Here is a 72,089-nt window from a genome sequence, read left to right as displayed (position 1 = left end):
CACTCTATTCTGCTGTGGTGTATTTTTGACAGTGAAGTGTCTAATAATACATTCATTTTCACATACTTTTAAAAAAAATCATTTTTAAATTCTCCACCATTGTCTGTAAGGAGAAGTTTGACTTTTCTGCCAATTTGAGTCTCCACCATTTTTTCCATTTAAGGAAAGTTCCCAAAACCTCATCCTTAGTCTTCATAGTATACACCCAAATTCTTCGGGAAAAATCATCAACAAAGGTAACATAATAGTATTTTCCTCCCAAAGCAGTTGTCTTGGAAGGTTTCCATACATCTGAATGAACATAATCCAAAATACACTCAGTATTATGGATTCCTAAACCAAATTTTACCTTTGTTTTCTTCCCTCAGATGCATTGCTCACAAAAATCCAATTTGCAAGCATGTGCTCCTTTCAATAATCCTTGATCTATCGACAATTTCAAGGATTTTTCTCCAATATGCCCCAAGCGCATATGCTATAACTTGGTTGCTACTGACTCTTGTTCATCAGTAGAAGCTATTACTACTGCTATCCCAACAATCGTACTACCCAAAAAATAATACACATTATTTCTGTTCTGGATTCCCTTCATTATCACAAGTGCACCAGATATGATCCTCATTATCCCATCTTTTGCCCTCACTTCGAAACCTTTTGACTCTAAGGTTCGTACAAAGATGAGATTTCTCATCAAATCTGGCAAGTAATGAACACCTGTTAAGGTTTTGACTGATCCATCCTAGTTCCTCAGGGAAATTGAACCAATCTCATATGTATTAAGAGGGAACTTATTTGTTGTGTAGACAACTCCACCTTCTAGTTCTTTAAAATTAGAAAACCATTCTTGATTGGAGGACATATGGTGACTACAAGCCGAATCTAGCAACCATGAGCTAGAATTACCGGTTAATGGTGTAGCAGCAATTGAAAGGTTTGAATTTGCATCATCACACTAAATTACATTTGACTCTACGACACCCTTTCTCTTTATAGGGTTGCTTTTATTTTTAAATTTAGGATAATCTTTCTTCTAGTGCCCTTTTTCTCGACAATAGGCACATTCATCTTTACTTAATCTAGACTTTAGCTTATATCTCCCTCTCTCCATCCTTTCTTTTGGCTCTGCGAACGACCTCTAACAGCAAGAGCTTCTGCTTCTACACTTATGTTTCCTTGCTTTTCTTTCTTTCTCAATTCATAACTATATAAGGCATCAGTTGCCTTACTAAGAGACACATCAACCTTCCCTTTAAGTAGAGTAGTTTCAAGATACTCAAACTCATCAGCAAGGAAGTGATGCCATCAACATTAGAGCTCACATCCATATTCATCAAATTACTTACCAGCTGATTAAAACTAGTAATGTGATCATTCATAGTGGCACTTGAAACATAGTTAAAGCTGAACAATCTCTTCTTCATGTAGAGTTTGTGCTAACTGCTTTCTTCAAGAAATTTTCCTCCAATGTCGTCAATAATCTATTTGTAGAAGTTTCTTTAGAAAATGCATACTTTTGCTCTCTAGAAAGACATGATTGAATAGTACCACATGTCATTCTATTGATGTCACGCCCCAGGTAGTCCCTACTAGAAGAAATTTCAACAGCATCTCCCTTGTATACGGGTGATAATATGAAACTTCCTACAACCATCCAGATACTTCGGCCAACACGGCCGGAACAATAACAATAAAAATAAGCAAACACCCGCGCAGTTTAATAGTAAAACTAAACTATTGCAACGATAAGGAAACTCATCTCAAAAATCCTACTCAACTATACCCATAAAGCTCAAAACTTATATCCTACTCAACTACACCCATAAAACACAAATCACAATGGTAATTAGGGATCATACAAGATCCAAGTGCCAAAAATCCAGAATAAGTCTAAAACACAGTTTAGATAGTATAATAAGAAAAACCAAAAGACCAAATAAATATCCTCGTGATCTACAGGGGACTAACGATTGGAACTCTCCGGACAGCCTCAACCTGAAAATAATAATAACAATGGGGTGAGCCAACTCCTCAGCGGGTAACTGCTGACATGCATAGTAAGAAAATAACCATTAGCAATAATTATTCGTACAGTTTCCTGATATAGGAATGATAAATGTAAACTGAAATATATAGGAGAAAAACTGTACTAACCAGGACTTGGTGTATGGATAATAGACCGAGAGATATAGAAATCTTGTATGCATGTCAAACATATGCATCCACCAAATATGCAGCATATAAGTGCAGCAAACACAAGTAATAAATGCGTCAATGCGTATGATGCCAATGACATATCTTGGTCACCCCTACTGCCAGTTAGTCATCTCACACACGATGGTGAGACTGAGTGGGTAGGGTTGTGACAATTGTGCACTCTGCCATCACTGCTCCTGATGAGTGACCGAGCGGACGGGATGCTGTCGGAGTACATCTATCCTCCTTACCCCAAATCATAAGTGGGGGAGCTCAATGCTCTCATCTCCCTGAGCCAGTCCATAGGAGGGATCCCTGTCCTGCTACAATGCTGCATCACACTACCCATGAGTGGACCAACGGAGCCCTTGACAGATCAACCTGCTGCAACACACCCTTCCTGATAGAAACCACTAACCCATGAGTGGTTGTGTGTGCAGATCCATGTAACTCGCGATGTGCTCAACAATAATGGAGTCAACAATCGCACAGCATGCAATCATGCGAGATGATGCATGACACTAAGTATGGAAATATCCTGATCCTATCCATCTCTGCATAATGTGTACCATAGGATAAATGAATCAAATCAATGGTCTACATACACAGGTCAGATAAGGTATAAAAAAAAACTAGGTCCTGAACATAATAAGGCATGGTTATGTCACTACCTCTATAAGCATATAAAATCAGGTGGGTACTAACATGGAATGCATAACAAGTAAGCAAAAATAAGCATGTAACAGGTATTCGGTAGTGACAAGCTGATGCAGATAAGAAACATAATTATTACTACTTGTTAAAAATTACTATGCATATCAAATGACATATCTAAAAAGATAAGTCAAAGTACTCACCTCCAATAAGAGGATCATATTCGAAATAGATCCCTCGTCGAGACACCGTCTCGAATCAATGTCCTGTAATATCAAATATATAATTTTAGCTAATTACATATAGCTAAATAAAATCTCCAAACCTATTTAATAATCTTATCCTTCCTTAGCTTCAAATCTGTATACACTATAACAATTCTTCTTCTTCTTACCTCAACACTAAGCCTCTTCTGTTGGTCCAAAGCTAGGGATCACAGCTGTTGGAAATCCTCGGCAAAACACCACTGCTCTTGTTGGAAACCTCCAGCTACCAATGATGTGTTGGCTGAAAACCAGCAGATCCTGGAACCAGAAATCCAGAATCAAACCACCTAATGTTCAGATATCCAAAGTAGAGGTTAGGGTTGAATACCTACTTCAAAGACCACTGCTAAGGCACAGAGGAAAGGCTTGGATGTGGCTGCCGTGGCCCTGTGCCGACGATGAAGAGCCTCGGCACTGGCATGATCGAGGTCGAGAGGAGGCGATGGGTCGAGACGCCGAGAACAGAGGGAAGAAGCAAGGTCGTGCTCGGCAATGGCATGTAGAGGAAGAACTAGGGCTCCTCTCTCTGCCCTAGGTCGAAAAGGGTCCCGTGCAAAGGTGCGTCGGCGAGTGATCTGGTGATTGTGAACTCAATATAGGGCACAGGATTCGGCCAGATCGAGCGATGGCACTGGCCAGTGGCGATGTCCAGCGATCGGCGGTGGCAAAAAAATCTAGGGTGCAATGGCACGATGGGTCGGATCTGGTGGCCGGTAAGTGGATTTGTGTCGGCGAGGAGAAGTCCTTGCGTCGGTGCTCGACGAGGCAGTGGAGCAGATGGTGATGCGGGAAGAGGAGAAAAACTCGGCACAGGGGAGGCGGCCGGCTGGTCCAGATCTCAGCGGCGGAGACAAGGAAGAAGAAGGAAGGGGGAAAGAAGAAGAAGGAGATGAGAAATGAGGGGCCACGACTTAAATCACAAGGAGGCAGGAACCGTCGCGTGCGGTGCCGGTTAGGAAAGGGAGGAGACAGTGTCGCGAGGCTAGGGCACGGGCACGTGAAGGAAATGAAGGAAAAGAATAAAAGAAAAATAAAAGAAAAAGGGAAAAATCCAACTTTTCCTCGTTAAAACGAGGTAGCCTAAACAGGCTTTCCCGGGGCCCAAAATTTATTCCCGTAACCTACACTATACGGTCTCCGAAAAATTCCCAAAAAATTTCTAAAAATTTCAGAAAATTCCTTTATGATTATTCGTCCTTTTTTAGTATTTTACATTCTCCCCCACTAATAAAAATTTGGTCCCCAAATTTTGTTAACTACCATCAGCAAGTACTAACAACAGATAGATAGTATAAATGCTGAACGGAAAATAACCCATATACCTCAAGTACAAAGGTGGGGGTATCGAGCTTGAATCGTATCCTCGAGCTCCCAGGTAACCTCCTCATATGAATGATGTTGTCATCCGACTTTAACTAGTCGGATAGTCTTGTTCTGCAGTCGACGCTCTTTCTGGTCCAGGATCCGTACCGGAACCTCCTCGTAGGTAGCGTCAGGCTGAAGGGGAACTGGTATATCAGATAGCACATGTGATGGGTCGGCTATGTATCTCCTCAGCATAGACACATGGAATACGTCGTGAACGGCTGCCAAGGACGGTGGTAGTGCCAGACGATAAGCTACCGATCCAATCCTCTCTAAGATATGGAAAGGTCCAATGTAACGCGGAGCTAGCTTATCTCTGAGGCCAAATCTCTTCACCCCTTTCGTGGGTGAGACTCGCATAAATACATGGTCACCAGTAGAGAACTCTAGGGGTCTCTGTCTCCGATCAACATAACTCTTCTGGCGGTCCTACGCCTCTGACATCCTCCATTTGATAGTACGGACCAACTCTGCCTCATGTTGAGCTCTATGAGGCCCTAGTAACTGAACCTCCCCAACCTCATCCCAGAGGGTGGGTGTCCGACAAAGCCTACCATACAACACTTCAAACGGTGCCATCTGGATAGCCGAATGAAAGCTGTTGTTGTAGGTGAACTCTACCAATGGCAAATGGTCCTCCTAACTGCCTCTGAAATCCAATACACAAGACCTCAGTAAGTCCTTTAGAGTCTGAATGGTCCTCTCTGACTACCCATCTATCTGCGGATGGAAAGTTGTACTGAAACGGAGCTGAGTGCCCAAAGCCTGCTGCAGACTCTGCCAGAATCGAGACGTGAATCGAGGGTCTCTATCCGAAATAATACTCAAAGGAACTCCATGTAATCTGATGATCTCTCGACAATACAGATATGCTAATCGATCCAGGGAATCAGTCTTTCAGATCGCTAAGAAGTGCGCCGATTTGGTTAATCGATCAATGATTACCCAAATCGCGTCATGGCCTCGACGTGTCCTAGGCAAACCCACCACAAAATCCATGGTAATGTCTTCCCATTTCCACTCAGGAATAGGAATCCGCTGAAGTAATCTGACAAGTCTTTGGTGCTCTGCCTTCACCTGCTAACAGACAAGACATCTAGCTACAAATTCTGCAATGTCTTTCTTCATGTCGTTCCACCAGTAGGAACGCCTCAAATCTCGATATATACGGGTCCCACCAGGATGGATCACAAATCGAGAGCGATGAGCCTCCTGAAATAGCTCCTGTAAGACCGGGTGAGACTGAGGTAAACATAATCTACCTCGGAAATATATAATACGCTCCTCATCTCGGGTGAACTCGGTCTGCTTCCCGGAAGCTATCTGGCTGCCAATGAACTGAAAATGCTGATCACCGGCCTAGGCCTCTCGGATCCTAGTCTTGATCGATGACTGAGCAACCATGGTAACAAGAATACCCTGCTCTATCTGTCCCTACTCCTCAAGGCCTAACTCAGAGAAACCCTGGATCAAGTCTGTGACTGAAGCTCGGTGGCAAGCCAAAGTCCCTCTGGACTTCCTGCTGAGTGCATCGACAACCACATTAGCTTTCCCCGGATGGTAGCTAATAGTACAGTCCTAATCCTTCAAGAACTCCATCCATCTTCTCTGTCAGAGATTAAGTTCCTTCTGGGTAAAAATATATTTGAGACTCTTATGATCCGTAAGAATCTCAAAGGTAATGTCGTGCAGATGATGTTGCCAAATCTTCAAAGCAAAGATGATGGTTGTTAGCTCCAAATCATGTACTGGGTAGTTCTTCTCATGCTCCTTCAACTGACGAGAAGCATAGGAGACTACCCTGCTGTGCTGCATCAGAACAGCGCCCAAACCCTGAAGAGATGTGTCAGTGTAGAGCACGAATCCGTCCTCTTCAGCGGGCAAAACCAAAACTGGAGCTGACACTAATCTCCGCTCCAGCTCTTGGAAGCTGGTCCCGCAAGCCTCGGACCACGTAAACTTCACGCCTTTCCTGGTCATGCATGTTAGTGGCATAGCAATCCAGGAGAAACTCTCTACGAACCGTATGTAATATCCAGCTAGTCCTAGAAAACTGCGGATCTCCTGTACTGATTTCGATTGCTCTCAACTGGTAACAGCATCGATCTTCTGAGGGTCTACTGAAATACCTCGGCTAGAAACCACGTGACCTAGAAAATCGACTGAAGATAGCCAGAAGGCACACTTGCTGAACTTCGCATATAGCTGATGTCGTCGAAGAGTCTCCAAGACTGTGTGAAGATGTTGTGCATGTTCCTCCTCGAAACGCGAGTAGACCAATATGTCATCGATGAAAATGATAACAAACTGATCAAGATACCCCAAGAAGACGCGGTTCATCAAATCCATAAATACCGCTGGAGCATTGGTAAGCCCAAATGGCATTACCAAAAACTCGTAATGGCTATATCTGTTATGGAATGCTGTCTTCTGAATATCAGATTCTTTGACTCTCAGCTGATGATATCCGGACCGCGGATCAATCTTAGAATACACTGAGGTACCTCTGAGCTGATCAAACAAATCCTTGATCTATGGTAAGGGGTACTTATTTCTAACGGTCACTGCATTCAGCTGTCTATAATCTATGCACAACCTCAGAGTACCATCCTTTTTCTTGACAAATAATACTGGAGAACCCCATGGAGAAGCACTATGGCGTCTAAATCCCCTGTTTAAAAGCTCCTGGAGTTGAACCTTCAGTTCGTTCAACTCTTTTGGTGTCATACGATAAGGAGCTTTCGATGTTGGCATGGTTCCCGGAATCAACTCAATAGCAAACTCCACCTGCCTTCTGGGAGGCAAACCTGGTAGCTCCTCTGGAAATACATCTGGATACTCTCGGACTACTGGAACGTCGGAGAGTTGAGAACTACTGCCGTCTTCAGTATGAATCAAAGATAACAGAAAATCTGACAACCATGTGATAGCAGCTTCTGAGCCTGAATCGCCGAAATAATCGATATGCCATCGTCCCTGATGCCAGTGAAATCTCACGAGGGTTGGTTCGGAGGTCGGAATGTGACCACCCTCATCTGGCAATCAACGGTGGCATAATATGCTGACAAACAATCCATGCCAAGAATAATATCAAGGTCGACCATTTCCAGTACTAAAAGATGTACCGTAAGTATCATGTTGCCAAAGTCTAACGGGCAACCTCTGACCTCTTGGGTGACATCCAAAGCATCACCGGATGGTAGAGAGACGGTCAGTCGCTGCGGTCTAATAGTGGATAATCTACCAATCTCCCTCATAAAAGTACAGGATATAAAAGAATGTGAGCTACCAGTATCTATCAGCATATCAGCAGATAAGGTATAAATGGAAATCGTATTGCGAAAAATGGATCTATCGGCCCGCTGCGCATCCTCTCTGGTAATCGCGTGTATCCGTCCAGTCTTTGGCGGAGGTGGAGGTGGTAGCGCTGCCAGCGGCGGTTGCATCTGAGCAGGAGCTGCCCATTGAGGTGGTGCTGGATACGGGGTCAGAGGTGGAAGAGAGGGCTGCGACTGATATTACACTGGTAGCTGGGACTGTGTCTGGTACTGAACCAGTGGCTGGGGCTGTAGATACTGGACTAGGGGCTAAGGCTGCAACTGATATGGAGATCCCACGATAGAACTCTGTGGTACCATGAGGGCACTGGGGTGCTCTTGTCCATACATGTCATAAGCAGCAGCTGCAGGGGGAGCTGTCCTCTGCTGACGATGTGAAGATTGGCCTCTGTGCCCTCCTCGCTAAGTCCTTGTCTGACTAAGCTGAACACCATGACCAGAAACTCCGGAAGCAATATGCTGAGCCTTCAGCAAAAAATCTCGGCTCATGTGCCCAGGAAGTTTGCAATAATAACAAGCTGACTGCCCCAGGGTGTAGGCTGATGTAGTGTGCTCTCTGGATCCACGCCGAGCGCAGTGGATGTCACTAGCGGTTTGTTTCCGGGTCTACTGAGGAGGCCGGAAACGTCCTGATGAAGACCACCTCGACTTCTGAGGCTGACCAGAAGCCCAGAAGTACCTTGACCTGGCCGACTGCAACCACTCTGCTGCTGTCCAGTCGCCTGTGCCTGCTGGATTTGCCCTGATGCCTGACCCGTCTGTTTTCTTTTCTTGTCCGGATACACTCTTTGGTGAGCTTACTCTATCATCAGGGCTCTGTCTAGTGTCTCTATGTAAGATGAGTTCCCAAAACCGGCAAGCTTTACTTGTAGATGTCCATCCAGTCCCTGAATAAACTGATACATACGGGAACTATCCTCAGCAACTAGTTCTGGACAAAATTTGGCCAACCGATTAAACTCGGCATTGTACTCTGTTACAGAGCGGTTGTTCTGCCGCAAACTCAGAAAATCTTGCCGGTGAGTCATCTGATAATGCTCGTGGGAAGTAGCGGCTCTCAAAAGCTTCTCTGAATCTGACTCAGGTGATGTTTTGCTCGCCTATGATGGAATGATGTGAAACCCACCAGGTGTCAGCCTCATCCTGTAAATGGAAAGCAACCAACTCTACATTCTCCCACTCGAAGCAAGCCATGTAGAAGAAGGTCCGGTCCATGGTCTCTATCCAGGACTGGGCCACACTCAGATCAGTCTCTCCTTGGAATAGTGTGAATCGACTCTACATCAACTCTATCAATGCTAGAATCCGGGCTCGTGTCGCGACAATATTAGTGAGGTGGGTAGGGATCGTCGCGGGAACTGACGGAATCCCCAGAGCTGGTGGTACAGGTAGTACCGCTGGATAGACCGAGGGAGGCACTCTTGGTGCTGCTGCATAAGCTGGAGCATGTGCCACTGGTGGTACTGCAGGGTCGATATAAGTGACCGCGGCTGGAGGTACGGTAGGTGGTGGTACCGGAAATGAAGCAACCGGTACCACTGGTGCTGGGTACATTGTAGGCACTGGGTGCAGGTGTCGTTGGTGCCGGGTACACGGTATGTCCAGGAGGCGGTGGTGTCAGGTACGCCGCAGCCTCTGCCGGAGCAAGTGTCGGGTATACCGGTGGTACCCGTGGTGGTACCGTAAATACGGTAGGGGTGGGAACAACGGGTGCAGCCGAGGTATGTACCTCTAAAGGAGTCATCGGGGTCTGAGAGCCTGACGCGCCCACAGTATCCTGAGTCCGTCCCTGACCGACAGATTCAACCCCAGTAGACATCTCTGGCAAGTCCAGAGATTCCAAAGTCCTCTTACGTGACCATCCAGCACCACATCTCGGCACAGGAGCACGTGCACCTCGCCTCATATCTGTTAAATTATGATGTGGATATTACTTCCAGTATCACACTATAAAATTAAACATCATACCTATATGACGTCTGAAGATGTTTCGTCGGTGTCCACCCCCTTTATGACCTCAGAATCCCGTACGAGAAAATTGATGGAAATCCATACAAAACCAAAACGGAATTCCGAAACATGAAAATAACGGAAATCCGTACAAATCCGAAAGTACCCAGTTTAACTCGCAAACTTGGCTTTGATACCAAAAATATTAGTATCAGATTAACACACAAAACCAAAATACGAAAATCAAGTATCTGAAACTTGGCTTTGATACCAAATAAATATTGTCATGCCCCAAGTAGTCCTTGCCAGAAGAAATTTCGATAGCATCTCCCCTGTACGGGTGACAATCTGAAACTTCCTACAACCATCCAGATACCTCGGCCAACACGATCGGGACAATAACAATAAAAATAAGCAAACACCCACGCAGTTTAATAGTAAAACTAAACTAATGCAACGATAAGGAAAATCATCTCAAAAATCCTACTCAACTACACCCATAAAACACAAATCACAATGGTAATTAGGGACCATAGAAGATCCAAGTGCCAAAAATCTAGAACAAGTCTAAAACACAGTTTAGATAGTGTAATAAGAAAAACCAAAAGACCAAATAAATATCGTCGCGATCTGCAGGGGACTAGCGATTGGAACTCTCCGGACAGCCTTAACCTGAAAATAGCAATAACAATTGGGTGAGTCAACTCCTCAGCGGGTAACTGCTGACATGCATAGTAAGAAAATAACCAATAGCAATAATTATGCGTACAGTCTCCTGATATAGGAATGATAAATGTAAACTGAAATATATAGGAGAAAAACTGTACTAACTAGGACTTGGTGTATGGATAATAGACCAAGAGATATAGAAATCATGTATGCATGTCAAACATATGCATCCACCAAATATGCAGCATATAAGTGCTGCAAACACAAGCAATAAATGCATCAATGCGTATAATGTCAATGGCATATCCTGGTCACCCCTACTGCCAGTCAGCCGTCTCACACACGATGGTGAGACCGAGTGGATAGGGTTGTGACAACCGTGCACTCTGCCATCACTGCTCTTGATGAGTGACCAAGTGGACGGGATGCTGTCGGAGTACACCTATCCTCCTTACCCTAAATCATAAGTGGGGGAGCTCAATGCTCTTATCTCCCTGAGCCAGTCTAGAGAAAGGATCCCTGTCCTACTACAACGCTGCGTCACACTACCCATGAGTGAACCAACGGTGCCCTTGACAGAGCAACCTGCTGCAACACACCCTGCCCGATAGAAACCACTAACCCATAAGTGGTTGTGTGTGCAGATCCATGTAACTGGCGATGTGCTCAACAATAATGGAGTCAACAATCGCACAGCATGCAATCATGCGAGATGATGCATGGCACTAAGCATGGAAATATCCTGATCCTATCCATCTCTACATAATGTGTACCATAGGATAAATGAATCAAATCAATGGTCTAGGTACACAGGTCAGATAAGGTACAAAAAAAACCTAGGTCCTGAACATAATAAAGCATAGTTATATCACTACCTCTATAAGCATATAAAATCAGGTGGGTACTAAATGGAATGCATAACAAGCAAAAACAAGCATATAACAGGCATTCGGTAGTGACAAACCGATGCAGATAAGAAACATAATTATTACTATTTGTTAAAAACTACTATGCATATCAAATGACATATCTAAAAAGATAAGTCAAAGTACCCGCCTCCAATAAGAGGATCGAGACCGAAATAGATCCCTCGTCGAGACACTGTCTTGAATCAATGTCCTGTAATATCAAACATATAATTTTAGTTCATTACATATAGCTAAATAAAATCTCTAAACCTATTTAATAATCTTATCCTTCCTTAGCTTCAAATCTGTGTACGCTATAACAATTCTTCTTCTTCTTACCTCAACACTAAGCCTCTTCTGTTGGTCCACATCTAGGGATCGCAACTATTGGAAATCCTCGGCAAAACACCACTACTCCTGTTGGAAACCTCCAGCTATCAGTGATGTGTTGGCTGAAAACCAGCAAATCCTGGAACCAGAAATCCAGAATCAAACCACCTAAAGTTCAGATATCCAAAGTAGAGGTTAGGGTCGAATACCTACTTTAAAGACCACTGCTAAGGCATAGAGGAAAGGCTCGGATGTGGCTGCGGTGACCCTGCGCCAGCGATGAAGAGCCTCGACACTGGCGTGATCGAGGCCGAGAGGAGGAGATGGGTCGAGACGCCGAGAACAGAGGGAAGAAGCAAGGTCACGCTCGGCAGTGGCACGCAGAGGAAGAACTAGGGCTCCCCTCTCAGCCCTAGGTCGAAAAGGGTCCCGTGCAGAGGTGCGTCGGTGAGCGATCGGGTGACTATGAACCTAATCTAGGGCACGGGATTCGGCCGGATCGGGCGATGGCAGTGGGCAGTGGCGATGTCCAGCGATCGGCGGTGGCAAAAAATCTAGGGTGCAATGGCACGTTGGGTCGGATCTGGTGGCCGGTCAGTGGATTTGTGTCGGCGAGGAGAAGTCCTTGCGTCGGTGCTCGACGAGGCAGCGGAGCAGATGGCGACACAGGAAGAGGAGAAAAACTCGGCACAGGGGAGGTGGTCGGCTAGTCCTGATCTCAGCGGCGGGGACAGGGAAGAAGAAGGAAGGGGGAAAGAAGAAGGAGATGAGAAATGAGGGGCCACGGCTTAAATCGCAAGGAGGCAGGAACCGTCGCGTGCAGTGACGGTTAGGAAAGGGAGGAGACGACGTCGCGAGGCTAGGGCACGGGCGCGCGAAGGAAACAGAGGAAAAGAATAAAAGAAAAAGAAAAGAAAAAAGGAAAATCTAACTTTTCACTAATTTAGGAAATATTACAAAATGTGAGAGAAAGAGTTAATTGCCTAAATAGAGGAGACAATTACAGATTCCAGATTCTAATATCATAAAAAAAAGGATAGGAGTTATCTTATGACTCCTTATTTTCTCAATTCCCAATGTGAGATTATTTAATTTTACTAAACAAATAAAAAACAACAATTAAGACCTGAAATTGAGTTACCCAAGTCCTAAGGAGCTAGAAATCGATGAACGATAGAAAAAACACAAGCAAGGGCTGACAGGTTTAAATAGGATGAAAGAAAACCTTGCAAAATGAGTAGTATTAGATAGATCTTGTGAAGAGGTTCCAAATCTACTCTCGGATCTAAATTTTAAGTACCGACTGACAGGTTTGAATAGGATGAAAGAAAACCTTGCCAAATGAGTAGTATTAGATCTTGTGAAGAGGTTCCAAATCTACTCTCAGATCTAAATTTTAAGTACCGACGATGAAGTTATCGATGGGCAAAGATGACGATCAATGGTGGCGTGATGTGGATATAGGTTAAGGGTAGAGAAGAAATTTGAGGAGGAGAGGAGGGCATTTTGGTCAATGGCTAATTAGGGCTTTAAGGGGGGACACTATAGCATGCAAGGGGGGAGGCGTCAATTTGGTTTCTTCCTTCTTCTACGTGCGTTGGGCCCAGCCGCCGGGGGATGCCTTCTTCTTCCCTCGCAAACTTCTCACCGGCGTCAACACTGGTCGCTTCCAGATTTTCTCCTCCCTCTCCCCCGTCGCCACCATCTCCTCCTCCTCTCCTCCTCACGACGCAGCCATTGGACGGTTCGCCGCCAGCTTCTCTTCTCCTCCTCACGATGTCACCACTGCCGGACCGGTTACTTCTCCTCTCCCCTTCCTCACACTCCGCTCTTCGCCGGCGCTTGCCACGGCCTCTTCACTTCCTCCTACTACTATCGCCGGAGGCAGCCAAGGAGGCACCAACTCCCCTTACATGGACAGTCGGAATCCCCACCCTCGCTACCGGCTTCGTTGGAACCTCCTCTCCTGTCGAGGTTCCCAAGCATAGGTTCGGCCACCATGGACGTAGGCCCTATGGTGATTGATCTGGTGGTGTTCCCTTTTCGTTGTGCCCTGGCCTTCATGCCAATTTATGTGTGTTATGTCTTGACCTTTGCACTGATTTGATTTGGAGGTCGTATCCCGACTTGTACGTCGATAGTGTGTTATTTCGGCCTGCGTGCCAGTGTCGTCTCTCGGCTTGCGTGCCAATGTTTTATCTCAGCTTACGTTCCATTGTTATATCCCGGCCTACGTACCGTTGTCTTCACCTGGTCTGCGTGCCGCTAGTATTTCCCGACCTGCAGCTCGTCTCCCGGCTTCGTGCCGCATTCGGCTCCATGTCGTCAAATCCATCCCTCTATCCTGATCGGACGTCGTCTACTCTTCCAAGTCGCGACAACTCGAGCAGCGCCCCATCCGAGGGCGCCCCCTGGGCCAGGGTACGTTTTCTGTACTCGTCCTTCATTTATTTCATTATTTTATTATTAGCCTGTTATTTATATATTCGTTGGATCCGCCTCGAGTCTCGGGGTACCAGGGACCAGGGGGACCCGGTCGCTGGCTGCAGGTAGCGTTGAACAAAGGACTTTTGAAGACTTGGTCAACATAGAAGCCATCTCAACACACCCCCCTCCAGGACATCGCGATTCGGTCAACATTCCATCCAACTCACCCGATGATCCGTCTGACTCAGCTTCCGCACGGGATCAAATTTGGTGCTGTCTGTGGGAACACATCCACCTGTTCTGGGACATGAAGATGGATAGCGTCGGGAGGTTCTCTGTAATTATCACAGTTCTGGAGGATCCCGACGAACATATTACCTTATACCCTCACTCCACCGGTATTCGGGAGTCTAGGGATCAAGAGGAGCTTTAGTTGGTCGACAGGTTAGTTTTTCCATTATGTTTTTTTCCCTCACTCCACGGGTATTCAGGAGTCAAGGGACCGAGACAAACGCTTAGCCGGTTGGCACGGCTCCCCGATCAAGTATGTTACCATCTTTGCTCCCTTTTTACGGTTATAGGAGCTGCTATAGCTCCCTGATAAGAGAGTAAGATCCTAGTACTTGATCAAAGACTAGGGCCTTCGATTTTTGATCGGACACTAGGGACCCAGCTCCCCACTCATACACTAGGGACACAGCTCCCCGCTCTTACACTAGGGACACAGCTCCCGAATCATTGACTCGCAGTACGACTTTCCGATCAGGATCTAGGGGCCTCACTCTTTGATTACACGCTAGGGGCCTTACTCTCCAATCAGGGACCAAGGGCCCAACTCCTCGATCAGGTATACTACAGGATCTGCACCCTTCATCATGAGGGTCTGCATCCTCTTACTGTTACAGGCTCTGCACCCTTCACCATGAGGGTCTGTATCCTCTTACTGCTACAGGCTCTGCACCCTTCACCATGGGGTTCTGCATTCTTTTACTGCTATAGACACTTCACTCTATTATTACTATATGCTCTGTATTCTCCACTTGTTTTGCGTGCTTTTTACGTCTACAGGATCTGGTCCCTTCACCCGCGGTGCTCTGCTTCTATTGCTACGGACTCTGCTCCCTTATATGGCTATGGGCTTTACTCCCTTTGACGGTCGGGGCTCAGATTATTCTTCTCTCTGACTCCGCGGACATTTGGGAGTCAAGGTATCGACACTATTTCTCTTACTAGCTGTACGGGCATTTGGGATTCGAGCCAGTCGATTGACATCACTTCTCCATCAGGTATGATACTGTCCTCTCATTGCTATAGGCTCCTCTTCTATGGATTTCAAGGCTTATCCTCCCCCGGTCGGGGTTGAGTTATCGCCACTGGTCTCGGACCAGAGTATCACCACTGGTCTCGGATCGGAGTATCGCTAACGATCTCTCGGTCGAGCTTCCAGACCAACTCTCGGTCGAGCTTCCGGACTAATTCCTGGTCAGGTCTCCAAATCAAGTCTTGGTCAGACCTCCTGTAATGACCACCCTTCTCCCTACTATACTACTCTCTAAGGATGACCGTGTTGGTTGCTACTCGGAAAACCTATAGGTTCCACTGTACAAAATTTTTGTACAAAGGTCTGAACCTTTTCCTAGCTACCATGTGTTCTTTTAAATTAAATTTTGGGTCGCCTGCGGAACTTAACACGTTTGATCCAAAACTTAATCTATTTGTTCTTTTAGGTTTTGACTTGGATCTCCTGCGGAACTTTACACGTTCGACCCAAGTCTCCTTAAATTATTAATTCCATTAAATATTAATTTTCATAATTGGTTCCCAGTACTGACGTGGCGAGGCACATGGCCTTCTTGGATATGGGAGCAACCACCACCGACTAGACAAAACCTTTTATAAAAAGCTAATATTTAATTTCCTAAAATAACTTTAGGTTAACCAAAGAGAACAATCAAATCACAAGGAAAAGAAAAACCAAAAGAACACAGCATCGAAAAAAATATATTCGAAATTCTAGAACGTAAGCCTCTTGTATTTGGTATTATTTCCATAAATAACTAGCATGATGCGGAAATAAAAATTACTAGTTATACCTTGTAGAAAACCCTCTTGATCTTCTACCGTATTCCTCTTCTAACCTCGGACGTTGTGTGGGCAACGATCTACCGAGATGAGAAACCACCAACCACCTTCTTCTCCTCCAAGCAAGGTTCGGCCACAAAGGAAAAACTTCACCAAGGAGAAAAACCAAAATACTAACCAAGCTCCAAGAGATGCTAGCTTTCTCTCCTTCTTCTTCTTCTCCAAGTAGTATCCGGCCACCACAAGAGCTCCAAGGAAGGGAGAGAGGTTCGGCCACCACAAGAGGAAGAGAGGGAGAGGATGGCCGGCCACACCAAGGAACAAAAGAGGGAGAGAAATAATAGATGTTGTATCTCATGAAGGCACCCTCACCCCTTCTTTTATATTCCTTGGCCTAGGCAAATTAGGAAATTTAATTACAATAAAATTTCCTCAATTTCCTTGACATGATTTAATTGAGAAAAATAAAATAAAATTTCCCAATTAAATCTACATTGGCCGGCCACATCATTGGAGAACAAATTGGACAAGTTTCAATCAACAATTAAAACTTCCTAATTTGTTTCCGGAAATTTTAAAATTAAAATTTCTCTTTAAAAATCTCTACATGGTTAATAAAAGAAATTTCTATAATTTTAATTTTATCAATATGTGAATAATTTTTAAAGAGAAAATAAAATATCTCACCAATCTACAAATAAGGAAAGAGATCTAATCTCTTTCTTTAATCTTTTGTAAATTTTACAAGAGAGATAATTTAATTTAAATTCTCTTTAATAAATTATTTCTTCCACATAATAAAAATTAAAATTAAAATTCTTTTTAATTTATTTTGGCCGGCCCTACTAGCTTGAGTTCAAGCTAGGGCCAACCACCCAATCTTATACCTAGGCCGACCCTAGCTTGTTCCCAACCTAGCTTGGCCGGCCCCTATTGGGTGGGTATAGAAGGTGGGTATAGGTGGGTATAGAACTCTATAAATAAGAGGCTACGATAGGGACCGAGAGGAGGAATTGGTTTTGGTCTCCCGATAAAATTAAGCATCCCGTGTTCGCCCCGAACACACAACTTAATTTTATCAATAATAATTCATTCCACTAGAGAACTATTATTGAACTACCGCACCAATCCCAAATTACATTTTTGGGCTCCTTCTTATTATGAGTGTGTTAGTCTCCCTGTGTTTAAGATATCGAATGTCCACTAATTAAGTGAGTTACTGACAACTCATTTAATTAATATCTAAGTCCAAGAGTAGTACCACTCAACCTTATCGTCATGTCGGACTAAGTCCACCTGCAGGGTTTAACATGACAATCCTTATGAGCTCCTCTTGGGGACATTATCAACCTAGTATCTCTAGGATACAGTTTCCTTCTATAATCAACAACACACACTATAAGTGATATCATTTCCCAACTTATCAGGCTTATTGATTCATCGAACTAAATCTCACCCTTTGATAAATTAAAGAAATAAATATCAAATATATATGCTTGTTATTATATTAGGATTAAGAGCACACACTTCCATAATAACTGAGGTCTTTGTTCCTTTATAAAGTCAGTATAAAAGAAACGACCTCAAATGGTCCTACTCAATACACTCTAAGTGTACTAGTGTAATTATACAGTCAAGATAAACTGATACCTAATTACACTACGACCTTCTAATGATTTGTTCCTTTCCATTTTGGTCGTGAGCTACTGTTTATAATTTATAAGGTACTGATAACATTATCTTCTGCATGTGACACCACATGTTATGTTATCTTCAATATAAATTAATTGAACAACTACAAACAAATGTAGATAATTTGACCAAATGTGATTCTTTATTCATAATGAATGTTTACAAAGCTTAGGCTTTCAGTATACACTCCAACAGACCGTTACTTAGCTACTAACTCTACTTAACCGGTATGATCGAAACCACGAGGAGTCTCTATCGAAAAATTTTGGCAGCATCTCCCCTGTACCGATGACCATAAACTGAGATACATACATAGTATATGTCAGCCACAGGTGGCTGGAACATATATCAAACAACCACACAGTTAAATAAATGTCAAACTCATCTCAGCATACAATCTAAAACAAAATAATCTCCAATGACAAGAAATGTAAGATACAATCTCAAATATTTATTAATCACTAAAATGCGGAAACTTAAAAATGCCCAAGCATCTCCCATAGTCCTGGCATCACACACCATCCGTACCTCCTTGTCGCCTTCCTTTATCTGCAGTAAGAGGAAATGCAATCTATAAGCAAAATGCTTACTAAGCGCTATCTAACTCACAAAAATCTCGATATGCATGTACATATATCTATAACATGAACTAACTGAATGCTTACTGAAGACTACTTATGTTCATCCAATAGTAAAGGAATCAAACAGACTGAAATGCTAAACATGTAAAGCTACTCATGCTCTTCTAATAGCAAAGAACAGTAAGCTAATCTAAATAACATGCTAGCATAAAAGAAAACTAAACTTGTTGATTTAAAACAAAATGAAACTTATTTCATTTATTCTAAACTTATTCTTTTATTCCACTTGTTTAAAACTTATACTTGAATACTTTTATACTTATGTGAAACTTATTTTACTTGTTTAAAAGCTTATACTTATAATACTTCAAAATAATAATCAACTTTCTTCTTGGGCCCAGGCATAGTACCATCTTATGCGCGTTCCCTAATAGGTTGGGGTAGCGAGCCACCAATTCTAAAAGAGCAGACCTTGGTCTACCAGGGCCAAGACCTTGGAATTGGACACCTGGATTTGTTTAACGACAACCTTGGAAGTCGGGTACTAGCCTCTTCAAAGTAAAATATCTTATTATCTTAATCATTTCTTCTTTAAATGCCTTGGCATTTTAATAAGCACCTTGTGTGCCAAAATCCCTAAAGTCTTGACTTTGGGATCTACTTAAGGCCTTGGCCTTTTTCTTTCTTATACTTTATCTTTCTTATACTTGTTAATACCTCTATTAAAAGGATGTCTCATACAAAACTGCACTAAAATGTTTATTAACATTGCACTGAAATGCTTAACAGAATTGCATGAAAATACTTAATAAAACTGTACTGAAATGCTCAATAAAACTGTATACTATGCTAATCAAAATTCTGCATATTTAGCTAACAGAAATCTGCATACTGTGCTAACAAAACTGCACTATAAGCTTAACGAACTACACTTGAATGTTAACTAAAATCTGCACTTGAAATGCTTAATAAAATATGCTCTACTTAATAAAAATCTGCACTGCTCTTCTTAATAAAAATCTGCACTACTCTTATTAATAAAAATCTAGATGCTACATTCAAGCTAAACAACTTTCGACCGAATTCTCCTAAGACTAAACTGTTCATGTCCGGTTAATTGCAAAATAAACCAAAATCTGCAAGTCTAAATAAACTGCTGGAAGATCTAACTAAATACAAACTAAGGCTGTCCATAACTGTAAATTTAACCATATCACACATCTCATCTAAACTGTCAATTTATCATAAGTAAGCAATGTATCCTTTTTAGAACTTCAACTATACATCAACATTGAAATTATCCTAAGGAAACAATGGACCACAACTACTCATCACATGCATTCCTCCATTTTCTTCAGTTTTGTCCAAAGGAACCTGTAAAACTCCATATGAACTGATCATGCCCATTAAGATCCCAAACAAGAAGATCTACTTCAAAAATATTCCGAATTTCTACTACAAAGCCTGAAGAAATCCAAACCATATGCCTAACTAAACAATTCATCTCTTTCTTAATTGTCGTTTATTCCTCATAATCAACAACTTGCAACACAATACGGCATGTCACAATATGCAGGTGAGTAGCGTTATCTTAAACTCAAAGACAACAGATATCATCTAATAGTGCTTAAAGAAAATATTACAATTAACAAACTTCGGATCAATTGTTAATACAAGTAATCTGAAATGGCAATTATAGTTTCATCGACTTCGAAAGTTCAGATTTGCTACTGTCCAAATCTTAATCTAAATCTAAAGCATCTCAGTTTGGGTTGCTGGAGAATATGTCATAATCGCTACAAACCTTAGTCTGTGACAATTTTAGTGCTTAAAAGAAACAACCCGAAACCAAAATCTTTCCCCCTGTTCTGTTCCACGGCAAGGAAACAATAAGGAACAAAAGGGCACTAGTAAGGATAATTACTACTAAGGATCCAACATGAAACTCCCCTAACTAAATCTGTTCATTGTTGTTTACTCCCCTAACTAAATACCAAACGACCTCCAAATATTACATAAAAATACTCTAAAAATTTATAAAAATCTCTAGAATATTTCTATAGCATTTTCAAATATTTTTAACCACTATTAGAACTCATAATGAGGAAATTTTGGGTCGTTACACCTCCAGATCAAGTCTGGGTCAGACCTCCAAATCAATTCTTGGTCAGACCTCCAGATCAATTCCTGATTAGGCCTCCAGAATGCTTCTTGGTCAGACATTCAGATTATTTCCTGGTCAAGCCTCTAGATTGCTTCTTGGTCAGACCTCCAGATCAATTCCTGATTAGGCCTTCAGAATGCTTCTTGGTCAGGCCTTTGGATTGTTCCCTGGTCAGGTCTCCAGATCAAGTCCTACTCAGACTTTCAGACTCTCGCCCCAGTGCGAGTTATAAGTGAGCATGCTTTCACGCCTCCAGACTCTCGCCCCAGTGCGAGTTATAAGTGAGCATGCTTTCACGCCTCCAGACTCTCGCCCCAGTGCGAGTTATAAGTGAGCATGTTCTCATGCCCAACAACCTTCCAGGTCGAGTCCCAAACTCTCGCCCCAGTGCGAGTTATAAGTGAGCATGCTCTCACGTCCAACGACCTTCCAGGTCGGTGTCTCAGACTCTCTCCCCAATGCGAGTTATAAGTGAGCATGCTCTCACACCTAACGTCCTCCTGGTCGGTGTCCCAGACTCTCACCCCAGTGTGAGTTATAAGTGAGCATGCTCTCATGCCTCCAGACTCTCGCCCCAGTGCGAGTTATAAGTGAGCATGCTCTCACGCTCAACAACCTTCTAGGTCGGGTCCCAAACTCTCGCCCTAGTGCGAGTTATAAGTGAGCATGCTCTCACGCCCAACGACCTTCCAGGTCGGGTTCTAGACTCTCGCCCCAGTACGAGTTATAAGTGAGCATGCTCTCACGCCCAACGACCTTCCAGGTCGGTGCTCATTGCTCACCCACAGCTTTACTTGGCACTCATCTCACTCACTTCACTCGTCGCTCTGCTCGGCACTCATCACACTTGCTTCACTTACTGCTCTGCCCGGCACTCTCATCATGCACGTTTCGCTCACCGTTGTTGCTCTGTCGGCACTCACCGCTCACTTGCCGCTCTGCTTGGCACTCATCACACTTGCTTCACTTGTCGCTCTGCCCGGCACTCTCAGTTCGTGTTTTCGCTCACCGTTGTTGCTCGGTCGGCACTCACTCCTCACTCGCCGCTCTGCCCGGCACTCATCACACTTGCTTCACTTATCGCTCTGCACGGCACTCTCATCATGCACGTTTCGCTCATCGCTGTTGCTCGATCGGCACTCACCGCTCACTTGCCGCTTTGCTCGGCACTCATCACACTTACTTCACTTGTCGGTCTGCCCGACACTCTCAGTTCATGTTTTTGCTCACCGCTATTGCTCGGTCGGCACTCATCTCACTCGCTACATTGCTGGAGCTTCGAGTCTCACTCGCTGCTTGATTCACGAGCTCTGCGCCTGCTCAGCTCAAGGGCTTTCTTCCCGTTTGCCTTTGATCTCATTGGCTCCATGCTTGCGTCGTTCACGAGACCCGCTTTCGCTCTACTCATGAGTTTTGTGACCATTCGTCATCGATCTCTTGGTTCAGCTGGACGATTGTCTCTTTACCCGGTCGACATTTTTTCGGTCGCTCGGTCGTGATTTATTGTCGCTCGATCACGTGCTCAACCCTGCTCGCTTATCGTCTTTCAACCCTCTCGGCATTTTTTGATTGCCCGGTCGGTATTCGATTGCCCGACCACGATCTATTATCACTCAGTCGTTATTTTTCTCGGTCGCGCTCACGGCTATGCTCGTCCATCATTCTTTCTATTGCCCGATCACAATTTACTGTCACTCGGACAATATTTTTTCGGTCGCGCGCTTGACACCGCTCGTTCATTATCTTTCAACCCGCTCGGCATTCTCACTATTTCCTGGTCGGTAATTCTCGATTGCCCGGTCGTGAATTGTTATCACTCGGTAGACGCTTTTTCTCGGACGCACTCACGGCTCTGCTTGTCCATCATTCTCTTTATTGCTCGGTCACGATTTACGGTCGCTCGGTCGGTATTTTTTCGATCACGCTCAAGGCTCTACTCGCCTATCATTCTCTCTATTGATCGGTTGTGATTTATTGTCGCTCGATCGCACGCTCGACACCACTTGCTCGACATTCTCGATCACTCGGTCGACATTTTTCGATCGCCCGATATTGATTGTCGCTCGATCGTTTTACTCAGCATCTCTCGACTGTTTGCTCGATATCATTCGACATCTGCTAGATCGCTTTTTCGACACTCGCTCAGTATTGCTTTTGACGCTTGGGCGACACTTCTTTTCGTTGCTCTATCAGGCACTCGCTGTTTGCAGTTACTCATTCGGCGTGATAAGACGGGCCTAACGAGCTGATTCCGCATTTGGTAGTGATTCTATTTTGGGCTTGGTCTAGTCAGTCGGACTTGCGCCTCCTTCGACTAGACTTGTAGGGGAGGCTTGTGATGTGAATATAGGTTAAGGGCAGAGAAGAAATTTGAGGAGGAGGGGAGGGCATTTTGGTCAATTGCTAATTAGGGCTTTAAGGGGGAACACTGTAGCATGCAAGGGGGGAGGCGGCGATTTGGTTTCTTCCTTCTTCTTCGTGCATTGGGCCTAGTCGTCGGGGGGATGCCTTCTTCTTCCCTCGCACACTCCTCACCGACGCTGACGTCGGTCGCTTCCAGATCTTCTCCTCCCTCTCCCTCGTCGCCACCATCTCCTCCCCCTCTCCTCCTCACGACGCGGCCATTGGACGGTTCGCCGCTAGCTTCTCTTCTCCTCCTCGCGATGTCACCACTGTCGGACTGGTTACTTCTCCTCTCCCCTTCCTCACACTCCGCTCTTCGCCGGCGCTTGCCACAACCTCTTCTCTTCCTCCTACTACTATCGTCGGAGGTAGCCAAGGAGGCACCAACTCCCCTTACATGGACAGCCGGAATCCCCACCCTCGCTACCGGCTTCGTCGGAACCTCCTCTCCTATCGAGGTTCCCAAGCACAGGTTCGGCCACCATGGACGTAGGCCCTATGGTGACTGATCTGGTGGTGTCCCCTTTTCGTTGTGCCCTGGCCTTCGCGCCAATTTATGTGTGTTATATCTTGACCTTTGCACTGATAGGATTTGGGGGTCGTATCCCGGCTTGTACGTCGATAGTGTATTATTTCGGCCTGCGTGTCAGTGCCCTCTCCCGGCCTACGTGCCAGTGCCCTCTCCCGGCCAGCGTGCCAATGTTTTTCTCGGCTTGCGTGCCATTGTTATATCCCGGCCTGTGTGCCGCTGTCTTCACCTGGTTTGCGTGCCGCTAGTATTTCCCGACCTGCAACTCGTCTCCAGGCTTCGTGCCGCATTCGACTCCACGTCGTTAGATCCAACCCTCTATCCTGATCGGGCATCGTCTACTCTTCCAGGTCGCGACAACTCGAGCAGCGCCCCATCCGAGGGCGCCCCCCTGGGCCAGGGTACGTTTTCTGTACTCGTCCCTTATTTATTTCATTATTGTATTATTAGCCTGTTATTTATATATTCGTTGGATCCGCCTCGAGCCTCGGGGTACCAGGGACCAGGGGGACTCGGTCGCTGGCTACAAGTAGCGTTGGCCAGAGGACTTTTGAAGACTGGGTCAACATAGAAGTCATCTCAGCACACCCCCCCTCTGGGACGTCACGATTCGATCAACATTCCATTCACCTCACCCGACGGTCCGTCTGACTCGGCTTTCGGACAGGATCAGTGGCGTGAAAGAGAGAATGAAAGCAAAAAATGCAAAGAATTTGGAAAGAATGTTTCATGAGAAATTTATTAAAGTATTGGTGAGATTTCGAGGAGATTATTTGTAATCTTGTATATAACATTATTTGTACATTAAGCATTATTCTTATTAAATAAAGGACCAAGATAAGTATAAAATTATCATCCTTGAACTTCTATAACAAACATAATTACTCAAAGACAAAGAAATTTTAATTATGAGACACTCAAAATTACTTCTCTGGACTACATCTTATTGCATGAACTTAAAAGATCTTGATAGATGTTATTTATCCTTTTGCTTTGAATGTTCTTTACTCATTGGTTTTAACCATCTTCTCGCTTATATCCCAAAGCTTTCTTGCTAGTTCTTCGTCCTTGGCGTGATTACTCGTATCCTCCTCATTGCAATCATCGAAATACTTCCCAGTCATACCCCTGAGGTTCGGATGCAGTGCCACATAGCATGTAGTTGCTGCTCCCTGCAATTATTCATACAAATATATTATCATCTCATTTCTTGACTCGTTCAAAAAATTTATTAAGATTTTATATGGAATTTCTTGAATAAAACTAGGGTTGAACTAAGGTGCGAGTTAGTTCAACTATATTGCTATATTAAAGACGGTGATCAGCAAATCTGACAAACCTGAGGTACATTCTTCCACAACATGTAAGTGAAAAATCTAAACACTCCTGCAAACACAAACACATCCAAAATATTAATGAGAGACCGGTTTTGACAGCAACCATTTCCATCTCCTTTCCCCTTTTAGGCTCAAATTAACACTACTCATTTTAAGGTTTAAGAAACATACTCATTAAAAGAAGGGAGTGTCTCATCAAGTTTGTCGTAATCAGACCAGGATGAAGAGAATTGACTGTAATGTTTGCGTCCTCTGCCTGTTAACCATAAAAGTGGACGAATCTATGAGTAACTAGCAAAAGCATGTCACTTCAGTTGCCATGCAATCAAATTAGGAACAAGAAACAAAATGCAGTTTATAGTCAACTTCAATGAAAGTCTTGTGCAAACTAAAGTTTGGTTTAATTTTTCTACCACCATTTTTGCAGGATCCCTTGCAGAGTTCATACACACAAGCAATTCATATTCAGTCTGTGCATGAAAATGGAGTACCTGTAAGCGCCTAGCGAGCTCATTGGCATGCAGTACGTTGGCCAATTTGGATTGTCCATATGCCAATTTATCGTTGTATCTATAAAGCAAGATGGAAACTTTAAGTTCATTCAACTAAATGCAGAAAGCATTGCCTTGTTTTAATGCAGGAGAAACTTACGTGTCCTTATCGTTAATTTTGTCGAACCGTATTCCTTCTGGATACGTATTCACATGAGCTAGCGATGAGACATTCACAATACGCCCTTCAATTCCTGTACTCTTCGCGGTGCTTTTCATCTTTTCAAGTAGAAGATCGGTCAACAAAAAGTGACCTGCAATAAAACAATTCCGCATGAAAAACATGTCAAACTCATAGTATTGGTGTAAAGTGTGTCCGCTAAAATTCTAGTTTAGAGTTAGCGAAGTGGATTTGAGCAGGCAAAGATACCCAGATGGTTTGTAGCAAACTGCATCTCGATTCCATCCTCCGTAAGCGTGTAAGGACAGAACATGATGCCAGCGTTGTTTCTGGAACAAAAGAGTTGAAGATGAAAAAATGACCCAAGAAATAGCTGGGCACACAAAAGGTAGATACTTACATCAGTAGGTTGAGGGGCAGATTCATGGAAAGGAATTTCTCCGCACAAGCTCGCACAGACTTGAGAGAACCGAGTTCGAGCTGTATGATGTCGATTTTGGCAGATGGAATTTCATCTACGATGCGCTGCTTCACCTCATTGGCAGCTTGCATATTCCTCGCAGCGATGATGACATGGGCTCCTCGGAGGGCCAAAACCCTAGCCGTCTCGGCTCCAATCCCACTACTTCCCCCTGGATTGAAAAACCGAAACCCTCGCTCATAAATACATCTAATTTTTGACGAAATCGGGAAAGGAAGAAACGGAAACTGGGCTGAAATTAGGGGAGTGGACAAACCGGTGACGAGAGCAGTGAGACGGGAGGCGTCGACGCCTTCGGTAACCTGCTCGGAGGTGGATCCGGATCCGAATCCGCTGGGGCCGCGGATTCCGGTGGCGAGTCTGAGTAAACCCATGGCGTGCGCGAGCTGGTTCCGACGAAGAAGGGGTGAAGCGGAAGAGCTGCAGAGAAGAGGAAGGTGAGATTCGAACAGAGCAAGAAGAGCAGAGTTGCCGGAACGCCATTTATAACGGCTTCGGCCGTCGGGAGTGGACCGGTAATTTGTCTCGTAGCCTACCTCGCTTTCCAAGTAATTACCACAATTAATAGACAATAAATATTTTGAGAACTTTTATTTCACTTCTTAAAGTTTAACATATTATTAAAACAACTATAAAGTTTATGATAACCAAAATATTTTGAAAACTCTTGTTAGTTAAATTATTAGAGAAGAGTTTCAAATCTTAACTTTTAGTCCTTAGTTTACTTCTACAATTTAAAAATTCACCTCACCTTCCTCTCTATCTATGTTTCACTATTTTTATGCAGATGAATGATAATTTCGAAACTATGAGAGGTAAAGTAAAATTTTGAGGAAGGTTAAAATGAATTATTTTACTAATTAAATAAAACACTTGTAAGGCCGTGGGGAGTTAATTGCATAATGCAAAGTCAATAATGGAGTCCCTCGACAGCAGTTGAGCGTACCCGGCATTTGCAAGTTGGAAAACGACATGGTCAACTCCCTAACAGTCACGACGTATAAACGGTCAAGTCTAACGTTGACCTTGGGGCAAATTAGATTTTGAGTAAAACGAGTGGGCAAATAATGGTCAGAATTACTTGTTTTAAAAAAAAATATTTTAGCCAATTTCAGAACTCGTTAATTGTCCATTCAACTACCGTTGAATTTTGTGAACTTTTACCCTTATTATTATTTTCTTTTACATTGTTCCTGTTCCTGACTTCCAGCAAAGAGCATAGATGAATGGAGGCACGACTCCCAAGTATAAGGGAGACGATCAAGAACAGGACCTGAAGAATTCGATAAGAGGGATTAGAATAATATGTGGAATCCAACCTAGCCAGATATGTGGAATCCAACCTAGCCAGGCGTCTCAAGGTTTCCGAGGCCTAGGAAAAAAAAATTTAATCTTTAATAATATTTTTAAAAAATTAAAAAAAATTTATTCTTTTTTATTCAGACTTGGGACCGGAGGATTTATTTTAAAAATTAAACTAGATTTAAAAATTCATGTCATGTAATTTTAATTTGATGATATTTCAAAGTTTGACTATTATCGACACAAATATATAAAAAAATTCTGATGCAATTGTTAATAATTTAGATTTGAGTTCATAGTCCATTCCTTCCATAATTAAAAAAAAATAAAAAAAGTATTACCAAGTAAAATAGGAGAAGAATGTATTCTCAAAGAACCAATGATGAAAGAGGAAAAAATACATAGAACATTAATGAAAGAATGAGTAGATGTTTAACTAATTATAAAAATGAGACGAAAGAAAAGAAATTAGATGTAAGGTCTTATATAATTATATTATAATTTTAGGATTAGAGAATATAATAATTATAATTAATATGTAATTAAATATAGTTGTCATTGGAATTAATTGAAGAGCACAGTGGAAATTAAAATAAAATAAAATCAAGTAAAATCGTTGCATTGGAATCAATACAGAATCTGAAGTAAAATCTAGAGAGCACTGGAACGGAAATCGAAGCAAGTCAAATTAAAGCAAAATATGCATGAATGCGTGCATAATGCAGCTTGGGACTGCACAGTATATCTTTTAAATGCAAATATTAGATATTTAATATATTTATTTATTTTTAACTAATAATGGGCCTTAAATTTTTGGGGGTCTAGGCATAGGCTTTAATGGCCTATACCTTGAGTCAGGCCTGGCCAATCAAACACTTAAGTTAGTCTAGTAATCAAGGAGTTAAAAAGCTGGTTTGGACTTGTGTGTGAACATGTACTTATGTCTGTGAAAACGGACTTCCTTTTATAGTATTCCCATAAAAAGCTTCAATCCATCGAACAATGACTAGAAGACATAAAAGAAGAGGTAGCAAATATCCGAATTTAGTTAGTACTCAAGATGAGTTGACATTAATGAGATCAAGATAAGATATACTTGAATACTTGAAGCACTACAATCCTTGATCCACGATCCATCTTCAAGCTCCACCTCCTCCTCAATCTTAGCATTTGATGTTGTGAGTATTTTTGTTAGACTTGTGAATTTGGATGTTAACTTGATGTTGTGAACTTTATTTGTTTGTTGTGCTACTTACTAGAACTATGTTACTTGTTGTACTATTTGATATTGTGAACTTTATTTGTTGTTATGTTACTTGTGCTATTTGATATTATGAGCTTTATTTGTTGTGCTATTTTTAGAACTATGTTATTTATTGTTGTACTATTTGAGGTTGTAAACTTTATTTGTTGTGCTACTTTTTATAACTATGTTATTGATTGTTGTGTTACTTGACGTTGTGAACTTGTTAGTATCATATTACTTATTTGTTATGCAACTTGCTTTTAGAGTTGTATGAGTTGTTTGTGAATATTAAAGCTGTGAATGTTTTGTGATTGTTGTGAACTTGATGATATTAAAGTATGGGTTACTTGTGAGTTTGTGTATTTGTTTGAGTATGTGTATTTGTATACAGGATATGAACAAAATAAATAAAATTATTTTTTTAAAAAAAAATAAGGGTTAGCGATAAATTTATTGTAATTCGTCACTAAATCCCTTAATTAACGATGAATTATAATAAATTCATTGCTAATCCCTTAATTAGTGATGAATTATAATAAATTAGTTGCTAATCCTCGCAATGTATCGAAAGATTTGGTTGGGTCGTTCTGACGATTAACGAAGAGAAAAATAAGCCAGTTTCGTCGCTAACACCCTTAATTAGCAATGATTTTTGGCTTGTTTCGTTGCTAATCACATATTATTAGCGACAAAAATTATCATATTGGTCACCAATCACATGATTAGTGATGATAATAATCATTTTCATCGCTAATCATTTGTGGTTACCAATGTTATTTGTTTGGTTTTAACAGTGATTATTTTTTGTAAATTTAGCGACAATTTTGTGTTATGTCGTTAAACTTAGCAACGATATAATTCATATTGTCACTAAATATATAGCGACAAAATTTTATTGTCGCTATATAGGGTTAGTGATGAAAATTAGGTTAGCAACGAATTGCTTCGTTCGCTGCTATTATATAAATATGATAGAAGAAATGTCTACTTGAGAGTATCCTATTGAGTTGAGAATTGATTGAAGTAAACTTAGGTTTTCTTCTATTAAAACCTAGGTTTATTTAGATCCCCGCTGCAACCCTTCTCTCTCTCTTTGCATTTTCCTCCACCCACATGCACGGTGTTGAACTAACGCGAGAAGGACTAGCGCTACATTTTTACACGGCCAACCGTTGGCGTTGTACCTTGTCGATGAGAGTAAGACAACGTCGATAGTGTTTTCCCTCTTCCTCAACGTTGACCGAGTAGAATCCCAATCGATACATCCCTTGTCGCACTTCGAACCGACAGGGTCTTCACCGTTGAGCTCACGCGCCCTCACCAAGTTGACATCACTGGATGTCGATGTGTGTCGTCGTAGCTTCATTGTTGGAACGCAACCATTGACCTTTGGCCACCGATCGCTTGTTTCTCCTTTTCCCCGCCACGGGCAACAGTCGATTAAGGTAATTAATCTAGGTTAATTAACTACTTAAAGGGGTTGTAACGAGATGCTTAATTGAATTATAGTACACTTGAATGTTGGTTTTGGAATTGGATGATCAGTAAATGATTTCGTTATTAGTGTTATTAATGTCAAATGATTAATTGATTTAATTTCATAATCAATTGAATAGTTAATTAGTTAATGTAATATATATTTAAAAGGATAATGGCTTAATAATGGATTAAGTGATTAATTAACTTATCTAGGTTAATTAGATATTAATCAGATTGATAATTGATTAAATATCAATTAAGAATTAATTGAATTATTAGTTTCATAGTCAATTAATTAAACTAACTTGATAGTTAATTGACTAATTAATAAATTTAATGAGTAATAGATCCTTTGAGTTTCTTTGTATCTTATACAGATATGAGCTAGAGACAGATCATTTGACTAGAAAATAATTTGGACACTCTATATTAGGGATGAATCATTCTTCCTTGACCTATATAAATCTTTGATTTTGGTACATAATTTTTCTTTTATTTATATTGCTTAGGTAGCATTTACTACTTATCTTGACTCCACTCTTATTTGTCCTTAAGTGTGGTACTTACATGCTTAAACTTAGATGTGTTCCACTTGATATTTTGCAATGTCGTTGCTATCTAGGTTACTTAGTATCATGTGTATATGTTATTTTTATATACATCGATTTTAGCTCATACTTCTAGACATAACCGTGTTACTATTGTATATATATGATTATATTTGTGGATGTAATTGTCTATTTTTTATTTATCATTACATTGTATATATCCTATCAACCATGTATCCCATTCATGATTTAGAAAGTCATCAGCGATTGTTGGTATATTCTATCGACAATATCTCCCATTCGTGGTTAAGAAAATCAGCAACGACCGTTGATATATCCTATGGACCATGTCTCTCATTCATGGTTAAGGGAATTTTCAACGACTGTTGGTATATCTTATCGACCATTGTCTTCTACTCATGGTTGAGAAAGTCGTTAACAATCATAATACATTTGACTATCCACTCACCCACTCAGGATAGTGGTAGGTAGAGTTATATATAGTCAGTAGCTAGATGGCTACGTATATACCCTGTTTGCCCATAGGATCATCCGTAGTAGAGTGTTCTCCAGTAGACAGTGGCCACACTACAACAAAAGTGACTTTCCGCAGCGCATCATCAACGGCATGCGGTTAACACGCGCCGTTAATAATATTTTTTACGGCGTGCCAAATTATGTGCGCTGCGGATAATATAATATTTATATAAACAACAGCATGCAGAAAAAGTATGCTGTCGATAATTATTTCTACGACATACAATGTGCACTATTAAAAGTTAATATTAACAGCGTGCGAAGCATGCTGTTAATAGTTATTATACATATATAAATAACGGCGTGCAAAATGTATGCTGCGAAAAAATATTACAAAAATTTAACGGCGTACAATGTGTGCTGTTAATAATCCACAAAATTTTCTAAACATATCAAAAATTTTCACACCAAATTTACCTCTGTCGCTAAACATCCTCGCTCACACGCCCGCGAACTTAATCACACATAAAACATCCTCGCGCAAAACCTAAACTCGCGCCACACGTACTCTCTCCGCCGGAACCTCTCCTCACGCAACCTCCTCCTCACGCGAACCCTAAACTCCTCTCCGCCAATAGTGAAGACCTCTCTGTCGAAGCCCTCCTCCTCAGACGAACTCTCTCCACCGAAGCCCTCTCCACCGAAGCCTCCTCACGCGAACTCCCTCCGCCGAAGCATCCTCACGCGAACTCCCTCCGCCGAGATTAGTTCATAAGGTCTCTTCTAACTTTTTTCCCTTCCTTTTCCTTTCTTTATTGATGCTGATTTTAGGTTAAAGACATGCCAATCTGAGTAAAAGGGCTTTGTTCAGTATCTTCTCAATGGTTTGCATATGAATGGGTTGTGATCGGAGCTCTTGTGATGTTTTACCTTCGTTGGGTGGTTTCTCTCGGTTTCTTGTAATGGTTTAGGGCATGCGGAATTTAACCGAGTGTTGATCAATTTCTTCTCAATGTGTTGAATTTCTGGACTGGATTTTTTGTGGTTTTGACTAGATTTGCGGTAGGAGAATGTCTCCTTGCTACCTCTACTGCTTTTGAGAATCGAGGAAGATTGGAGATGGTTTTGAATTTAAATGCCAAGGATTGTTTCTTAAAAAGTCTCTGAAGGTCGATGAAGTTTCTAGTGGCATAAATCTTGGTGGGTAACATTTTTGGTGTTTTGCTACTTTTTATGTTGGTTGCTGGATTTTTTGTGGTTGCCAAGGATTTTTTGTTGGTTGCTGGATTTTTGGACTGAATTGGAGTATTTAAGATGGTTGTTCGATGTGTTCTAGTTTAGGTAACATAAATGGATTTGATACCAAGATTTCTTGTTGATGATTTCCATGTGTGCTAGCTTAACCTTGGTAGTTCGAGTTGGATGATTGTTGTTCTGCTCCGTCTTATAATTTCTGAAATTTCTGGAAATATTTCTAATGGTTTCCCTATGAGGTTGTGTTGGTTTTCTTGACTGGATTTAGTAGATTGATTTGCTGGAATTTTGTTTTGTTTTTCTCGGAGTCCTCTTGTGATTTCTGGAATTGGGATTGGATGGGAGTTACTGTCGGTTTTCCTTGCAAAGTCGTGATGGTACTCTGGTATAGTTTGTTTGTGCTTTGCCTACATGTGAATAGCATGTCTTATTTCATTATTGGTGTGTCTAATTTTAGTTTGCATATGCAAGTTTCTCTAGCTCATGTGATAAGCTAAGCATACATGGTTTTATTCTACTTATAATATTTGCCCATGTTTTTATTCTACTTATATTAAAATCAGATAATGCAAGCTTTAAATTTAATGGAATTATCTCATTAAATAACACATCAAAAGATGTGTATCTTCAACATAATTAGCTAACTCATCTAGTATTAATATAAAAAAGTAGGAGCTTAAAACTCTAAGATATAATTTTTGTTTTGACTAAAACTCTAAGACATAATTAGCTAACTCATCTAGTATTAATTATTTATGTTTTTGAGTTGAGCAAAATATGTAAGCTGATAATACTCAGATATAATTTTTTTGTTCTGTTGTATATCATTGTTTTTTATAAGTCCATCTTTTCCTAAAATTTGATGGATTAAATATTGTAACACTAAAATTATTTATAAAAATAGGATAATTTTCTTTTATTTATTTTTTTTCAGATTATTTTATTAGTATCAAGGACCATTGTTTTCAAAATGGATAAGGAATGGATCCATCTTCCTTCAAGGCTTGTACCCGAGTATGAAGAAGGGGTTCAAAAATTTCTTACACAAGCTAGGAACTATGCCAAAACACGTGAAGTAATCTTATGTCCTTGCAAACATTGCAAAAATAAGAAGTATATGAAATTTGACCAAGTGTATGATCACTTAATTATTAACGGGTTCAATCCTTCTTACACAATTTGGGTCTTCCATGGTGAAACTTATACTCCAAATTTTCAAGGTCAAAGTAGTTCAAGAGGAATTCAGGAAGAGGAGGATGAAACTAGAGAGGCATATAACTTATATAAAGATGTCTTTGCCTCTGATGAAAGGGTTGGCCACACTATGTCTGAGGCAAGAGATTATGAATTTGCTGATTTATTAGTAGATGCAGAAACTCCTCTTTTCCCTAGTTGTACAACTTACACGAAGTTGTCAGCAATCGTTACATTATACAATTATAAGTCTACAAATGGTCACACAGACAATAGTTTCAATGAGCTCCTTAAGATCTTAGGTGACATGCTTCCAGAAAAAAAACACACTTCCAAAGGATGTTTACTCAATGAGAAAGTTGTTAAAACCATTTGATTTAGGATATGAGAAGATTCATGCATGCCCAAATGACTGTTGTCTATTTAGAAAGGAGCTTAAAGATTTGGACTCATGTCCAAAGTGTGGTTCTTCAAGATGGAAGGTAGACAAAGTCACCACCAAAGTTTGTAAAGGAGTTCCTGAAAAGGTGCTACGGTATTTTCTTGTGATACCAAGATTGAAAAGGGTGTTTAAATCAGAACAAAAGGCCGAAGACTTGATTTGGCATTCCAACCATAAAAGTCATGATCATATGATGCGTCATCCAGTTGATTCAATAGCTTGGGATACGATAAATCATAAGTGGCCAGCTTTTGCATCAGATCCTAGAAATCTCCGGCTTGGTCTTACAACAGATGGATTCAACCCTTTTGGTGATCTTAGTTCTAGATATAGTTGTTGGCCAGTTATTTTGGTAAATTACAACCTTCCTCCGTTGATGTGCATGGCGAAGGAAAATCTTATGTTGACATTATTGATTCCAGGCCCGAAGCAACCAGGAAATGATATAGATGTATACTTGGAACCCCTAGTGGAGGATTTGAAGGAGTTATGGGACATTGGTGTGGAGACGTATGATGCATTTAGCAAGTCAGTGTTCAATATGAAGGCTATTTTGATGTGGACAATCAATGATTTTCCAGCTTATGGAAACTTAGCTGGATGTGCCACAAAAGGGAAATTTGGTTGCCCAATATGTGGTGAAGGCATATCTTCTATGTGGCTTAAGTATAGTAGAAAGTTTGCATATTTAGGGCATAGGAGATTTCTTGCTCCTAATCATCCATTCCGTCAGAAGAAGAAGTGGTTTGATGGGAATAAAGAGACAAAAGGAAAACCTAGGCCTCTGAATGGATTAGAAATTCTTAATGTATTGAAAGACATTGAAAATGACTGGGGTAAAAAAAAAATGGGTAAAGATATCAATAATACAAAGAAAAAGAGGAAGGAGCGTGATGGTTCAAAAAAAGTTCAAAAACCAGTTCAAATGTGGAAGAAGAAGTCAATATTTTTCAATTTGCCATACTGGAGTGTAAGTTATTTTGCACTCTATTATTTGTATTTTATAAATTTTTTATATTTTATGCACAATTTATTTTGAATCTTGAACTAATATATGAAATGTGTTGATGGTTAAACTTGTAGGGGCTCCTGCTACGTCATAACTTAAATGTTATGCATGTTGAAAAGAATGTTTGCGAGAATATCATAGGTACAATGTTAAACTTAAAGAAAAAAATCAAAAGATGGTGTTAACGCTCGCAAAGATTTGAGGCACTTAAATATTAGAAAAGAATTACATCCTCAAGAAAAAGGAGAAAACATGTATCACTTGCCGGCTGCACCTTACACATTGTCTAAAAAAGAAATGGACGTATTTTGTTCTAGGTTGAAGAAAATAAAGTTACCTGATGGTTATAGCTCAAATATTGGTAACTGTGTTTCTTTAGAAGAACGAAAGCTTATTGGGTTGAAATCTCATGATTGTCATGTTCTTATGCAACAATTGCTTTCAGTAGCATTGAGAAGTCTTTTACCAAAAGGTCCACGTAATGCTATATTTTTGCTTTGTGCATTTTACAATGAGTTATGTCAAAGAGTGTTAGATAGGAACCGTCTAGAACAACTCGAAGAGAATATTGCTGAAACTTTATGCATGTTGGAGAGGACTTTCCACCAGCTTTCTTTACCATCTCTGTTCATTTGACAATTCATTTAGCAATAGAGGCTCGTCTGTGTGGGCCAGTTCAATTCCGCTGGATGTATCCATTTGAAAGGTAATAAATAATAATCTATCTTTTTACTACTTTAATAATATCATACAACAACTTAGATTTTTCTATCAACATTTATTTCATGTGATTTTTCATTATTTAGATTTATGAAAATGCTTAAAGGCTATGTGAAGAACCAAGCAAGGCCAGAGGGTTGCATATCTGAGTGTTACCTTGCAGAAGAACGAATGCGATTTTGTAGTGCTTATATAAAAAAAAAACTGCTTGTATTGGTCTCCGATCTAATCGGAATGACGATTTGGAAAATGGAGTAGTGGAAGGTCACCCCATTTCTCAAGGAAAAGAAATTATTTTAGAAGAACATTTGTTACAAGCAGCACATCGATATGTGTTGTACATACAGTGAGTATTAAATTGCAACCCTAATATTCTTGGTGTATTGCATGATTCATATATTTTAACAATCATTTTTCAATGATTTTAAATAGGATGCACATTAAGGAGCTTAAACAAACAGATCGTCGTTTCTCAAGTAATGAAACACTGTTACAAAAACGACATATGGAAACATTTGCTCAATGGTTATCAAAACATGTTCTTGATAACTCTTCAGATCGGATTCAATGGCTAGCACATGGTCCAAGAAAGCATGTTATATCGTATACAGGTTATATTATAAATGGACATCGGTTCCACACAATTGATGTTGGAAGGTCGACACAAGATAGTGGTGTTTCAGTTGAAGCTGATACTATTTGGCAATCTAGTTCTACTGATTCACATACAGTAGGAAGACTATCGTACTATAGGGTTATACGAGATATTGTGTTACTAGACTATTATTTTTTCAAAGTACCTGTTTTTAGGTGCGATTGGGCTAATCCTGGAACTGGTATCAAAATGGATGATGGTTTTACACTTGTCAACTTACACCAAGGACTAAGGACTTTTGAAAATGGTCCTTTCATTTTAGCCTCACAAGCAAAGCAAGTTTTCTATTCTAGGGAAAATGATGAATCAAATTGGTATGTGTTGCTAAAAGCGCCACCTCGAGGTATTCATAACATGGATTTGCTTGAAGAGGATGCATATACATCATCAAAACCTCTTGATGTGTCCAGACTTGAGATTAACATTACTGAGAAAGAACCATATTCTAGAAATGAGTGTGAGGGAATTGATGTTATTGATATCCCATGACTGAACTTTCCAGATGTAGATTTATAGTTATTTATTTCAACAAATAAATGTTTTTTTCAAACTCCACTACTCTTTATTTACTTTTGCAATATATTTTTGTTCTAGTTTACAATATTTCAATGGTGCATCATGTCATATTACATATTTTATCAGGTCATTATTTAGCATTCAAATGATGAAAAAAATGGGCAAAAAACGCAGTAGAGAATCTATAGTTGAAGTTCAGGTGATATATTGTAATTCTTTTTTAATTCTTGGTTTATTTTAATAAGTACACTTATGCATTTCAACATCTCTTTATGCTATTTTGTAGGAAAAAATTGTAATCAACTATCGAGAATGGACTCTAACACTGCCTCTGATTCTTCACAACCTTTGCATGGTAAAGAATCGGTTGATGACAGTAAAATTGATGGGAAAAAGGGACGAGGTCCATCAAAGTTGATGTTGGTTAGTGGCCAACAAAATCCCAAAGTGCTAGAGCGTAATGAGTTCGGACAACCAATTGGAGATAATTCGGTGAAGTATGCATCTTTTCTTGGTTGTATGGTAAAAGAATTTGTTCCATATACATTGGATGGATGGAATGATGTAGATGAAGATTTGAAATATAAAATGTGGAGTTGTCTTCAGGTAATGTCATGTATCACTGAATTATTATTTTCCAATTCTATAACAAAATTTAGTCATATATTCATGCTTTATATTTTACAGCTACATTTTAATGTTGAGGAGTGGGAAAAGAAAACAATCTTTCAAAAGTTAGGTAAGTTGTGGCGTGATAGAAAGTCCAGGCTGCAGATACTTATACGAGAAGTTAATACTGGCCAAGCAGCTTCACGAGATCTTAGCCTTTTGAAGCCCGAATTTATGGACCAAAATCAGTGGGATATTTTTGTAAAGAAGACACTGTCACTTTCCTTTCAAGTAAGTATTAATTCACTGTTATGGACCAAAATCAGTAAGTAGTATCATATGCTCACTCACTTTAATCATTTGTAGTAATGTTGATTAACTATATATTCTAACCTCTCTTCCATTTGTAGTAATTCTGTTATGAATTTGATTTTGTCCCATTTAGAAGCTATCTCATACCTGACTACTGTATTGTAATCCAAATCAGCCCCATTTTGATTTTGCCCCATTTGTAGTAATGTTGATTTTGTCCCATTTAGAAGCTATCTCATACCACATCAGTAAGTTTTTGTTTTTAAAAAATTATTGTTTCTTTGATCTGTTAGTGAGGACTCAAATTTTGGAGTGCATTTCCATTCACTTTTTATCTAAAGCCTATATAAGGATGCTGTCTCATTACTGCATTTCCACCTTGTTAACTTGAGCAGATTAATGTGAGCATAGTGGAATTTACCATAGTTGTCATGGAAGTTGTGAGTGGGAGCAGGGCCATCTTTAGTGCACAGTGCATTTACTTGAATATATAAGACATGTGAATGATATGTGTGACAATCTAATCTCTACGTTGTTTTCCACCAAATCACCATTAATATACTGCAAGCATGGTTTATAGTTTGCATATTTGTCCGGGTGTATTAGCAAATAAACTTGAACAATATAAAACTACCAACTCAGCAAGCTTACAGCCCTACACAATTTTATCTTGAATTGTTATCCTTACTATGAATTTTTTCTTAGATTTTAACTGCTCATGGTTGTATTTTTTCCTTGTTGCTTATCTTTTAATTCTCAGGAGAAGAGTGCCAAATTTAGAGAAATGAGGGTAAAACAAGACCATAATCATACAATGAGCCGGAGAGGTTATGCCAATTTGGCCAACATGATGGTAAATATTATTATCTGTACAACTTTATGGATAGTTTGTTTTAAAGTTTTCTTATTTAAGCAATGATACATCTTTTCAATTTCTTTTCTAATGAGTTTTTATATATTCTATATGTTCCATACTTAAGGAAAAAAAAAGTCCTGCAGATACACCAATTACAAGATCAAAAGTTTGGATTGAGGCTCACAAGAAAAAAAATGGGCAACCTAGTAGTGAAGCTGTTGGAGAGAAAATGGTAATAAAACTATCTCTTTGAATTTTGTAAAACGTTAGAAAAATTTGTTATTTACTAAAAAATTATCTGTTTGTTCTATTTGATAGAGAAAAATAGAAGAATGTCCACCTGAATCTTTAAATACAACTAGCATTGCCGATGACGCAATTAGCATTGTATTTGGCAAGGAAGCTCGAGGTAGAGTGCGTGGGTTGGGCTTTGGAATTACACCATCAAAAACTGGAGCTTGCATTCAACAAAATGAAACTATTAAGCAACTTCAAAGTATGATGAATAACTTTCAACAAAAAATGCAAGAAATGAGGTCCATGTTTCTCCAAAGTATGAGGCAACGAAATGATGAAGAACAGGTTAGTAAATTAACCATCATTAGATAAAATAAGTTAAGTATGTATAGTTAAATTATTGGATTTAATTACATGATGACATTACTTGACATAATTTGTGTGTCAAATTAGGTTGCTAGTGGTGGCATTAGTAGCGGTATTGGGAATGATATTGATATCAATGGTACAAAACAATTTCAGGTAATTATATTCAAATTGTATGCCTTATAATCCAAAAGTTCATTGTTTAAGCATCATGTCATATTAATAATTTTATATTGTTTAACTATATGCAGGCAAAGCTGAAGAATGTGAATAGTGAAGTTGTCCATGATAATCATAAATGTAAGTTACTTCATTGGTGTGGTGAGGGAGTTGTTGCAGAAGGTCGAGTTGCATCCACAGATCCAAAAGCAAAAGTGCATCACATTCCTCTTGGAGGATCTTGTTGGAAGGTTTGGGTTGATAAAGTTCTGGTGGAGAAGGTAGACTTGATACGACCAAATGATGAAATGTTTTATCTCGACGATGCATTAGGAAGCACAGTAGCATGGCTGTCTAAACTTGTAGTTTTGTGTGAGTGAGATAGATTCTACTTATTTGAAAGTCATACATTTTTGTTGGATCTAAATCATGTTACTAAGTGAACTCTTGCTATGTTATGTTAAGTGTGGTGCATTTTATGTTTCTGCAAGTTGTGTTTGTTTTTGCATTTTGTGTGTCGACATTTTATGTTTTTTGCACATTATGTTTCTGCGTTTTGTGTATATTATTGCATGTTGTTGATAACTCTAACGGCAGCATGCATTGCATGCCGTGAATACTATCTATTGCGGCGTGCATTGCATGTCGTTGATAATCCTAACAACAACTTGCATTGCATGCCGTGAATACTTCAATTGCAAATTGATAACACTAATGACAGCATGAATTGCACGCCGCGAATAATTAAATTGCAGCGTTTATTGCACGCCATTGATTACCCTAACAACAGCATGCATTGTCCGCCGCAAATTCTTCAATTGCAGCGTTTATTGTACGCCATTGATGACACTAACAACGGCATACATTGCACGCCGCGATTACGTCAATTGCAGCATGTATTGCACGTCGTGGAGGATGCAATGCACGCCGTGGATAGCATATTTGCGCGTCGCAAAAAACTATATTTGTTGTAGTGCCACTTATACCTCCTATCTACTCACGAGACTATTGGTGGTAGAGCGTTCTCCGCAGATAGTGATAGTTTACATAGCCTAACTGCCCACCAAAACATCCGTGATAGAGCGTTTCTCTCGCAATCAGTGGTTGAGAAACTAGATAATTATCTCATCCTATTCACCTACAGGACCATCTGTGGTAGAATATTCTCTCACGGACAGTGACTATTTAAATACCTTGGTTGCCCATGAAATCTATTTTGTGGTAGCATGTGTTGTGTGCAATAAGGACTTATTATATGCTTGTTATGCACTTGTTTTTATGCAGATGATTTTTGAATGTACTATATGTACTCTTAATTTACTAGCTATATTTAGTTGAGCAGGTTAGTGAAGGGTTATGTTGGATCAAGTCACATGTGAGAGGGGGGGGGGGTGAATCACGTGGTTTTGAAAATTCGTTCTTTCAGTTTTGAAGTCAAAGTGCGTGGTGGAAAACTAAGTTAGGAAGCCAAGTAGAAAAATGAGCAAAAGAACAAGAACACAAGCAGTTTTATTTGGTTCGGAGCCTTAGACGACTCCTACTCCAAGAACCAGGTCTTGCGGATCTATCAATGAATAATCCATTAAAATACCACTGTCGGAACCGCCGGAAGAGGGGATTGAGTATAAAGAAAGTTGGAGAAGTGTAACACGCTACACTTTTTGTTTGTAGAAATTAAGTACAATAAAAGAACTTTGGTTACCAAATAATGTTTGGAGTCAGTTGGCTTGAGCTCGGTGTTTGGTAGGCTTCTCGGTGATAGTCGGGCATAGTAGAGTCATAGCAGGGCAGCAGTAGGAGGCCGAAGTAGTCAGGAAACCGTTTGGACACGTAGAAGCTCGTATCGAAGGTATCTCTGAAGCTTTCTCAACCCCTCCTTTTATAGCCCTTGGGAGGGGTCTCCAGAGCTTATCAGATCCCAAAAATTTGGATCAGATGAGGAGAATTCAGCCTTATCCTTTACTGTTTGAATCTGGCTGATTCGAGGTGCCTCCATCAAGCTAGTTCAACACATTAATCTTCCGAAAGCCATATCTTTTTACTCCGAGCTCAAAATCAAGCTCTGTCAGTTACCATGCGTGCAGAATTTGAAGATCTACATTTGTCTCTACAATATAGAGTTAGAATATATGCATGAATAGTTTATATATATTTATGAGTTAGATTCTATCTTAACAAGACCAAGATTTAGTCAAGGTCTCAATTTAGATTTTTGAAATGGACTTAAATTGGATCGACGCCTATTGTCCCTTCGAATGGAGACACGTTCTCATGTAGCCACTCTCCTCCAGTGACTTACCTCTACTTACCAGGTGTAGAGTTATCTTCCGGAATTGCATATCTGGACTTCAGGAATCAAACATCTTGGACTACCATAATCACACATCCGGTCTTCTCCAGTCGGGAATTGCACATCCTGACTTGCAGGAATCGCACATCCAGACTTTGCCCATCGGGAATCGGACATCCTAACTGTCAATCAAGAATCGAACATCTCGACCGGACTTTCTTTCAATTAGTAATCAAACATCCCGACTACCAATCGGGAATCAAACATCCCAAAATCTGCACACTTAGTAAATGCATTAGATCATGATAATGCCTAATTTAACTCATTTGTCATTCATCAAAACCTAAGTTAGACCGTTAGTGCAAATTACAACAATAATATCTCCCTTTTTGATGCAATGACAACCTGTGTTAGAGTTATGAAAAATAATATAGAAGGAAATAGCAATAAAAACTAGCAAGTTTTGTTTTATTTCCTTAAGCATTTTTGAGTTAGTGTTTTCAAGTTTTCACTTATGTTTTAGTTTTTCTTACTTAACTCTTACCCTCCTCTTTTGGCATTCATCAAAAAAAAGTATGCATGGAAGTACACATGGGAGTATAATTTCTTCAAACATAAGCATAAAAAAGATTTTTCAAACTTTTTTCAAAGGACTTAAACAAATACTTTTCAAAGCATTTTTCAAAATGAATATTTGAGAAGTATATGTGTGTTTTAAGGCAAGTTTTGAGAGTGAAATTTTCAAAGAAGATTTTTAAAATAGGTTAAGAAAAACTCCCCCTGAACCTGATATATAGTTAGAAAAATATTCATCTTAAATGTCTAAACATGAGTTACTAACTAACTACCAGAAGATATTAGTGTTCACTTGGTTAGTCAAGTTAAGTAAGTGGATCTAGGTAGTGTTTGACTAAAATAAATTACTTAACCTGATCACTATAATTTTGATATTTTTCATCCAGACTTGTGTTGATGCACTGATATAAGCATCTGAAGTTCAGGTAATCTATCTATGCATCTCACATCATTCTATGTTTGTGAATACACAACCAAGGTATACCTATTGTGTTTGTGAGATGCTCAAGTCCTAGAACTATAGGAACATGCTTTCTATGAATTTGATCTAGACTAAAGCTAAAATTAATTTTGAAATACTAAGAAAATGAGAATTTTTAGAAAAATATAAGTAAAGAATTTTCTTATAATTTATAAATCATTTTAACAAAATATTTTAAAAATAACAGTCCTAGTCTATTGTGCACATTCCTAGTTATCTTCGTAGATTACTAAAATCATATTCTGATAGCAGTTTAGTGAAGATGTTAGCCAGATTTGACTTGGGCTCAACATAATTGATTTTAATGTCTCCTTTGGTGACGCGATCTCTAATAAAGTGATGTTTAATTTCAATATGTTTGGTTCTTGAATGATGCACTGGATTTTTAATTAGGTTAATTGAGCTAATGTTATCAATATGGATTTTTACATTTTTATATTCTAGGTTAAAGTCTTTTAATGTGTGCATCATCTATAATAGTTGTGCTACACACTCACCTATTGCTATGTACTCAGCTTCAATAGTAGATAAAGCAACACAATATTATTTTCTACTAAACTAGCTGATAAGTGATGGTTCCAGTAATTGACATCCACCACTTGTACTTTTACAATCTAGTTTACAGTCAACATAATCTCAGTTAGAGTAACCTATTAGTTCAAAATTAAGTGCCCTAGGGTACCAAGTTCCTACATTTGGTGTGCCTTTCAGATATTTAAAAAAAAAATTACATTAGTTAAGTGGGATTCTTTAACACATGTTTGGTATCTAGCACACATACTAATTGCAAATAAAATATTAGGTTAACTTGTAGTTAAGTATAAAAGGTTGCCTATGACACTCCTATAATATTTTAGATCTATTAGTTTTCCATTTGGATCATTATCTAAGTTTGTATTAGTTGCCATTAGAGTTTTTATTTCTTTGGTATTTTCCATTCCAAATTTTTTTAAGTAATTTTTTGATATATTTTTGTCAGTAAATATAATTTCTTTCATTAGTTTGTTTAATTTGTAATCCTAAGAAATAGGTTAGTTTACTTACTAGGCTCATTTCAAATTCTTGTTCCATTAAAGTTATGAATTCTTACAAAAATTCTGAGTTAGTTGAACAAAAAATTATGTCATTTACATATACTTGTGCTATGAAGATGTCTTGTTTGAGTGATTTTACAAATAGAGTTGGATCAATTTGACATTGGGTGAACCCTTTGGAAATTAGATAGGAGGTTAACCTTTCATATCAGGCCCTAGGTGCTTGTTTAAGATCATACAAGGCTTTCTTTAGTGTAAAGATATAGTCAAAATGATCTAGGCTTTCAAACCCAGGTAGTTGACCTACATAAACCTCTTCCTTTATTAGCCCATTTTAAAAGGTGAATTTAACATCCATTTGATAAAGCTTAAATCCTTTATGGGTTGCATAACTCAATAGCATTCTAATAGACTCAAGTCTGGCTACGAGAGCATATGTTTCATCATAATCAAGTCCCTTTACTTGACTAAACCCTTTAGCTACTAGTCTAGCCTTGTTTTTAACAATTTTCTTATTTTCACTTAATTTATTTTTGAATACCCATTTTTTTATATTACCTTTTTATTATCAGGTAGTGGTACTAAATCCCAAACTTTATTTCTTTTAAACCGTGCTAGTTCTTCCTGCATGGCTATGATCCAGTCTAGGTCAAGTAGGGATTCTTCTACTATTTTGGGGTTGGTTTTAGAAATTAGAGATATTTAATTTAAGTTTCTAAATAAGGATCTAGTTTAAACCTTTAGTTCAGGATCACCTATTATTTGGTCAATTGGGTGATCTGAGCTTACTCTTATTATTCTAGACTCTGTTTATGTTTGTTCATTTTTTTTGTGGTTGATTTTGTTCATCTTCGTATTCATTTATTGGGTTTTTATTTGCTCCCCCTAGATTAGTGTTAGCTCTAATGAAATCAATTGGTTGATATTGAGTTGAGTCAAATTCTTTGATAGTTTCATTGAATTTTACATTGGTTGTTTCCTCAATTCTTAGAGTTATTTTATTTTAAACTCTATATCCTCTACTGTTTAGGGAATAACATATAAATATTCTATTTTTTTATTTTTGAGGTAAATTTTCCTAAATATTCTCTTATGTTTAATATGTAAACAGGACATCCAAGCATCTTAAAGTATTTTATACTAGGTAATTTATCATAATAAATTTCAAATGGAGTTTTATTTTATTTTTTATTAATTGTTGTTCTATTTTGTACATAGCAAGCTGTACTAACAACTTCTGCCCAGAAATATTTTGGTAGTTGATATTCATTAAGCATTGTCCTAGTGATTTCTTGGAGAGTTCTATTTTTCCGTTCGACTATTCCAATTTGTTGAGTTGTGTTAGGATAAGAGAACTCTTGATGATATCCATTTTCTAAGCAAAATTTAGGGTCTAAACATATAGTTTTTAAATTCCCCACCGTTATCACTCCTAATTCTTTATTTTTTAAGTCTTTTTTTTTTCAATTTGTTTACACAAATTACTAAACATTTTGTAAGTTTCATCCTTGTTTTTAAAGAATTTTACCTAAGTAAATCTTGAGTATTCATCAATTATTACTACACAATATAAATTTCCATTTATAGATTTTATTCTATATGAGTCAAATAAATCCATGTGTAATAATTTAAGCATTGAATTGGTTTGGATTTGATTAGTTGGTTTGTGGGTTGATTTGATTTGTTTCCCTTATTGACATGCATTACAAATTGTTGAATCTAAATTAGGTAGTCTTGGTAGTCCTCTAACTAAGTCATTTAGTTTGGTGAAGTTTCTAAAGTTGGTGTAGGATAGTCTTCTGTTCTATAGCCAGGTTTCCTCCTTTTGTGTCAAGTGGCACTTAAGTGAGGAGCTTGCAAGGCTAATTGTGTAAATATTTTTTATCCCTAAATCTTTTTAATTTCATTGTGGGGTCTATCATATGTTTAAGTAAGCATTCAGTGGATGTAAATCTAACCTTATACTCCGAATCACACAATTGACTGACATTAAGTAAATTGAATTTAAAATTTTCAATCAGTAGGGTTTTATGAATAATGAAATTAGATTCTAGTTAAATGTTACCTATTCCAATTACCTTTAGTTTGTCGTTGTTTCCAAAGGTATCTATTCTTAATCTTTTGAAGGTCAATTTTGTGAATATGGTATGATCCACGGTCATGTGTTGGGAGTAATCATTGTCCACTATCTATTTAAATTCCTATAAAGTGTAGGAGAAAAGACATAGTACTTGGTTGATCTATTTTGCTTTTCAGTTTAAGTTTAGTTTAAAGAAAAAAACTTATGTTTAATTTAAGTTTGATTTTTAAGTTAAGTTTAATTAAATTTTTAATTTGAGTTTTAATTTTTTAGTTAAGTTTAATTAAGTTCTTAAGTTTAATTTTTTTAATTTGAGTTTTAATTTAATTTAGTTTAATTTATTTTTATGTTAATTTAATTTTAATTTAATTTAATTTAATTTAATTTAATTTTAATTTAGTTTAGTTTAGTTTAATTTAATTTAATTTAATTTAATTTTAATTTTAATTTAATTTAATTTAATTTAATTTAGTTTAATTTAATTTAATTTAAATTAATTTTAATTTAAGTAATTTTATGTTAATTTAATTTTAATTTAATTTTAATTTAATTTATTTGAAGTTAATTTAATTTAGTTTAATTTAATTTAATTTAGTTTAGTTTAATTTAAGTTAAGTTAATTTGAATTTGAATCCTTAGTCATCTCACTTAATCTATATTTTCAATCAGGAAATCTTATAATTTTGTGAGATGAGTTAAGTTGAATTTCAGGATTTGGTTTAACTTTGCGTTAGATTCAAGTTTGGCTTTGGGTTCAACAAATAGACATTCTTTGGATAAATTTCTAAGCTATGGTGAGTCACCTGAACATTATTAGAGTAACCATACTTTCAAAATTTTTTAAATAGTCCTATTCAATAAACTTAGTATAAAACTTTGATCTAACCAGTTAGGATTAGTAAGAGGTAGCTTCAGTTAATTCCACTCAACAAAATGCACCAGGTCAAAGTCATATATTCTTAGACATGCATAGACAAAGCTTCCTTAACCAACTATCATCCAAAACATCTCTAGTACCGTTTATTAGGTTAAACTTTTGTCCCTTTTTAATTTAATCCTAATTACCCAGTCGAGTAAATTGTTGTTTTTGGAGGTGCCAATTAGTTTAGAGCCTCCCCCTTAATTATTGGATTTAGGTTTTAGGTTTGTGTCGATTTATTTTATAGTTATTATAGACTTGCTTATAGTTTGAGTTTCGATTAATTTTGTATTTATTTAGTTTAGGTTTATTTGATTTGATTTTATTCTTTTGGTTTGAATTTATTTTAAGAGGTTTAAGTTTAGAATCTAGAGTTGAGTTATTTGAATTTAGTTTAGAAGGTTTAAGGTAGTGTATTTTATCTTTCGACACATAGTATTGACTGAGTCCTACTTGTGTGGTTAGACACGCTTTTGGAACCCAAGCCTTGGTCATTTCTTAGTTTGAGTCAAGGTTAGAAATGTTTTGTATTTTATATTAGATTAATATCCGAGTCTGAATTTGTTGTATACTGATCTTTGGGATCCAAGCATCATATTTTGGCAACTTGAAGTGGCGTCGCAGCTCGACTTGAAGCGATATAAGAGCCGCTCAGACTATCTCCATGTAGCTTCCATGCTGGCCGATCATAAATATCACATTTACAAGCTATTACTGGAGGGTGTATTGTACATTTTTGGCCTGAGTTCGATCCGCACCGAGCTGCCGACCAGCCTAGGTATGCAATCACTTTATCCTTTCCCTTTGATGCTAACTGTTCTTTCTTTTTCTTCCATAGCCGGAGTCATGATGCGAGCAAGGGTGTCCGGCAAAGCGAAGCTTTCGAAGGTCGCGATCGAGGCGGTGGCCACCGAAGAGTTGGCAAGCCGAGGTCGGCAACCGGTTGGCTCTCCTGAAGACCCACTCAGGCTGAGCAAGGAGACGCATGTAGGGGTAGATGAAGGTGCGGCCAGCCACACGCCGAGCGGAGGAGCTACCCCGAGCTCTCAGCCTCAGTTAGAGCAGCACCAAATCACTTCTTCCGAGAAGCCCTCTAGATCGGCCACCTCCGACTTGCTGCTGACCCGGCGCAAGAGGCGCCAAGCGGAGCCATCTCCACGTTTTGCTGCCTCGGGGGTGCAACCGGTCGAGCGAGTCAAAACCTCGACTCCGGCCACGCTCCCTGAAAATGCGGAGGCTTCCTCGTCCGACCGGACACCTTCCTTGACTGAGCTACCGCCAGGTGTCGTGGTTGCATCGCCCGTGGCCTTCATACCACCACCACCAAAGCTCGTAGCAGTCCAACGGTCCAGGATCCTACCGACTTCCGACACATCAACCTCCTCACACTCGGCTCTGGGCGGTCGATGCTCTATCACGGCGGTCCTCCACTTGCCAACGGAGGACTACAACAAGCCGAGCACCCAATCCCATACCCCAGAGCATTAGATCCTCATTCGGGGCAGCTCGCCTAAGTCTGGCAGGACGCCCGAGCCCGCACGATGATGCTTCCTCCGGGTGCCTTGGCCAACAGCCATAGCCAAATGGCCATCAAAGTAAGCTTTTTTTACTGTAAATTCATGGCTTGCCTCCATTTGACGCTAACCTTCTTTTGCTTGCCTACAGTATTGGGTGGAGAGCCTGGACATGTGCCACAAGCTGGCATATTTGGAGGATGAGTTCAGGAAACTCAAAGTCTCGAGTGGTGCCTCTTCCTTCCAAGGGTCATTCCTCTCCGAGGTCGAGAAATTGAAGGTCGATATGAAGAAAAGTAAAAAACTCCTGGAGATCGAGCGGAAAAAGTCTGTCGACCAAGAGGTAATGCTGGCCCAGTACAAAAAATAAGTCGTCACCTTCAACAAGAAAATAGAGTCGGACACCGCTCGGAAGCAGTGGGATATCAATGACCTCGAGTTGAAGAACCAGGAGGCCGAGGATTTCATGGTGACCGAGCGGAGTAGTCGCTCGGCCGAAGAAAAATCCCTCCAGGACCAAATAGTCGCCACTAAAGACAAGATGGAGGGCTCTAGGATGGCCCTATGCATCTGCCAAGACGCCGAAGGGGGTAGGTTTGAATCCATGAAGCAAGCCTACCTTCGCTCGGACACGTTCTATGACAAATTCATTGATTGGGCCCTTCACCTTTTTGACTTGGTGATCGAAGGGACGATCGGCCAGCTTCACGAGGGGGGCCACTTGCCGACCGCTATGACGGGCAAAGTCATAAGTTGGGGTAAGCTTATAGCTGCTTTTCCTGACGACGTGTTAGACTACTTAGAGTGAGGCTAAGAGCTTGATCTTTGTAATCCTTTTTTTGTAAGCTCTTCCAAGTATTAATGCATGCTCCGCCATTCGGCATGACTTTTTTCTCATTCTGTTCTCCCTCTAACTGTGCTGTAGCCTCATAATTCTTCCGTTCGACCATGATTTTTATGTGTGTCGCACTTGATTCGCCTTTCATTTCGAGTTGCTGGGCCTAAAGTATTCTGAGGTGTTCTCTCGAATGGGCCCTTCATTTGCCCTTTTGGAGGCTTTCAGGCAACCCTCATCTATAGTCAATCGTTCAGTCACCTACGTCGTTTTGGGTTTGTTGTTGTCGCTTGTCTAATTAATGAAGCTTCAAATATGACATCATCATTCGTCAGTTCGAAGCAGGCTCGTGTTTAACGTCGCCACTCGACGATTCGAGATAGACCTGCGTTTAACGTCGCCGCTCGACGATTGGTGGAGATGAGGGTTTAAGGTCGTCGCTCGACCGTTGGTGGAGACGAGGGTTTAAGGTCGCTGCACAACCGTTGGTGGAGACAAGGGTTTAAGGTCGCCGCTCGACCGTCGGTGGAGACGAGGGTTTAAGATCGCCTCTCGACCGTTGGTGGAGACGAGGGTTTAAGGTTGCCGCTCGACCGTCGGTGGAGACGAGGGTTTAACGTCATCGCTCGACGATTTGTATATATTTACACCCGGGTTTAAGGTCATCGCTCGACCATTGATGGGGGTGTACTTAAAAGAAGCTTCTGTTTTTTTATTCAAACTTTCCCTGCACTCAGCAAACACAATAACTGAAAAATACAAGATTCACTTGCGCACCTCTCATCCAGCCCTATAGGGTTGCAGATGGTTCACGCTTCAGGGCCTCTCGAGATGCCTCCCCTCATCGCCCTCCAAATAATAGGTGCCCGAGCGGAGTTTCTATATGACCTTGAATGGTCCTATCCATGGTGCCTCGAGCTTGGCGACATAGTCGACCGGCTTCACTTTCTTCCAGATGAGGTCGCTGACCTAAAAGGATCTCGGGATCACCCGCCAATTATAGTTTTGCCTCATACGTTGTCGGTAGGCCATCAGCCGAATAGTGGCTTTTACCCACGCTTCATCCACCAGGTCGAGCTCCATTTGCCTCCGTTCGGCGTTCCCTTCATCGTAGTGTTGCACCCGATCGGATTCTACTCCCACCTCCACTGGGACAACTGCTTCGCCGTAGTACACCAACTGAAATGGGGTTACATCGGTCGCCTTTTCAGAGTGTGTGGAGGGCCCATAACACATTGAGGAGTTCGTCGACCTAGCTGCCTTCCATGTGGTCGAGCCAAGCGCACAAGACTCGGAGGATTTCCCGATTGGTGACTTCTACCTACCCGTTGCTCTGCGGATAGGCCACAGAAGTGAAGGCCTGCTGGATACCATATCCCTCACACCACTCCTAGAGCCTCTGACTGGCGAATTGTCTTCCATTTTCTGAGATGAGCCGGCGAGGAATGCCGAACCGATAGATGATGCTCTACTATATGAACTTCACAACCATCTGCTCATTTATTTTGGCTAGGGGCTCGGCTTCAACCCATTTGGAGTAGTAGTTCATCGCAATGAGCAGGAACTTCCGCTGATCGGTTGCCATAGGGAAAGGCCCCACAATATCCATGCCCCATTGGTCAAACGGGCACGATACCGTAGACGCTTTCATTTTCTCGGTCGGTCGGTGCGATAGGTTATGGTACTTCTGGCAAGATAAACATGTGGTCACCGTCCGAACGGCATCCTCCTAGAGGGTCGACCAAAAGTATCCAGTCAGAAGTATTTTCTGAGCCAACGCGTGGCCGCCATGGTGACCCCCACAAGCGGCTTGGTGTACCTCCTTCAGGATGTAATCGACGTCTTCTAGTCCGACACAATTGAGTAGGGGGCAAAAGCCTTCTTAAAGAGTTGGTTGCAGATCAGGGTGAATCGACCGACTCTCTTCTTTATCAAGTGAGCATCCTCTGGATCGGTAGGCGCAATCCCCGAACGTAAGAATTCTATTAGGCACATCCTCCAATCGTTTGGAAAGGTGATTCCCTCCATACGGTCGATGTGGGCCACTAGCGATACTTGCTCGATCGGCTGACCTATGACGATCGGCGTTAACTAGATGGCCAGCTTTGCTAGCTCATCTGCCGCTTGGTTCTTTGATCGGGGGATCTTCTGGATAACCATCTCTTCGAAGTTGGTCTTCAGCTTTTCAAAAGCCTCTGTATAGAGCCTTAACCGCGAGCTACTTATTTCAAAGGTCCCGGCTAGTTGCTGAGCCGCGAGCTAGGAGTCCGAGTAGATGAGGACCTTATCCACTCTCACGTGTTGAGCTACTTGTAGGCCAGCTATCAGTGCCTTATATTTTGCTTCGTTGTTAGTAGCTCGGTAGTCCAGCTCAACGGATAGCTACATTCTGCCTTCCCAAGGTGATATGAGGATTAAGCCAATCCTGCTGCCTTGCCGAGTGGACGAGCCAGCCACATATATCTTCCATGTCGTCGGTGCTTCGTTACTCTGGACTTCTATAACAAAATCTGTCAAGGCCTGAGCCTTGATTGCCACTCGGGGCTGATATTGGATGTCAAACTCACTAAGCTCGGTTGTCCACTTGATTAGCCGTCCAGACGCTTCCGGATTGAGGAGAACTCTCCCTAGTGCGTTGTTAGTTAGCACTATTATTGAGTGCGCTAGGAAGTATGGGCAAAGCCTCCGAGCGGCGAGTACTAGTGCATAGGCCAATTTTTCGAGATCGGTGTAGCGAGATTCAGCGTCCTTTAATATATGACTTAGAAAATATACAGGTTGCTGATCTTGGCCGCTTTTCCTGACTAAAGTCGACCCAACGGCATGCTCGTTGGATGACAAATATATCCAGAGCGGCTCACCCGCGACTGGCTTGGCTAAAACAGGTAGTGAGCTAAAATATGCCTTCAGCTCCTCTAGCGCTCGGTCACATTCGGCGTCCCATTGGAATTTTATGGCTCGACGCAGTATTTTGAAAAATGACAAGCTCCGATCGGATGACTTGGATATAAATCGGGATAATGTCGTGATCCGACCAGTCAGCGTCTGGGCTTCCTTTAAGTTCTGAGGCGGAGGCATGTTCTGCAAAGCTTGGACCTTACTGGGGTTGGCTTCGATGCCCTGACAATGCAGCCTAGGAAGCGACCACTCTTTGCGCTGAACAGACATTTGCTCGGGTTTAGCTTTATCCCGTATGCTCTTAACGTCCGGTAGGTTTCGTCGATATTTGTGCATAGATCAGCCGCTCAGAGGGATTTAATGAGTATATCATCGACATATACCTCCATATTACGGTCAATCTGCCATCGGAACACTTTATTCATTAGTCTTTGGTAGGTGGCTCCAGTATTCTTCAATCCAAACGGCATGATGTTGTAGCAGTATGTCTTGTCGACCATGATGAAGCTGACATTTTCTTGGTCTTCACGGGCGAGCGGTACTTGATGGTACTCTTGATATGCGTCGAGCATGCAGATCAGCTCACAGCCCGCCGTCGAGTCCACCAGTTGATCTATCCTGGGCAGTGGATAGAAATCCTTCAGGCATGCCTTGTTTAAGTCACGGAAATCGATGCAGACCCGTCATTTGTTGTCCGGCTTGGAGACTAGCGCCACATTGGCAAGCCAACTTGGGAATTGGACTTCCCTGATGTGGCCAGCCTCCAACAGCTTTTCTACCTCCGCCCAGATGATTACGTTTTGCTTAGCACTGAAATCCCTTTTCCTTTGCTTGACCGGTCGAGCATCCGGTCAGACATTCAACTCGTGTTGGGTCACGCTCGGGGAGATGTCGGGTAACTCATATGTCGACCATGCGAACACGTCATGATTTTTCTTGAGGCAGAGGATCAATTCTGCCTTCTGCTTCTCCTCCAGGTCGGTGGCTACGAATGTTGTGGCTTCCGACCGGCTCGGGTGGATCTGTACCTCTTCCTTTTCTTCGTATATTAAGGTAGGATGTTTCTTGGTAACAACATTTACCTCTAGCCGTGGAGCCTTCTGCACTGCTTTGGCCTCGGCCTTGACCATCTCCACATAACATCGCCGAGCGACCAGTTGATCGCCTTTGACCTCGCCCACCTAGTCATCTACCGGGAACTTTATCTTCTGGCAGTAAGTGGATACTATCGCATGAAACGCGTTAAGGGTCGGTCGGCCCAAAATGACGTTGTAAGCCGATGGTGCGTCCACAACTATGAAGTTGGTGGTTCGAGTCCTCCTCAACAGCTCTTCTTCCAATAAGATGGCCAGTCTTGTTTGGCCGATCGACAAGACTTCATTGCCTGTGAATCCGTAGAGTGGGTCGCCATGGGCAGCAGTTCATTGCGATCGATCTGTAGTTGATCAAACGCCTTCTTAAAGATGATGTTCACCGAACTCCCTGTGTCGACGAAGGTTTAGTGAAAGGTGGAAATGGCGATCACAGCTCGGATGATCAAAGCATCATCGTGAGGGATTTCGATCCCTTCCAAATCGCTGGGGCCAAAACTAATTTGGGGTCCCTCGTCCTTCTTCCTACAACATCCGATGGCATGGATCTCTAACCACCGAACGTATGCCTTCCGGGCCCGATTGGAATCTCTGTCGGTCGGCCCTTCGGCAATCATGTCTATCTCTCCACGGGAAGCGTTGTTTCTATTTTCCTCTTCCAGGGTGGACAGTCTATTCCTCTCAGACAAGATCCTGGAGGGATCGGTTTCCTCCCTCCGCTGATGATGATGTCACTCGAGTTCTATTCTCTCTTCTCGTCACTCAGTCTAGCGGCGGCGATCCCTTCGATCAGGAGATGGAGAGCCACGGCGATATCCCCTGGGGGTCGGTCGGTTGGCGATCGATGTCAGTCCTCGATAGTCCCTCGTGTTGTGCATTGTCGACTGGTGAAACGAGCAAAATATAGGCGTCCATATCTTTCCCTTCGGCGCCTTGGGTCGGTCGGACGCCACATGCTGTACAACGTGCACCCTAGCTTCTTGGTTTAGTCGTGCCCCTTCAACTCTCAGCCCCTTGGGCGGCAGATGGCTGCTAGGTCGACGCTCGGTCGGCATAGGATGCTCGATCGGTGTATCCTTTCTTCTGGCCGCCTGGTCTTCTTCCACATTGATGTACTCGTTGACCTTTTTTAACATGTGGTCGAAGTTCCAGGGCGGCTTTTGTATAGGTGACCGAAAGAAGTCTTCCTCTGCAAGCCCCTGGGTGAAGGCATTCATCATGGTCTCAGATGAAACAGAAGGGATATCCATGGCCACTTAGTTGAAGTGTTGGATGTACGCTCGGAGCACTTCCTTGGTCCCTTGTTTCAGGACGAAGAGGCTGACGCTCGTCTTCTGGTAGCGTCGGCTGCTGGCGAAGTAGTGCTGGAAGGTGGCTCAGAAGTCTTTGAAACTTCGTATCGAGCCGTCCGGCAGTCTCCTGAACCATTACTGCGTCAATCCGGAGAGAGTCGTGAGAAAGACTCTGCATTTTACTTCGTCTGTGTACTGGTGCAGCATAGCCTCATTGTCGAATCGATCCAGGTGATCATCTAGGTCGGTTGTCCCGTTATACGTCCCGATCGCCAATGGGGTGTAGTGTCGAGATAGAGGGTCTTGTAAGATCACCTATGAGAACTGCTTGTTGATCTGTTCGGGAGATGCGGTGTTCAGGAGCGCTTTTCCTTTCCTTGCGTCCCGCACGGGCGCCTCATCCGAAGATGGCACCCGCTCTTGATGCGCTTGAGCTATCTCCGAGGGGGTTTGGAACAGAGCCCGATGGAAAGGGATCGGTGCGGGGCGGTGCTTCCCCTTGTGTGTCGGTCGGCCTACGGTTCTGTCCCCAAACGGAGAGTTGCTCCGCTTGGTCTTCTTGTCCCGCTCGTCGATTGGCCGCTGAGATCGCAGGCTGCGGTGCTGGCCGATTGGCTATCGCCTGTTATTGTTGTTGCTCCATCATTTTTGCAGCTTGTGCTTGCACGAGCATCTCCAACTCCTCTTGCGTGAGCATCACGATGGCTAGTTCTCCAATGTCTTCAATTTTCTCGACTCGGATTCAGGTGGCATTCCCACAGACGGCGCCAAATATGATCATATCCAAAACTTGAGGAAGCGGATGTTGGGGACGTGGTACTCCTACTGACCTCCGAGGGACTTCTGCCTATAACACAAACAGCGTCAGTGCCGAGCCAGGGAAGGGATCCCCGGCGATGGCCCTCCGACGCTCAAGTCAATCTCCGCGCGAAGCAAGAAACAAAGAAAACTGTAGCGCAACTGTAGAAATCGCGAGAAAAGCATACCTCCGCCGATGCCTGGACCCCCCTTTATATAGGGCTTCTGTAGCGTGTGTGCACGCTTCTTAAAGCGAGCATGCAATCCTAAGCTTTCCCTTAAGAGACATGTCGGTAAAGTGTCCCTAACACAGTACTTTAACGAGCTGAGTATATCTCTGAAATGATAGTGGAAGCTTCCGTTGTACAATATTCTATCTGACCATGTCGCCCGTCGGCGGCACTAACTCCCAAAAGGATGTCGAAGGATATCCTGCTGTCTGTTGCTCAGCCGAACGAAATGGTCGCTCGACTAAAAGTTCTCTGTCCAGTGTCGTTCGTTGCAGGGGCCGAGCGTGGTGGTCGCTCAGCTAGAATCCGTTGTCTGGCACTGTATGGTTGTTGCGCGTGTCTAGACCGAATGGGATAACCACTCGGCTGTAGTAGCTTTGCCCGCATGTGGCTTGCTCGACTATGACTCTACTCCGCTGATATGGATATTGATGTAAGGCCGAGCGGGGTAGCCGCTCGGCCTACTTCTGTATAAACTTGGCGTTCATTCCTGTCTTGAGCATTTTAGCTCAGCTGGTGGCCAAGCTAGTGATGATGCTGGATCGGACCTTTCATATCTTGGTCAGACAAATCACTTGCCTGCCCCGCCTGCGATAGAAGACGTTGACCGTCTTAATTTTGACCTCTATTGCGGCGAAGACCTTTCCCAAGATGGGTCGCTCCTTATCACTGCATCACTTTTGATTTATTTTTTTGGACATCAAATATCTAATTTTTCTAATTAACTAATCCTGAGAATGTCTAATTCAATCCCACGAAAATATTTCATCCATCGATGAATAAAAAATACTCTACAAACATATCCAAATAATCAATATTCTTAACATTCTTAAACTCATTTTTTACTAAAGAAAAAACATTTCCTATGAAATTCAAACTTTGCATTTCTTAACGCATCATTTTTTAGTTAAATATTGTTGCTGGTTTAATCAAATGTTTTTCATAATAAAAAAAGATGAATATATTTATGCTTCGTGCTCTTGTCAATTCATTCTGGATAAACATAAAAGAGATAAATCATGGATGATTATTAATTTTTGAAATATTAATTAATACATAAAAAAAATATAATCGAGTTTCGAATTCTAAATTTTAGGACGACAACACTTCAATCAAATGATTTTCATATGGTAAAAAAACGATTCACTCGCCCCTCCACCCCATGCCTTAACCATGTGACAATCAAATGCTTTTCATGACCTTTGTCTGAGACGACACACAACGCTATCCTTTCAGTACCACCAAGCCAAGTTGAAAAATAGCTTCACACGTGGCAAACAGGCACTGGACCATGGCGAAGTATGCAGATTAGGTTCCCCCATCAGGAATCTCGATAATGGATAATTAACTATATCCATATGAGGCTGTACCTTAACCATTTAATCAAGAAATTCTCAAAAACTCTCAAAAAGAAATAATTAGGAAATTCTCAATCAAATAAGACAACTAATTCATTGCTCAAGAATTTGATGGTTATGTTAATATTAGTTAGTTTAGGAATAGTCGTGCAGATTATGAATCATTTTTTGTTTTTTAAGTGAATAAATAAGAAGCAGAGACGACAATAGATCGAACGGCCCCTGATTCTCCGAGGCCGAAAACTATCGGTGGAGATCATGACACGCCCACAGGCTTGGACAGGAAGAGCAGCGACGCAGGCTTCTGCTGCCTTCCACCGGCCGCCGCCGTGCCCACGCCCAGCCTCTCGTAGCAATCGATGGAGAAGAGCGACAGCGACAGTGACAGAGAAAGGTGGCGCGCGGAGGAGGCCGAAGGTGGCACGTTTCCTCCGCCTCCGGAGGCGAGCCGGTCTAGCGCCGGGCCGATGCAAAGGCGGTACAGCCTGCGGTACCCACCCAGCGCGGCCACCACGGACCGGGTGGAGCCAACGGTGGCTGTCTCCGCCGCCCCCTTTCCGAAGGGAGCGTGGCGGAGACAGACGGCCTCCCACACGCCCTCCCGGCGGCCGACGGCGCTCCAGAGACTGCAGACGCAAGCAGCCACCGCCAGCGACCGTCCGTCGAGGCGGCCCAGTATCTCGGAGAGAAGGTCGACGTTGTCGTTGATCGAGAAGAGCCTAGTCTTCCCGTTTCCTTCTTCTTCTTCTTCCGGTAACATTATCCCCGCTCAAGCGCTCTGCCTCTCCTTTCTGTTTTTACAGAGACGAAGGAATATGGCAACGTTTTATAATTACGAGACTTAGAGATATTTTCCTTTTTTTTCTTTTACTCTCTCGTAATTCTTATGTTTTTATTTAAATTTTAATATTTATTAACAAAATGAATTTTATTATTATTAATAATAATAAAAATATTAATGAGGGAGAGAAGGAGAAAGGTATCTCTGAAGACGAGGGGATGGGGCCAACAAGGAAGGGCCAAGAGCTTGGGGATGCGCAAAAAGTGTACGTGAACTTTATGTTGTATTATTTTGATCTCCCTTTCCTCCCATGCATTAATTAACGAAACACTCTTGTCAGCCACTAAATTTGATTGGGAATTGAAAATGCATTTCCCTGTTGTTTTTGGTGCATGCATGGTGGTGTTATATATATACACCTATACCAGCGGTTTCTGCTTCTCTTCTTCATCGTCATGCATCAGGCCTCTTTTTTTCTCTCGACTTCAATGGAAGTTACAGCAGCTAGCAAAGTGGATGGCCACCAGTTCATAGCCTTTCCTGCGCAATTAAGGCAGTCCAAGACAAATTGACAGCGATCAGTATCATTCGAACATGATTAATCCATGATGCGATCGAAGTACTTAATTGAAACACATTCATAGATCCGGTGTCACATCGGGCATCATTTTGTTCACACGTGACATACACAATAATTAACGGCACCAAAGTCGAACAATTACGCAACCAAACATTCTTTTTGCAGCTACCTTGGTGCTCAAATAATGGTAGTTCAATTTACACCAAAGGGCGTCGCAGTTAAAGCCACCAGCCATGGAGGACAGATTCCTGGAGGAACAAGTGGAGAAATGGAGAGGCTCCAAAATCTGCTCTGGCAATCTCTCCGCACCACCCCTGGAATCACTGCCAAAACATTAATTTCGCAGAATAAGTCAACAGAACACAGAGGCCACCATCTGTCTCTGCCTCGGCTAAGGGCTTCACAAGATAGCAGAGGAAGAAACAAACAAAAAGATGGAGATTGTAGAGAAGTAAGTGGAGTGCATGGCGATGGGCCGATGGCATGGTTGTCATGTCACCACCTCATCATCTCGTGATATGAGAGGGGAAAATATATATCGGAAACATAGAAAAAAAAAAGAAAAAGGAAGAAATAGGAATAGAAATAGAAATAGAATTAGAAGAGGGTTAGCCAACTGCTCTTTAGGTAGTGAGACAGTGAGAGGGAGGGTGGTTTTTAGTATTTAGTAGGCAGGAATGAAGTGCTTGAACTCGAGCACTCGGCGCAGCCTTTCGAGCTATTGCGCCTGTCGTCTTGCTGCTCGGGACCTGTCTTTGGATTTTGCAAGCCGAGTTACTGCATGAGCTGTGTCTATCAGCTTGCGAAACGTGTGGGTTGAGTTAGCTCAAAAAGAGAGAGAGAGTGTGCGAGCATCGTCTTCTCCTGTTTGAGTATATCATTGTTGAGCTCGTCTATTTGAGTATATCATTGTTGAGCTCGTCTAGAGGTGATTGACTTGAGTTGGGACGTGCTCCTTGACAAGAATGTAATTGGTAAAAAAAGAAATAATTATTTTTTTTTATTAAATCCATTTACAACGATTAAAAAAATCAATAAGGAATTGATGAAATAAATTAACATAGAATAAACTTTCATTCGACTCTCAGAAAAAAAAACAAAGAACTTTCCTAATCCTAATAACAATTTAAATACTTATTACCATATATCCTCCTTGTCCCAAACATATATATTTTATAAGAAAATAAAGAATTCTTAAATAAATGGACGGAAAAATTGGAACAGATTTATTTATACAAATGATCAAATAATATATAAAAAATATTATGATAGATATATTAACATATTACAATACCTATGATAATAATAAATATAGAAATAATGATAAATATGATTGTGATTATAATCCAAATATAGTAAGCTATTAATAATTGAAATCAATTCCTTATTTCTATTCGGAACATGATAAATCTTCTGATTATTATCTTGAACTGTTATCTTTGTTGTCATTACTCCCGATAAATTTAACGGGATGTGCAATACGTTGAGTTTGATTGTCATTCTATGAAATCGTTGTCTAGATAATGATTTGGTGAAGATGCAAGCAACTTGATCCTCTGTAGAGATATATGAGACTGATAGTTGTTTAGCCGTTACACATTCTTGTACAAAGTGAAAATCTATCTCCATATGTTTTGTGCGAGTATGAAAAATTGGATTTACAGTAAGATATGTTGCTCCAGTATTATTACATCATATCTTAGGTATAACATTAGTAGAAATATGTAACTATGATAAAAGGGTTTAGAGCCAAATGATTTCAAATGTTATATTAACAACAACTTTATATTCAGCTTCAGTACTAGATCAAGATATGTAGGTTGATTTTTAGAATGTCATGAGATAAGATTCCGTCCAAAAAAAATAATGTATATCCTCCAGTAGAACATTTATCTTTAGGAGAGTGTTCAATCTGCATCACTAAAATGCATTTAACTCTCGTAAGGAATGTTGATACAAAAAGAGACCATGAAATATAGTGCCTTGAGATGGCAAAGGATTCTCTTAACTCCTTCCCAATGTTGTTCAGTGGGATAATACATATATTGACAAGCCTGATTGACAACAAAAGATAAATCAGGATATGTGATAATGACATGTTATAAGGCTCCAATAATACTCTAATAAATTTGAGGATCGACTGTAAGAGATGATGATGGTGTAGACAAGTTGATGGGGAGAAATGAAGGATTATGCCTTTGATACCACGATAAGAATGCAATAATCATAAGAAAATACTTATTTATTTCTCTCTTTTTGGATTCTTTTCATTTGTAATTAAATGGATGACATGTGCTATTTAGTGCATTTTTTTCTCGTTGCTTTCTTATTGATTGATCCGGTAGTAAGAGTGGGCCCCCCCTTTCTTGCAAAGTCAACGCCAAGGGGAAGTCACCGGAACAGCCGCCCACCCAGAGGAGAGTGTGGTCCGACCGGACGGATGGCCGTAGACGGCCGGTCCGATTGGACTGCCGGCCGGCCGATGGAATCGAGTACCCTGAGGGGCCCGGCCGGCTCGCACTTGTAGTTGGGAGGCACCCTGTCAAATCGGGGTTCCGACGCTCAGTTAAAAAGGTCATGGACCGAGCTGACCTTTTGACCGACCGCAGTCATAAAGCACCCCTGTTTGTTAGTCTCCACAAAGCACAAGTAAACCACTGCGTATGTCCGGTCGGATGTTTAGGTATCTGTCCGCTCGGACTACAAGTTTGGAGCAAAGGAAAAGGCCAGAGGATTTCTTTCTTTGACAACCTGCCAGAGGATTTCTTTCTTTGACAACCTGTAGGTTTCACGTGTGTGCCATGCTCCAAATCTTGTGACAGGGGATTCTGCTGTCCCATCGAGGGCATGCTTTAACTGTAGCGATATGGGTCAGGTAAACTTTCTGACAGCCGCGTACCTAGGAAAGGACAGGTAAATAGCCGCATACCTAGGATAGGACAGGGGACACTTATGCACCTTGGTACGCGTGCCCAACCTTTCATCACTCTATATAAAGAACCTCGTTTCATCGACAAGAGGGTATGTACTCCGAGACTTCGGAGCCACCTTGTTCATCGTGATTTACCTGAGCGTCGGAGGGTCGTCACTGGGAATCCCCTTCCCGGCTGCAAGATAGCCGGAGCATCTCGACACTAGTTGGAGATCTACATCAGCGAAGATCTACGTCAGCGAGTCGGAGAGCGGCACGTGCCCAGCGTCCCCTCTGTGGGAACGCTCCCGCATCCGATCGGAGACAATGGACGAGGCCGACGACAACACTGTGACGCTTTCAACGAAGAACTCGGCCTACGGTCGAGATAAGGGCCGCCAAACTCATAGAGCAAAACAAAAAGCATCCGCCGAGCGCAGCAAGCAACATCTGCGTCTCATGGCCGAGCGGAAGCACCTCAGCCACCGTCGCATTTCACCGAGCCTTGTTTCGCACTCGAAGCTGCACCAACTCGAAGAGATAGAGGCTCCTCTTCGGATGAAATGCCAAGGCGGGATGACGAAAAGGGAAAGCCCCGGGCAAACTCATCTCCCAAGCGGACCAATTCTCGGAAGATATTTACGAGACCCTCTGCCCAAGCACTACGTGCCTCCGACGATCGGCGAATACAATGGAACAACGGACCGGATGATCATCCGGGTAAGTTTGATATCAGCCACGCTCCATCAATACACCGATGGAGTAAAGTGCCGCGTCTTTCTTACCACTCTCTGGGATCGGCTCAACGGTGGTTCCGTAGGCTGCCGGACGGATCCATCACAAGCTTCAGGACTTCCGAACGGCCTTCCTCCACCACTTCGCTAGCAGTCGGCGTTATCGAAAACAAGTGTTAGCTTGTTCGCCATCAAGCAAGAACCAAAAGAATCGCTCGAGCTTACATCCAGCGATTCAACCAAGTGGCGATGGACATCCCAACGGCCACATCGGAGACGATGATGAATGCCTTCACGCAAGGCCTTGTGGATGGGGATTTCTTCCGGTCGCTCATCCGAAAGCCGCCCCGAGATTATGATCACATGCTACATCGGGCCAACGAATATATAAATGTGGAAGAAGCGCAAGCCGCTCGGAAAAAGGAAACTCCAGCCGAGCGGAAACAGCACACCGCTCAGCAGCCACCCAGAGGACCGAGGGCCGAAGCAATTCGATCCCCTCACGTCAGATCGCACGTACAAGAAGTGGCTGCCGCTCGGCCCAAGCCAAAGAAGAGGTGGACCCCTATGTTCTGCAAATTCCACCAAACGGATACGCACAACACGAGGGATTGCCGAAGCCTTCCCTTTGTGTCCAATCCTGTTCCCCGGAGAGCCGAACGACGGTCTCCTCCCCTCGACAGGAGGCAAAGGACCCAGGAAGCCGACCGGACCCGCATAGAGAGGCGACATCACCAGACGTCCGATCGGCATAGATCCCCAAGACAGGAGAGTCGCCGGACGTCCAGAGAACGGTCCCGACCGTCCGCTCGGGAGGAGGAAAATAGGAGCAATACTTCCGGGAGATCAACGTTATCATTGGCGGACCGACCAGAGGAGATTCCAACCGAGCCCGGAAGTCGTCCGCGCGATGACTGCAGATCCATGTGGTCGGATGCAGCCAAGAGAAGGCAAGCGGGCCCGAGATCAGCTTCAGACCCCGAGACTTGGAGGGAGTCGAGATCCCTCACAACGACGCCTTGATCATCCGCGTGGTGATCACTAATTATACCATTCACCATATCTTTGTTGACATAGGGAGGTCGGTGAACATCATATTCAAGAAGGCGTTCGATCAGCAACAAATTGATCAGGCTGAGCTGTTGCATATGACTACCCCGTTGTCTGGGCGGACGATCCGGTACCGCCACCTCACCGGGGAAGAGCCGCTCAGAGGACCAGACAATAAACTTCGTGGTGGTCGACTCTCCATCATCCTACAATGTCATTCTGGGACGCCGTCGCTCGGCGAATTCCGAGCGGTTGTTTCAACCTTCCACCGGAAGATAAAGTTCCCGTGGAAGACAAAGTAGGAGAAGTGCGTGGAGATCAACTAGCAGCTCGGCGATGCTATATAGAGATGATCCGAGCGAAGCTTCTTCCGCTCGGAAGGGCCCCGAATCGAGGTACACGCCATAACCGAGAAACCTCCCGCTTTAATTTATGATGAAAAGGAGGAAGTTCAGATCCATTCGACCCGATCGGAGGCCACCACTTTCATCGCCTCGGATCTAGAGGAAAACAGAAGAAGAAGCTGATCCAATGCCTCCAGAAAATCATGATGTTTTCGTCTGGTCGACACATGAGTTGCCCGGAATTTCGCCGAGCCTAGCGCAGCATGAGTTGCATGTCCGACCGGACGCTCGGCCAGTGAAGCAAAGAAAAAGGGACTTCAGCGCCGAGCAGAATGCCATCATCCGGGCGGAAGTAGAAAAACTTCTGGAGGCTGGCCACATAAGCGAGGTGCAGTTCCCGAGCTGGCTGGCCAACGTGGTATTGGTCTCCAAGCCAGGCGGCAAGTGGAGAGTTTGCATTGACTTTCAGGATTTGAACAAAGCATGCCCCAAAGATTTTTATCCCTTGCCCCGGATAGATTGCACCAGAATAGAAAGAGGTAATGAGTTGGGTTCGAATTTACAATTGACTGAGTCAAACTGCATGCTGTCCAAACTGTGCCAATCTGCCAAGAGCCAGCTGCCAAATTGAACGGTTCAAATTTGAAATTCAAATTAAAACTGAGTCAAAGCAGCAAGCTGTCAAAACAATCTGCAAAGCTGCAAGCTGCCACTGCAAGCTGTCAAGCACGCTAGCTGCTGAGGCACGCAAGCTTCCAACACCGCAAGCTGTCAAAAGCCAGCAAAACCACAAGCTGTCAAAGCACGGATGCTGCTGTCAACACGCAAACTGCCAAAAAACTGCAAAGCACGCAAGCTGCTAAAGCAAACTGCCAGCTGCCAAGTCAGAGCAGCCTGCCAACCGTCTCACATCCGATTCATCTCCAAAACTGCCGACCGGAGCCTGCCATTCTTCAAGATCCTGCGCAAGGCTACTAAGTTCCAGTGGAACGAAGAGTGTGACCGAGCATTTGAAGAGTTGAAAACATATCTGAATTCTCTGCCTATACTTGTCAAGCCGATCGGGGGTGAGTCACTTTATATGTATCTATCGTCAACTGAGCATGCTGTAGGCTCAGCACTTGTGAGGGCGAACGGTGAAGAGCAGCCGGTGTATTTTCTGAGCCATATTTTGAAAGATGCTGAATCTCGCTACACCGGGCTCGAGAAGTTGGCCTTTGCTTTGGTTCTAGCCGCTCGGCGCCTTCGACCGTATTTCTTGGCCCACACAATCATTGTCCGGACGAACAGTCCACTCGGAAGAGTCCTGTTGAATCCAGAAGCGTCCGGACGGCTTATCAAGTGGACGACAGAATTAAGCGAGTTTGACATCCAGTACCAGCCCCGCTCGGCGATTAAAGCCCAATCCTTGGCTGATTTTGTGACCGAAGTGCAGAGGCCCGAGCCGGAAGCTCTGTGGAAGATATATGTGGATGGGTCTTCCACTCGACTCGGAAGCGGGATTGGGATATTACTTATCTCACCGCAAGAAGAAAAGATGCACCTATCCGTCCGGCTGGACTACAAGGCCACCAACAATGAGGCAGAGTATGAGGCCCTTATAGCTGGATTACAGGCAGCACGGCATGTGGGAGCCGGTCGGGTGACTCTCTATTCGGATTCACAGTTGGCCGCTCAGCAACTTTCCGGCACCTTTGAAATCAACTGTGTTCGGCTTAAACTCTACGCTGAGGCCTTTGAAAAACTCAAAGCTACTTTCCGAGAAGTGCTTATTCAGAAGATTCCCCGAACGGAGAACCAGGCGGCCGATGAGTTGGCCAAACTCGCGAGCTCAATAACGCCGATCGCCATTCAGCAGCCAATTGAAAAAACGCTGATGGTGGCGCATGTCGACCGGATGCAAGGCCTCGCGTTTCCAAGTGACTGGAGGACACCTATTATAGAATTCCTCCGTTCGGGCACCACACCATCCGATGAATATGCAGCCCGGCTCCTCAGAAGAAGAGCCGGTCGGTTTACACTCATCGGAGATCAGCTTTACAAGAAAGCTTTCTCGCGTCCTCTGCTAAAATGTGTAAGCTCGGAGGACTCAGCTTACATCCTCCAGGAAGTACATCAAGGATCATGTGGAGGTCATCCGGGCGGACGCTCGTTAGCCAAGAAGATCCTTTTGGCCGGATACTTTTGGCCAACTTTACAAGCAGATGCGCTCGGACAGTATCTACATGCCTTTCATGCCAGAAGTATCACAACTTCTCCCACCGACCGGCAGAGGAGATGAAGGCATCAACCATCTCATGTCCGTTCGATCAGTGGGGAATGGATATTGTAGGTCCATTTCCGATGGCGATCGGGCAGAGGAAATTTTTACTAGTGGCGGTAGACTATTTCTCCAAGTGGGTGGAGGCCGAGCCGCTGGCAAAGATCACTGAGCAAATGGTTAAAAAATTCATCTGGCAGAACATCATTTGTCGGTTCGGCATCCCTCGCCGATTGGTGTCCGACAACGGGCGGCAGTTCACAGGGAAGATGTTGGAGGATTGGTGCCAAAGCTACGGCATTGAGCAACATTTCACATCCGTGGCCTATCCTCAGAGCAACGGTCAAGCTGAAGTCGCCAACCGGGAAATTCTTCGTATTCTGCGCGGGAGTTGGCCGGACGAGGTGCCGAGCGTCTTGTGGGCTATCCGAACGACGCCAAAAGAAGGGACGGGAGTCACACCGTTCCATTTGGTATATGGCGGTGAGGCTGTCATACCGGTCGAAGTAGGCGTTGAGTCAGCCAGGATCCAGAACTATGATGATGACAACACCGAACGAAGAAACATGGAGCTGGACTTGGTAGAAGAGGAGAGGGCAAAGGCGTCCGTTCGGCTGATGGCGTACCGTCAGCGGATGAAGCAAAACTACAACCGGCGCGTAATTCCCAGATCGTTCCAAGTCGGCGATCTTGTCTGGAAGAAAGTCAAGCCGGTCTGCGACGGCATGGGCAGGCCCTTTCAAAATCATCGAAAAGCTCCGCTCGGGCGCGTATTATCTGGAGGATGAGGACGGACGGCAGCTAGATAGGCCGTGGAGCGCGAACCACCTCCAGCCTTACCGGGCAGGGTGAAAGGTGTATCACTGTAAATCACCCTGTGTATTTCATTTTTCGACTAAATACTTGAAATGCAGAGATGAAAAGTCAAAGGAGCGAATATAAGGCATTATCATCGTAGCGCGAAGGCCCCCAGGCCGATCGGCCGGGAGGTTTATGTGGTTAAGACTTGTAAGCAAATAACCCGTGCCGTTCGGCCGGAAGTAAATTGGTCGAGCCAAACGCTCGAAGAACGAAGGCCCCGCGCCGTTCGGCCGGAGGTAAATGGGTCGAGCCAAACGCTCGAAGATCGAAGGCCCCGTGCCATTCGGACGGAGGTATATTATCCGAGCCAAAATACTCGATGAAGTAGATCCTGAGCCGTGCGGCCAGGAGGGCATTATCCAAGCTGGGGGAAAGGCAAAGAGCTACTCCGAACGGAAGTGTCAAAATTAGCCTTGACGGCCGTCTAGCCCAGACGTTAAACCGTAGAGCCGCGCCGACCGGCTATAAATATCCGCGCCGACGAGCACCGTCGTTAAAGATCAAGAGACGAGCCGGCGTCTATAAACCCTCCGAGCGGAAGACCGACGAGCACCGTCGTTAAAGATCAAGAGACGAGCCGACGTCTATCGAAGGAAGACCGACGAGCACCGTTAAAGATCAAGAGACGATCAACCCTCCGAAGCGGAAGACCGACGAGCACCGTTAAAGATCAAGAGACGAGCCGGCGTCTATAAACCCTCCGAGCAAGCCGACGCGCACCGTGCTTAAAGGTCAAGAGACGAGCCGGCGTCTATAAACCCTCCGAGCGGAAGACCGACGAGCACCGTCGTTAAAGATCAAGAGACGAGCCGGCGTCTATAAACCCTCCGAGCGGAAGACCGACGAGCACCGTCGTTAAAGATCAAGAGACGAGCCGGCGTCTATAAACCCTCCGAGCGGAAGACCGACGAGCACCGTCGTTAAAGATCAAGAGACGAGCCTATAAACCCTCCGAGCGGAAGACCGACGAGCACCGTCGTTAAAGATCAAGAGACGAGCCGGCGTCTATAAACCCTCCGAAGCGGAAGACCGACGAGCACCGCTGCGAAGATCGAGAGCCGCGCCGACCGCTATAAATATCCGCGCCGACGAGCACCGCCGTTAAAGATCGAGAGCCGCTATAAATAATCCGAGCAGGCCAACCGTCGAGCTCCGAGGTTGAACATCGAGAGGTTCGGATCGTCTCATAACCAGCGATTCTTGGTAGCAACACAGAATTATGTGCGGCCGAACGGAAGAGCTGGAGAAAATACTCCAGCGATTCTCCAAAGGTGTGATGTGACAGGAGATGAGCGGACAGCACAAGTGTTAGCAAGGGGACAGAGCAAGAAGATAAAATACACGAAAGGAAAGCATTTCATTAAAATTAAAACCTTAGGCCGAGTGGCCTAAATACAAAAGGGTTCATGATCAGCCGAGCGGCTAAATTACAAGAATTACTCGATGTAGTCGTAGAGGTCCCTCGGAATGTTGCTCAGAAGCTCCACCTGATCACCGCCCGGAATATTGGTGGACTCCGGAAGAAGGCCCTTCGACTTCAGATAGGTCATATTAGCCGTAATTGCCAAGTCGAAAGCCGAGTACATCCGCTCGCAAATTTTCTCCGAGAACTCGGGCGATCGGATGTGGCTTTGTCGCGGCGACTCGGCTCGGCTCGGCATCCCGGTATTCTTTGAAGGTTGCCCGGGAGCTTGTGAGGGCCTCATTCAGACGCTCGATCTTCTCCGCATCGCCCGAGCTCCGCCTTCTCCGATCGAGCCTCGCCTCCGCTCTTTATCTTCGACCCCCGGGCCTCACGCTTTTCTTCTCCGGATCGGAGATGGCCGTGTTCTTCCGAGTGGTGGCCGAGTTATGTTTGTGTCGCGACTTGACCTGCGCCGGACTCGGCTAGGGCGTGGGCCAGTCACTGCTTTCTTCGCTCGCCAGCCTTCTTCAGCTCTTTTTGCAGCTCGGAGTAGGAAGGTCCTTGGGAGCCGCTCGGACCACCTGCCGCCCGCAGTTGCCTTATCTCCTCGTCCGGACGGCTGGAAACTGCTATCTCTTCCACCCACCTCGAAACGAGAAGGCGCAGTTGTTAGAAGCCGAGCGGAAATATTTTAGGCAAAACAAAAACAAAAACAACGAAGAACTTACCCCGTAGCCGCTTGCATGTGGTGTTGGCTAAGTTCGGGGCGCCCGAGCGTCGGCCCACATCTCGGCGAGGGCCCTTTCAAAGTAATAGTGTGCTCGGGCACGGTTGTCCGGTCAGCCGCAACTCTTGATCGGAAGATGAAGAGTAACGACATCGGCCGTGACTTGGATCGAGGATCGGAAGTGGCGCAGAAGACCGCGAATGGATGGTCGAACGTTGGACTGAACGCAGGGGGAGAGTGTCGACCGGAGTGGCTTCAACCGGAGTGGCCTCGACCGGCGCCAGAAGGCGTCCGGTCGGACGAAATGGTCTCGCACAGCGCCTTCCTCGCAATGAGGCGGCCGAGGGTTGGACCGCGAGGTAGCCGAGCGAAGCGGTCTCCACTCGGCGCTCTTTGCGGGCTGATCCTCCTCCCGAACGGACCCTTCCTCGGGGCCGTTGGTTCCCTGGAGGGGAGCGCCGCTGTCCACCTGCTGTTGAGAGGCCCGAGCGTCCGATTCGGCCTGGGTAATACCCAGCGTCTTCATTTCCTTGGCTGCCACGGCCTCCAGCGCCGCTGCCTTTCTCTTTAGAACGCCGGCCATCACCGAGTCCATGACGATGTCAGCTGCAGGAAGAGAAAAAGAAATCAGTTAGCAATTAAAGCAAGTGCCAAAGCAAAGTTCTTACCGAAGCCGGTCGGAAGTGGGGTCCGTATAGGACTCAGCCTAAAAATGTACATCACTCCCTCGTGAAGAAGCTTGTTGATGTCAAGCCGCTAGTACGGCGTGAAGATAGTCCGATCGGGTCTTGAATTTCTTCAGTTCGGGAGGGGGAGGTAGACTGACTTGCCACTGGGTCGGAAAGTTTGGCTGACTGGGCATGCGGAGGTAGAAATAATAGTCCTTCCAATGTTTATTGGAAGTGGGTAGTTTATTGAAGAAGACCAGACCGGGCCGAGCTTGGAACATAAAGGTGCCCGGCTCGGCTTGCTTAGGATAATAGAAGTAAAAGAAGACCTCCGGTCGGAGGGGGATGTTGTGAATCTTAAACAAAACGACAACGCCGCAGAGCAGACGAAAGGTATTTGGTACTAAACTGCCGAGCGGCACGCTAAAATAGTTACAGACGTCTACTATAAAAGGATGTACGGGGAACCGCAGACCGGCGATGAATTGGTCGCGAAAGACACAGAAACCGCCGCGCGGTGGTCTGTGAGGCCGAGCGGCAGGACCAGCTAGGCGAACTTCGATATCCTCGGGGATTTCGAAATTGTCAGCCAAAATATCAAAATCCCGTTGTTCGAAACGAGATCGCATGGTAGTATACCATGGGCCTAGGGATTGTTCTTCGGGATGAGAAGAACTGGCCATGATCGGGACAGAAGAAATCAAAAAGGAAGTTTCAAAGACGAGGAAATGGAGTTTCAAAAACTAGAGCAGAAGTGCGAATTAGATATCGGAAAGGAAAAAGGAGAGATCTAAAACCTTACTGGGGGAAGAGGGATCGAAGAAAGGCGCCGGATAGCGTCAAAGGGCAGAAGCGAGATCGCCGGAGCTCCAGAGCGCAGAAAGCAACAATAGAGGTGACGGAGGCGTGTGAAGGTGAGGAGGAAATGAAGAATTTATAGGGTGAGGGCCGGGCGGCCTCCACCGTCGGATCCAGGTCACGGGAATCAATGCATACATCTAGCCGTTTATTTCGAATTGCTTCGGTCACATCAAAATATCATGCAACCGCCTCCGTACTCTGATGGCATTGCTCCACGTGGCAGTCAATCATTCGGAGCATTTAATGAAGGTATGATCGACATTGATGTCGAAGATTGGCGCAGAACGCAAGGAGATCCGGCGAAAGCCATCATTGATTCATTCAAGGATACCTCTGCCGCTGACCGGGCGGAGAAGATTAGCATGGAAGAGCCGTTCGGCTAGACTCACAGTCCAGTCAGTCGGACTATGCTCCTCCTTCGACTAGACTTGAAGGGAAGGCAAGTGATCCGGTAGTAAGAGGGCTTTCTTGCAAAGTCAACGCCAAGGGGAAGTCACCGGAACAGCCGCCCACCCAGAGGAGAGTGTGGTCCGACCGGACGGATGGCCGTAGACGGCCGGTCCGATTGGACTGCCGGCCGGCTGATGGAATCGAGTACCCTGAGGGGCCCGGCCGGCTCGCACTTGTAGTTGGGAGGCACCCTGTCAAATCGGGGTTCCGACGCTCAGTTAAAAAGGTCATGGACCGAGCTGACCTTTTGACCAACCGCAGTCATAAAGCACCCCTGTTTGTTAGTCTCCACAAAGCACAAGTAAACCACTGCGTATGTCCGGTCGGATGTTTAGGTATCTGTCCGCTCGAACTACAAGTTTGGAGCAAAGGAAAAGGCCAGAGGATTTTTTTCTTTGACAACCTGCCAGAGGATTTCTTTCTTTGACAACCTGTAGGTTTCACGTGTGTGCCATGCTCCAAATCTTGTGACAGGGGATTCTGCTGTCCCATCGAGGGCATGCTTTGACTGTAGCGATATGGGTCAGGTAAACTTTCTGACAGCCGCGTACCTAGGAAAGGACAGGTAAGCTTTCTGACAGCCGCATACCTAGGATAGGACAGGGGACACTTATGCACCTTGGTACGCGTGCCCAAACCTTTCACAGCTCTATATAAAGAACCTCAGGTTTCATCGACAAGAGAGGCTGGTATGTACTCTGAGACTTCTGGAGCCACCTTGTTCATCGTGATTTACCTGACTTGAGCGTCGGAGGGTCGTCGCTGGGAATCCCCTTCCCGGCTCGACTTCTGTGCAGGATAGCCGGAGCATCTCGACACTAGTTGGAGATCTACATCAGCGAGCCTTGGAGCGTCACGTGCCCAGCGTCTGTTGACTTCTGGTTCGGACAGGATCATTGATTATTAAATATTGTCAAATAAAATATAAAAAAATATTAATTATAATAAATATAGTAACAATATTAATGATAATAATAAATATAGAAATAATGATAAATACAATAAATTATCAATAAATTGAAATCAATTCCTTATTTCTATTGAAACATGATAAATGGGAGCTTATTAATTCAAGGCAAATGAAAAGTGTATAAAAAATTTTCTCTGAGCGGAGAAGCTTCTTACAACGTTGACGCACAAGAAATAGAAGCTTAACTCTAAAATGAAGTGTACAAGTGCTAGAATTGAATTACTTGTGATTATTGAAAATCTTCTAGACCAAGACTGTATTTATAGCCTTGGTCGGGGTGCCCCTAAGGAATTCCAAGCGCCCTGGGGATATAAAACTTTATCCCCAGCGCACGAATTGTGGTTTGACCGCGATCTGGAAAAGGTCCAACTCGGGGCGCCCGGAATGGTTCCGGGCGCCCGGACCACTAAGTCAACCAAGTTGACTTTCTGGTCCAGGCCTTCTGCTCCAGTGATGCTCGCTTCGATTCGGGTCTTCCGCTTCGATTCCGCTTGCTTGGGTGATATCGACCATCCGGAATAGGGTTCACCCGAACCCAAGTTCCGGCCTTCTTCTCGAGCAGCCTTCCTCCTCGGTTTCTCGTCCCTCAAACGTCGCGTACGTTCTTCTTATCCACCCGTGTACTCTTCCGTAGTCACCTCGTCTCTCGGACGCACCAAGCCCGTCAGC

The 72,089-nt window shown here is 42.8% G+C and overlaps 2 protein-coding genes across 2 annotated transcripts; both read right to left on the bottom strand.

Moving 5' to 3' along the window:
• Positions 1 to 24,389: 24,389 nt before the first annotated feature.
• On the bottom strand, positions 24,390 to 26,511 carry LOC122002164 (short-chain dehydrogenase TIC 32 B, chloroplastic-like). Its single transcript, XM_042557253.1, has 8 exons — positions 26,298 to 26,511; positions 25,961 to 26,192; positions 25,810 to 25,889; positions 25,540 to 25,693; positions 25,380 to 25,458; positions 25,060 to 25,144; positions 24,891 to 24,937; positions 24,390 to 24,723 (listed from the first exon to the last, which is right to left on the bottom strand). The coding sequence occupies exons 1-8, from the start codon at positions 26,413 to 26,415 to the stop codon at positions 24,556 to 24,558; spliced, it is 963 nt and encodes a 320-aa protein (XP_042413187.1). The 5' UTR covers positions 26,416 to 26,511; the 3' UTR covers positions 24,390 to 24,555.
• Positions 26,512 to 56,833: 30,322 nt separating this feature from the next.
• LOC122000403 (F-box protein SNE-like) lies at positions 56,834 to 57,597 on the bottom strand. The gene has a single exon (XM_042554816.1). The coding sequence runs from the start codon at positions 57,576 to 57,578 to the stop codon at positions 57,075 to 57,077; it is 504 nt and encodes a 167-aa protein (XP_042410750.1). The 5' UTR covers positions 57,579 to 57,597; the 3' UTR covers positions 56,834 to 57,074.
• Between the last annotated feature and the right edge of the window lie 14,492 nt (positions 57,598 to 72,089).

Source organism: Zingiber officinale, chromosome 7A, assembly GCF_018446385.1.
Source record: "Zingiber officinale cultivar Zhangliang chromosome 7A, Zo_v1.1, whole genome shotgun sequence".
Lineage (NCBI taxonomy): Eukaryota > Viridiplantae > Streptophyta > Magnoliopsida > Zingiberales > Zingiberaceae > Zingiber > Zingiber officinale.
This window is presented reverse-complemented; position numbering and strand designations above follow the sequence as displayed.

Excerpts from the sequence above, each read along its gene's own strand:
- LOC122002164 (XM_042557253.1), bottom strand. The coding sequence starts at position 26,415 with ATGGGTTTACTCAGACTCGCCACCGGAATCCGCGGCCCCAGCGGATTC. Across the intron at positions 25,890-25,960 it reads CTGCCCCTCAACCTACTGAT|AAACAACGCTGGCATCATGT; the intron begins GTAAGTATCTAC and ends CTTTTGTTCCAG. Across the intron at positions 24,938-25,059 it reads ACACTCCCTTCTTTTAATGA|GAGTGTTTAGATTTTTCACT; the intron begins GTATGTTTCTTA and ends TTGTGTTTGCAG.
- LOC122000403 (XM_042554816.1), bottom strand. The coding sequence starts at position 57,578 with ATGTTACCGGAAGAAGAAGAAGAAGGAAACGGGAAGACTAGGCTCTTC.